This window comes from Elephas maximus, chromosome 6 (genome assembly GCF_024166365.1).
Source record: "Elephas maximus indicus isolate mEleMax1 chromosome 6, mEleMax1 primary haplotype, whole genome shotgun sequence".
Lineage (NCBI taxonomy): Eukaryota > Metazoa > Chordata > Mammalia > Proboscidea > Elephantidae > Elephas > Elephas maximus.
This window is the reverse complement of record NC_064824.1, coordinates 142,222,158-142,292,603: the sequence shown is the minus strand read 5'-3', so window position 1 is coordinate 142,292,603 and position 70,446 is coordinate 142,222,158. Positions and strand designations below refer to the sequence as shown.

The 70,446-nt window shown below is 49.7% G+C and overlaps 3 protein-coding genes across 3 annotated transcripts; 2 read left to right on the top strand and 1 right to left on the bottom strand.

Annotated features, from left to right (window-relative positions):
- The first annotated feature begins 35,345 nt into the window (after positions 1 to 35,345).
- Positions 35,346 to 37,067, top strand: OTOS (otospiralin). The gene is made up of 3 exons (XM_049888756.1): positions 35,346 to 35,403; positions 35,513 to 35,539; positions 36,883 to 37,067. The coding sequence occupies exons 1-3, from the start codon at positions 35,346 to 35,348 to the stop codon at positions 37,065 to 37,067; spliced, it is 270 nt and encodes an 89-aa protein (XP_049744713.1).
- Positions 37,068 to 41,005: 3,938 nt separating this feature from the next.
- Positions 41,006 to 56,916, top strand: COPS9 (COP9 signalosome subunit 9). Its single transcript, XM_049888603.1, has 4 exons — positions 41,006 to 41,114; positions 43,085 to 43,157; positions 46,213 to 46,466; positions 54,222 to 56,916. The coding sequence occupies exons 1-3, from the start codon at positions 41,052 to 41,054 to the stop codon at positions 46,248 to 46,250; spliced, it is 174 nt and encodes a 57-aa protein (XP_049744560.1). The 5' UTR covers positions 41,006 to 41,051; the 3' UTR covers positions 46,251 to 46,466; positions 54,222 to 56,916.
- Positions 56,917 to 58,118: 1,202 nt separating this feature from the next.
- On the bottom strand, positions 58,119 to 59,069 carry LOC126078494 (olfactory receptor 12-like). Its single transcript, XM_049889041.1, has one exon. It carries the CDS (start codon positions 59,067 to 59,069, stop codon positions 58,119 to 58,121), a length of 951 nt encoding a protein of 316 aa, XP_049744998.1.
- Between the last annotated feature and the right edge of the window lie 11,377 nt (positions 59,070 to 70,446).

The following is a 70,446-nucleotide window of genomic DNA, read 5'->3' as shown; positions in this document are numbered from 1 at the left end:
ATCTGGGAGCAATGCTACCTGAACATGGGTGAAGAGAAAAGGGCTCAAGGTGGGGGATTGGAGGTCCTGGGCGATACCAACGGTTAAGCGCACAGCTACTAACCAAGAGGTCGGTGGTTCAAACCTACGCAGAGCAGTCTTAGAAGAAAGGTCACAGCCTTGAAAATTCCATGAAGCAGTTCTACTCTGCGCACGTGTGGTTGCTGGGAGTGGGATTGGCTCGACGGCAATGGGTTTGGTTTGTTAGTTTTTTTTTTTGAGGGGGGCAGGCATCCAGGGTGCACAGGCAAGCTGGCCTCTGACCACCTGCTATCCTGCATCTCTGGACGGTCCAGGTGGGGAGGAGAACTCATGGTGGCCCTTGTCTCCCCTCATCAGTTGGGTCCCGTGGCTGCATGTGAGGGACACCCGCAGCCACCTCACTCCTCAGCAAGAATGGGTGCCCACGAGGGAGGCAGGGGCGTGTCAAACAGGCTTGGGTGGGCATGGGTGGCAGGTTGGGCAGGGAGGAGCCCCGAGAGCGTGGGGTCTATGGGCAAAGGTCCCTGCACTGGCCTCAGGGGCTCAGCCCTTGCTCTTCAGAGTGAGCGCAGGCACCGGCCACCACCACAGGCTCTTAGGGTCTGCACGGGGTGGGACAGGGGCATGGCGGTAGGCCCCAGCTTCAGGCCGCCTCCTCGGCCACTTTGCTGCCCTGGCCCACCTGGACTCTCCTTACCAGTTGGCTGAGAGTCTGGGTAGAGAGGTGAAAACCAGCACACCCTATCAGTTCCAGAAACACGTTCAGAGGCCTGAGCCCATGAGGCAGGAGGTCAGCAGAGCAAAGACGGGCACTGGCCAGTGATGGCTTTGAGATGGTGAGGCCACTGGCTTCTCCCCATGAAGGCTCTGTGGGTACTGGGGCCAGATCCCACCCTGGGGTGGGGGTGTCCTGTGCACTGTGGGGTGCTGAGCAGCATCCCCCACCCAACCCACTGAATGCCAGGAGCACCCCACCCCTAGCTGAGACAACCAAATATGTCTCCAGACATGTCCCCTGAGGGTCAAGAATCCCTGCTTTAAAACGAGGTCTGTCTGCCAGACTTTGAGTGGACAAGAAGCTCCACTGCTGTGGTCTGGGCCTCCTGGTGACATTCCCTGAATGTGCGTGTGCTCAGTGGGAGGAGGGAGGGGACAATGGATGCATCCGTCGCCTTTCTTGTCACTTGGGATACCTGAGGTGATGCTCCAAGGAGATGGGTGGGAAGGCAGGGTCCAGGGACATGCCAAGACTCCGGGGGGGGGGGGCGGCAGGAGGTCCCCATCTGCAGACACTCTTGGGGTACCGGAGGCAGAGTTAGTGGCCTCAGTGGTGGGCTGAGGTGGGCTGGGTGAGGAGGGTAAAATGCAGCAGAGTGACTCTCATTTAATACTTCTGGGAGCCCTACTGGGGGAAGCCTCATCATTCGTCACAGCTAGTCACACCAAGGGCCCAGGGTAAGCCCCACTTCCATCACTGCTGGCTACACCCAGCGCCCAAGGTAAGCCCCAACTCCATCATGGCTGGTCACACCCAGGGCCCAGGGTAAGCCCCACCCCCAACACAAATGATCACACCCAGGGCCAGAGGGGAGGAAGTCATGGGCCCCAGAGCCATCACATGGAAGAAGGGGTCCACACAGCAGTTCTGACCTGGTAGGGGGTGGTCTTCCATGGAGTAGAGAGTGTGTTTCCAGGAGCCTCTGACCATTCTAACAGAGCTCAGCCTGCACAGACACTCCCCAAAGGCCAGAGCAGAGCCAGAGCGGGCCCAGGTTCACTCCAGGGCGACAGGAGCTTCTGGCAGGCAGAGAAGCGCCGTGACACACGGCGGCATTCTTGAGCCAGGGATGGGAAGATGGTGATGAAGGTGGCTGCCATCACCACAGACAGAGCTCATGGCCCTTCTGGCCCTTGGCCTGTGTGGTCTGCAGGCTGACAGATACTGCAGGGCTGGGGAAGTCTTCAGAACTCAGGCTCGACCCAACTCACGCTGCTGCCTGCAGACCAGCCATGACCATCTGTCCTTGGCAAGGACATCCTGTCGGGGTGCAGAAAGGATGGCTGAAGGAAAAGTCCCTCCTGGTGACAGCACCTCAAAGACAGCCCAGGCAGGAGGATGTGGCCTGGCTGAGGGACTGGACCAGGACCCTCAGCTCCCTGGTTATGCTCACAGAACCAGCACTCAGTGGATCTGGAAGGTTCTAAAGGAAGTCACTGCTCACTCCTCCATCGGAGCCATTTTTTTAAAATAACTTTTATTGTGCTTTAAGTGAAAGTTTAAGTGAAAAGTTACAAATCGAGTCAGTCTCTCACACAAAAACCCATGTACACCTTCCTACACACTCCCAACTACTCTCCCCCTAATGAGACAGCCTGCTCTCTCCCTCTACTCTCTCTTTTCGTGTCCATTTCGTCAGCTTCCAACCCCCTCCACCCTCTCATCTCCCCTCCATTCAGGAGATACCAACAGTCTCAAGTGTTCACCTGATCTGAGAAGCTCACTCCTCACCAGCATCCCTCTCCAACCAATTGTCCAGTCCAATCCATGTCCGAAGAGTTGGCTTTGGGAATGGTTCTCGTCCTGGGCCAACAGAAGGTCTGGGGGCCATGACCACCGGGGTCCTTCCAGTCTCAGTTAGACCATTAAGTCTGGTCTTTTTATGAGAATTTGGAGTCTGCATCCCACTGCTCTCCTCCTCCCTCAGGGGTTCTCTGTTGTGTTCCCTGTCAGGGCAGTCATTGGTTGTAGCTGGGCACCATCTAGTTCTTCTGGTCTCAGGATGACGTAGTCTCTGGTTCATGTGGCCCTTTCTGTCTCTTGGGCTCATAATTGCCTTGTGTCCTTGGTGTTCTTCATTCTCCTTTGATCCAGGTGGGTTGAGACCAGTTGATGCACCTTAGATGGCTGCTTGCTAGTGTTTAAGACCCCAGAAGCCACTCTTCAAAGTGAGTTGCAGAATGTTTTCTTAAGAGATTTATTTATGCCAATTGACTTAGGTGTCCCCTGAAATCATGGTCCCCAGACCCCTGCCTCTGCTACGCTGGCCTTCGAAGCATACCAGAGCCATTTTTAAAGCAGAAAATCAGAGGGGATGATGTGAATAACTGCCAAAATTTATCAAATTAGTCGGCTCATGGGCGCCCAACCTGCAGAAACTTCATTTCCAACATCCTAAATCTTCACTGTCTCGGGCAGGGAGCTTACAGGAGGCTGAATGCCGAACACTAATGTCATTTCCAGTACACACGATCCAATCTTAATTAGGTCAGCACTGCACTGGGTTGCTCTAACTGCGATTCTCAGCAGAAGGCACTGTGAAGGTGTACCTGCCCCTCCTCCTTTAATCAGATTTCAGAATCATCAGAGTTGATCTGCCAGGGAAAGGCTCTGTGTTGTCCAGGAAGGTCACGTCCAGGGCGGCCGGCCACACCACAGTGCACACATCAGTGCTGAGGTCTCCTGGCCCCGAAAACTGCTTCCCTGTCAACTGCAGGGGCTGCGCTGGTGGCGTCTCTATGGCCTCTCTCAGCTTAGGTCTCCTGAAGGCAGACCCCAGACCCAGGCCTAGGTGGGGGCTCGGGAACCAGCTCCCAGCGAGGGAGGGGGAGACAAGCCTGGCCTTGAGATTCTGGGTGAAGACCTGCCCAGCCTGGCCTGCAGGCACTCCTGGGCCAAAAGCACCCTTCCTCCGTTTTCGACACAGAACTTCTGCTGCGACACCCTGACTGGGCCTCTCAGCTCCGTTAACCTCAGGACTCTGGCTCGAGCTGCCTCCCAGATGCCTTCACCAGCCTCAGGGATCTCCTGCGGGCTCACTTGGGAAGGGCCTGTGGCACCCAGCTTTGGTGAAATAGAAGTGAGAGATTTCCAGGGCTGATATCCCTCATTATGGGGAGACAGGAAGTGTGAAGATTTTCAATTTTCTTTTTCATCAGGGTGGCATCAGCTGGGAAAACCTGCCACGCCATTATAAGGAGGCTTGGCAGGTGTGAGGCCCTGGGGAGACACGATGAAATCTGTGAAAGTACAATGGTGGGCCCCCCCGGGACAGTGGACATGCGCCCGTTCTGCCACCTCAAAGCTCTCCCTACAGAGACAGTTCCACAAAAGGGGCACAGCCCAGCCATCACACCTGTGAGAACATGATGGGGGACCTCCCGGGACAGTGGGGATGTGCCAGTGCGGCCGCCTCAGAGCTGACAGAGACAGTTTACCTGTAAGCACGAAATAAGGACACCTGGGATAGGGGCCTTGTGCCCCCAAACCCAGCTGCCCAAGGCCCCCAACCACAGAGGCCCAGAGTGGGTAGTACTGGGACCCAGACACAGTACTTTTCACCCAACATTATGTAGACACCTCACTGATGAAACCACCTGAAATAACACCCAGTTGAAAGCACACACTGTTCTCAGGGAGACCCAGATGGGGTCACAGAGTGCAGGGTGGGTCCTAAACCTAATCCACTCTGAGTTATAAAGGACCAGAGCAGACAGAGATGGTCCTAAACCTAATCTTCTCTGAGTTATAAAGGACCAGAGTAGACAGAGATGGTCCTAAACCTAATCCCCTCTGAGTTATAAAGGACCAGAGTAGACAGAGACGCACACGGGGAAGACGCTGTATGAAGACAGACACGTGACAGATGAATCTACTACCCAGGATTGCCGGCAGCTCCTAGTCGATGAAAGAGACTAAGAAGGGCCTCCCCCTAGAGCCGTGTCCTGAATTCTGACCTTCCACCTGTCAGTCTGTCCGTGCGTCATACTGTGGGGGGATTGCATGTAGCCGTGACTCTGGAAGCTGTGCCACAGTATTACAAACACCAGCAGGGTCACCCATGGTGGACGGGTTTCAGCAGAGCTTACAGACTAAGACAGGCTAGAAAGAAAGGCCTGGCGACCTACTTCTGAAAATTAGCCAGTGAAAACCCAATGGAATTTTTATTTTCCAATATAGTCCTGGAAGATGAGCCCCTAGGTTGGAAGCCAACCTGTTGTCGTTAAGTTGATTCTGACTCATAGTGACCCTATAGGACAAAGTAGAACTGCCCCATAGATATTCCAAGGAGTGGCATGTGCATTTGAGCTGCCGACCTTTCGGTTAGCAGACGTAGTACTTAACCACTATGCCACCAGGGATTCCCCCTAGGTTGGAAGGCACTGCAAATACACAGTGGCCGCGACAAGGGACTCAAGCATACCAACGACAGTGAAGATGTGCAGGACCAGACAACATTTCATTCTGTTGTTCATGGGGTCGCTGTGAGTCAGAGCCGACTTGATGACAGCTAACAACGACAGCTTCCTGAACTGTGAAACAATAAATTTCTGTTCTTTAAATCCCGCACTGTGGTGTTTCTGTTACAGCAGCATTAATTAGGAGTCTAAGGCGGACAGGAAGCACAAGTCTGGGCTGGGTGCCTGTGGGAGGAGAAGACATTCGGCTTCTCAGAAGGAAGGAAAAACTGGAAGTGCATGTAGAAGAGCGGATCAATGCAAAAGTCTCTGCAACCTTATTTTTTTCACTGGTAGTTTAAGGATCCTGTTTTAATGTGTTCTCACTCGTGGGAAGAACTTTTCATAAATCTCTGTCTGAGTTTCCTACCACACTGTCAGCAATTTCGGTCCCAGGCTTGGCAAGGGTGGGGAAAAGAGCAACCTCCCCACCGGCTGAAGTATGCACAACGTGCCTGCAAACACATGCTCTGTGGAGTGTGTGACCTTCAAGCAGCAGGTGACCCCTGAAGGCTCTGTTCCTGTGGTAGGCGGCACTCTCCCCCGTACGGCAGGTGGCACCAGAGAAAACCAGCCAGAAACTGACATGCCTGCCTCCATGGTGGCGCCTGTAGCCCCCACCACACACCCGGCCTCAAGGCCCACCCCACGCTCCGGAGCCACAGCCTGTAGGGGCACAGAGACGGTGGGGAAGCCCATGGACCTCCAAGCCTGCCTGAACATGGGAGCCACTCGGTGACCTTTCATTCCAGAACTTCCCAGTTTCCTCCCATCATCCTGTCACTGCGGCAGCTACCTAACAGGGAGAGATGTTTCTGGTACTTCCCTGTCCCGGGGTCTTGCCCCTTGCCCTGCCTCTGGGAGTGGTCATGTACTGGTAGAAGATCAAGGCCCGCATCTTCCTGATGGTGGTTTGGCTCCCTGGGAACTTCTGGATAGGCTGGGCTAATCCAAAGGAATAGAGACAACAGAAGAGAAACCACAGTGCACATGCCTTGCGAGTCACTGCACCCACCATGAGCAGCTTTGCAGAGAATAAGGATGGTGAAAGCGAGCAGGTGCGGCCTGTCAGAAGTACTGGAGCTCTTGGAGTGACCATCAGCTCACATGGTGAGACTACTACTCTGGGACATCCATGGTGTTGACTCCACAGTGGGCCTCTGCTCTCTCACCCAGCTTCCCCACAGGACACCCAGCTTCCTCATAGGACACCCAATTTCCTGGCAGGACACCCAGCTTCCTCAGAGGATACCCAGCTTCCTCACAGGACACACAGATTACTCACAGGACACCCAGTTTCCTCACAGGACACACAGATTGCTCACAGGACACCCAGCTTCCTCACAGGACACCCAGCTTCCTCACAGAACACAGAGATTGCTCACACAGAACACCCAGCTTCCTCACAGGACACTCAGATTACTCACAGACACCCAGCTTCCTCACAGGACACCCAGTTTCCTCACAGGACACCCAGCTTCCTCACAAGACACCCGGCTTCCTCACAGGACACAATCCCCGTGCTCCCAGCTGCTCCCCTCTCTTTAAGCCTCCTCCAGGAAAACGGACACCCCCCTATCATGCGTTCAAGCCCCACCTCAGTGGCTAGAAATAATTTCAGGGAGAAGCCAACAGCCCCAGGGAGGAGTCACTTGCAACCATCCCAGGATTAGGAACAGAGTCCAAATATGCAGATGCGCTCACAGTGCCCAGGCCTTTGTGGATGAGTCTGGGCTGGTCTATGTATTCTGGAAGGTCCCAGTTTAACTTCCCTCTGTGGAGTAGTAAATCCACTGTAGGCAACAATCACCCAGGAGATCTTGTCTCTCTGCAGCCAGTGGGGCGCCCTTGACCTGCCCAGGAGTGAGCTTCCAAGAGGCCAGGCCCCTCATCCAACCCTAGGCTTTGGGTCCTCAGTAGCAGGGCCAGGTTCTCTCATTCTGATACCCAGCATCCCTGGGTCCTCTAAGGGCTCCTCCAGAGTGTCCCAAACAGACAAGTACACAAAACACAAACAGGGATGTAGGCTACTTGAACAACATTATCAAACAACTTGACATTAACTACCATTCATACACGACTCCATCCAACAACAGCGGAAAACACATTCTTCTTAAGTGCGCACCTGAAATAAGATAGACCATATTCTGGATCATAAAACAAGGCTCAACAAACTTTAAAAGACTTAAGACATGCAAAATATGTTCTCTAACAAAAACAAAATTAAAATATAAATCAGTAACGAAAGATATCTGTAAAATTCACAGATATTTGTAAACTAAATAACATACTTCTAAATAATTCATGATTCAAAGAAGAAATTAAATTTTCTAAGAAAAAAAATCTAAACTAAATGAAAATACGGCATGCCAAAATTTGCATGATGTCACTAAAGCAGGATTTGTACAGCCCTAAATGTCCACGCTAGAAAGAAGAAAGGCCTCCGATCAACGAGCTCAGCTTCCACCTTAAAAAACTAGGAAGAAAGAATGAACTAAACACAATGTAAAAGGAAGAATTGAGATCAAAATGGAAATCAATGAAATAGAAAACAGAAAACAAAAAAATTAGAGAAAATCCACGAAACCAAAGGCTAGCTCTGCGAGTAGATCGCTGGTCAGCCGGATCGGGGAAAAGAGAAGACACGGATAACCGATATCAGGAACGAGAGTCGTGGCTTCATGGCAGTCTACAGATTTTAAAATAATAACAAGAGACTATTACGAATGACTTTGTGCTGATATATCCAACAATTTAGCTGAATGAACCAATGCCTTGAAACTACCTAAGCTCACTCAAGAGGAAACACATACCTGAGTAACCATAGATCTATTGAAGAATTTGAGTTGTAGTTAAAAACCTCCAGGCCCAGAAGGCTTCACTGATGAAATATTCCAAACATGAAAGGAAGAAAATACCACGCCTATGCAAAGTCTTCCAAAAATTTGATGTAGGGATAGGGGGAAGTATTCCCTACTTTATTCCATGACACCATCATTATCTTGCTACCAAAAGCAGACAAAGACATTACAAGAAAAGAAAACTACAGACCAATATCTCACATGAACATAGATATAATAATTCTTAATCAAATTTTAATGAATTGCAGCTATAACGTATAAAAAGGATAATTCACCAAGAACAAGTATAATTTATCCTAGGCATGTTAAATTGGTTTAACATTTGGAAATGAATCAATATAATTCACCTTATTAAACTAAAAATGATTAAAAAGTGATCATCTCAGTAGATGCCGAAAATGCATTTGACAAAAATCCACTATTCACTTCTGATAAAAACTGTCAATGGGGTAGTAATAGTTCAGAACATCCCCAACCTGATAAAGGGTATCTAAAAAAACTACAACTAACATGATATTTAATAGTGAAAAACGGAATGCTTTCTCTCCCTACATCAGATTCAAGGCAAGGTGTCCGGTCTTACTACTTCTATTCAGCCTTATGCTGGAGCTTCTAACCAAAAAAAGAAAAAAAAAAAAAAAAAAAAGCCATTGCTGTCAAGTTGATTGCAACTCATAGTGACCCTATAGGGCAGAGTAGAACTGCCCCATAGGGTTTCCAAAGAGTGACTGATGGATTTGAACTGCTGACCTTTCAGTTGGCAGCCAAGCTCTTAACCACCGTACCACCAGGGCGCCCCGCAAAGATTACAGTCTTGGAAACCTTATGAGGCAGTTTTATTCTGTCCTGTAGGGTCACTCTGAGTTGGAATTGACTGACTGGCACACCACAAAAACAATCAGTGTAATAAGCCAAGAAAGAGAAATAAAAGGTTTTTTAGATCGAAAAAGAAGCTAAACTGTCTTTATTCCCAGATGGTCTGATCACCTAACGTGGATATTCGGAAAACCTTCAAAAGCTGTTTCTACACATAGAAAGATATCCAAGATATAGTAAATAAAGGGAGCAGGTAATAGGCAAAATGCAGACAACATGATGCTGATTACGTAAAATAAATTATACATACACCAAAGAATATGAAACAATTGTTAACTAGTGGGAAATGGGATTATGGAGAGAACTCCCATTTTTTATGTTGTATGCTTTTGTGTATGACATTTTACATCAAGCGTATATTATATTTATAATCACGGAAACACAACAATATTCCCACTTTGGACAAAAACACAAACTAAATGGAGAAAGGAAACATCTGTAATTATTCTGAGCCTTCTAAATATTCTAGCAGGCAATTTACATGAATAAGCTAAGAACAAAGTTTCCTGTTTGTTCCTGAAAACTCTTCGTCACCTTAAGAATACATTAAATATAAGTATGGAAACCATTTCAGTTTTCCCTAAATTTCTCATTCTTTCCTCTAGGCGAGTGTTCGTTTGCATAGCACTAGCCAGGACTGGACAAACACATGTGTGTCACAGATGAGCGCAGGCTCAGAAAGAAAGCCTGCTCCTTTTCCACGGGGAGCACAAGAAAAAAGTGGAAATGCCAAAGGCTTACCCGGGGGCATGTTCCTGAGTAGGGTGTTTTGGTTAAAGGGCTTACCCTGGGAAGGGGAGCCTGTCCAGGGGGAGCAGGAAGTGCAGGGCAGTGTGCTGTGGTGTGGTGTGGGGGTCCTGGAAGCCCCATGGACATGTCCATAGGCAGGCGTAAGGGGTTGCTTGTAATTCTACCGGAAGCCTTGCCTTTGAGTAACCAATAGAACTCTACCTGACAGACTGGAATGTTCAGCTGACAGTGGATGAGCTCTTTTCCCCTAAGGCTTGGATGACTGGGGGACGTTGTTTGAAGCCACGGGTACTGACTTTCCTGATGCGACTGCCCAAGAAGGAGGCCAGTCCAGGATAGCAGTGGGAACCACCCAGACCTCCCAACTGATTCCTGGAAAACCCACCTAAATCTCCGTAACCGAATGTATCAGGTCGCTTGGGGCCAGCTGGATCCGTATGTATGAATGGAGCTGGAGCATGGGCCTCACCAGATGAGGCTCAGTAAACTGAGGCAAGTCAGGTTTCTGGTCCCTCCCCTACCTGCAGAATAGAATTCCTCGAGAACAGTTTAAAACAACAAATGTCTCTACTGTTCCTAAGACAAAGTTGAAATTCCTCAACCTGGCCCAACCCAAGTTTCCAGCCTTACTTACCACTGCCCTCCGGACCCCCGGCCTGAGAGCCCCTGGCCCTTTCTGTCTGTGCCGTTCTGTCTGGTGTCAAGTCCTGCATGTCGCTCCTTTATTCAACCCACCTCCCTTACTGTGTGTCAACACAGTGTAAGGTGACCCCCAATGGGCCATGTTGTTGTTAGGTGTTGTTGAGTTGGTTCCAACTCATAGAGACCCTGTGGACAACAGAATGAAACACAGCTCTGTCCTGCACCTTCCTCACAGTTGCTGATACGCTTGAGCCCATTGTTGCAGCCACCATGTCAATCCATTTTGTTGAGGGTCTTCCTCTTTTTCACTGGCCCTCTTCTTTACGAAGCATGATGTCCTTCTCCAGGGACTGATCTCTTCTGATAACATGTCCAAGTATATAAGGTGTAGTCTCGCCATCCTTGCTTCCAAGAAGCATTCTGGTTGTATTTCTTCCAAGACGGATGTGTTCATTCTTTTGGCAATCCATGGTATATTCAATATTCTTTGCCAACACCACATCTCAAAAGCGTCAATTCTTCTTCAGTATCCTTATTCATTGTCCAACTTTCACATGCATACGAGGCGATTGAAAACACCATGGCTTGGGTCAGGCGCACCTTAGTCTTCAAGGTGACATCTTTGCTTTTCAACACTTTCAAGAGGTCTTTTGCAGCAGATTTGCCCAATGCAATGTGTCTTTTGATTTCTTGACTGCTGCTTCCATGGCTGTTGATTATGGATCCAAGTAAAATGAAATTCATGACGACTTCAATCTTTTCTCTGTTTATCATGAAGTTGCTTACTAGTTCAGTTGTGAGGATTTGTGTTTTCTTTCTGTTGAGGTGTAATGCATACTGAAGGCTGTGGTCTTTGATCTTCATTAGTAAGTGCTTCAAGTTTTCTTCACTTTAAGCAAGCAAGACTGTGTCATCTGCATAATGCAGATTGTTAGTGAGTCTTCCTCCAATCTTGATGGCTCGTTCTCCTTCATATCTAGTCCAGCTTCTCGGATTATTCACTCAGCATACAGATTGAATAGTTATGGTGAAGTGATACAACAACGACACACACCTTTCCTGACTTTAAATCAGGAATCGCCTTGTTTTGTTGGAACTACTGCCTCTTGATCTATGTACAGATTCCTCATGAGCACAATTTAGTGTTCTGGAATTCCCATTCTTCTAAATGTTATCCATGATTTGTTATGATCCACACAGTCAAATGCCTTAGCATAGTCAGTAAACCACAGGTAAACATTCTTCTGGTATTTTCTGCTTTCAGCCAGGATCCACCTGACATCAGCAATGATATCCCTGGTTCTGCATCCTCGTCTGAATCTGGCTTGAATTTCTGGCAGTTCCCTGTTGATGTACTGCTGCAGCCGCTTTTGAATGATCTTCAGCAAAATTTTACTTTTGTGTGATATTAATGATATTGTTTGATAATTTCTGCATAAGGTCAGACCTTTCTTTGGAACAGGCATAAATATGTATCTCTTCCAGCCAGCTGGCCAGGAAGTTGTCTTCCAAATCTCTTGGTATAGGCAAGTGAGAACTTCCAGTGCTGCATCCGTTTGTTGAAACATCTCAACTGACATTCCATCAATTCCTGGAGCCTTGTTTTTCGCCAGTGCCTTCAGAGCGGCTTGGACTTCTTCCTTCAGCACCATCGGTTCCAGATCATATGCCACCTCTTGAAATGGTTGAATGCCGACCAATTGTTTTTAGTAGAGTGGCTCTGTGTGTTCCTTCCATCTTCTTTTGTGTCGTTTAGTATTTTCCCCGTAGAATCCTTCAATATTGTAACTTGAGGCTTGAATTTTTTCTTCATTTCTTTCAGCTTGAGAAACGTTGAACTTGTTCTTCCCTTTTGGTTTTCTATCTCCAGGTCTCTGCACCACAAAACCCCCAAACTCGTTGCAGTCGAGTTGACTCAAAGTTGCAGCAACCCTGTAAGACAGAGTAGAACCGCCTCGCAGAGTTTCCAAGGATCACCGGCTTGATTTGAACTGCCGACCTTTGCCATTAGCAGCCGTAGCTCTTAACCACTATGCCACCAGGGTTTCCTGGTCTTTGCATGTCATTAAAATACTTTACTTTGTCTTCTCCAGCTGCCCTTTGAAATCTTCTGTTCAGTTCTTTTACTTCATTTCTTCCTTTTACTTTATCTACTCGACATTCAAGAGCAAGTTTCAAAGTCTCTTCTGACATCCGTTTTGGTCTTTTCTGTCTTTCCTCTCTTTTTAATGACCTCTTGCTTTCTTTACGTATGATATCCTAGATGTCATTCCACAATTCGTTTCGTCTTTGGTCATTAGTGTTCAACGCGTCAAATTTATCCTTGAGATGGTCTCTAAATTCAGGTGGGATATACTCATGGTCATACTTTAGCTCTCATGACTTGTTCTAATTTTCCTCAACTTCAACTTGAACTTGTGTATGAGCAATTGATGGGTCATGTTGTTGTTGCTGGGCGTCATTGGGTCAGTTCTGACTCATAGCTGTCCTGGGCACAGTAGGACAAAACACTGCCTGGTCCTGTGCCATCCTCACAATTGTTGCTATACTTGAGCCCATTGTCGCACCCACTGTGTCAATCCATCTTGTTGATGGTTTTCTTCTTTTTCACTGACCATCTGCTTTACCAAGCATGATGTCCTTTTCCAAGGACTGATTCCTCTGACAACATGTTCAAAGTATGTGAGATGCAGTCTCACCATCCTTGCTTCCAAGGAGCACTCTGGTTGAGTCATACTCTTGTATAATCCTTACCCCTTGAGGCCTCAGGACCGGGCAGTGTTTCGTTCTGTTGTGCATAGGGTCGCTATGAATCGGAACTGACTCGACGGCACCTAACAACAACAACAACACAACAACAACCCTTTGAGAGCAGTGGAACCTGAGGTTTTCTCCTAGCCAAAAGAGTAAGGCAAAGGCCAGGGACAGTCACCTCCATGATTACGTTATGTTATACAAGACTCAGGCCTTGCCATTAGGGTCTCATCAGAGCGAGAGCTTCTCCTGCTGGTGGTGAAGATGCAAAGCTGCTGTGAATTCTGCTAACAGCTACAAAGACCTTGGAAGCAAGTCCTTCCCCAGTTGAGTCTCTAGATGAGAACACATCCCGGCCTACATCTCAATTTCAGCCTTGTGATACCTTGAGCAGAGGACCAGCTAAGCCGTCCCAGGACTTGGAACTTTCAGAAACTGTGAGATAACAAATGGGTATTGTTTCAAGCTGCTACGTGTTGGGGTAATTTGTTATGCAGCATAGAAAACGAATGCTTACTGCTACCCGCTCACCTGGCAGTTAGTGCAAGATCCACCCCAAGTGAGTACAAGTTCTCTATTCTTCCCTCCCCATTCCTGTTGATGTCTCCAACCAATCCAGCAGTTGGCCTGGTGCAGACCTGGGCAAAGTCTTAATCCATCGATTTATTATTTAAAACTAGACTCACACAGGAGGGCATTTCCCAGGAAGGAACAAAATAAATGTATTTTAGACGCACAGCTATCTCTGCGTGGCTGATGCCTGCAGTGGGAGCACAAGCTTTGTCTTTGTTTCATGAAAATGTTCCACCTAAAAGAGACTCACGTCTGATTTTGTGGTTTTCAGACCACTGGGATCCCCGTGGCTCAACCTTGGCTCTAGCACTCTGGTGTGCGATCTGTGTGGGATGAAATTCCCGGCTGCCCTTTCCTACATAAAAATCAATCAACCAATCAACAAGTCAATCAGTCAATAAATAGACAAATAAATAAATGAACTTACTAGTTCATCCACAACCCCGTTTCTACCACAAATTTCCTTTAATAACCCAAATAAAGCACCTGGTATTTGACTTAATAAGGACCAACTACCAAAAAACCAACCCAGCAATCAAAAAGTAATTCGGCCATTCTCGTGTCTTTAATCTTTTAACCAGAACTAATTTAATGAAAACCTGTTAACAACCAACTCACTTTTTCACTCTTAATAAATAAACAAGCTCCTGCATCAGCCCTGAAAATCAAATTCTCAATTGACCCAATAATGCTGATTTAATACGGCGGGAAAGAAAAAAAAAATCTCAGCTTAATAAACGACCTTGTAACAACACTTTTAAACACTTACCACTGAGACCAAAGAAAACTACACATTCTGCTCTCTTGAAAAAATCTCTGTCATCTCTGTATTTCTCCTCAGAGCAGGAAAAAGGCACACACGTCCCCAGTCAGCATCTCTACTGGCAGAACTTGTCCAGGAGGACGCAAGTCCCCCAGGGGGCTCCTTAAGAGGTCTGAGCTCCTTCTGAAAGTGCGTGGAATTTCTAACCCTATGAATAAGGTTGGGTGTATGAAGGTGGGAGACAGCCAGGTTAACACCCCTGACTTCTTACAACAGGTTCTCACCTGGCCATCAGGTCTAAACCCCATGTCCTACATGTCCAGGACCCTGGGACACCGTATCCTGTGACACCCAGCCAGGGCGTTTTAGGAGGTGAGCCAAACCCATTGCCCTCGAGTCAATTCTGACTCATAGTGACTCTATAGGACAGAGTAGAACTGCCACATCGGATTTCCAAAGGGCGCCTGGTGGATTTGAAATGCCAGCCTTCTGGTTAGCAGCTGTAGCACTTAACCACTATGCCACAGGGGGTTATTAATAGTGATGCCAGGCCAACCATGGACCAAGGTCACCTTGGAGAGGTGCGGGTGTTCCGTGCCTCCCACGTGCCTATGAGGCCTGCTGAGACTCCTGCTGTGCGTTCCAGAAACCAATCAGAAACCTGGGTTCTGTCAGCAGATGTCTTCTTGCTCCTCTGACAGGGCCTCTCCTCCCTGTGACTGAGTCCCAACAGAGCCCCTGACCTCTGTCCCTGTCACCATGACGATTGGTGTATACAGCTCTCTCACTGTGAACTGAGCTGTGTGAAGGCTTCCCCAGCACAGCATTTAACCCCCTCCCCCAGTGCAAGGGCTTGGGGCAGACCCGGAGCAGGCTCAGAGAGTCTAGGACACTGGCCAGAGACCCCCTCCCACTGACCAAAGATGAGGAAGGACTCTAGCCGTGAGCCAACTGCCTGACCCTACTTCTGCCTTGGCCCTGCCCTCAGGGTTGGCTTCCACTGTGTCCCCACTGGACCAGGGGCCCCCAGACCCATCTCTGCCCCCATCAGCCCCTCCTGGTGTTGGGGGGGCGGTCTGCATGCCTCAGGCCCTGGCTGCTTCTGACCCACCGGCCTCCCTGGCTCCAGGCCCCCAGGATGAGGACAGTCTGGGGGGTGCTGGTCAGGTGCCACTCCGTCTGCCTACCTCCTGAAGATGGGTCCCTGTGGACAGCTTCTCTCTCTCACACCTGCCTCCTCACCACACTTGATCCCACTGTGTCTGGCAACAGTGTGTTCCCGGGGGTGCAGTGTCTGGTTCCACAGCAGAGCTGGCCCAGGTGGGGAGACAGAGGAGGTGGAGGGGTGCTGGTCACTCAGGGGCATTTCTGTTACAGTCAGAATTTCTCATCTCCAATGTCTGGGGAGGCGCCCGGTGATGCAGTGGTTAATCGCTTGGCCGCTAACCGAAAGGTAGAGAGTTAAAACCCACTAGCAGCTCTGCAGGAGAAAGATGTGGCAGTCTGCTTCCATAAGGATTTACAGCCTTGGAAACCCTATGGGGCAGGACTACTCTATCCTATAGAGTCACTATGAGTCGGAATTGATTAGACAGCAATGAGCTTGTTTTTTTTTTTTTTTTTGGTTTTTAGTCTGGGGAGAAGCAGACATGTCCCTAAGAGCCCAGGAAAGTGCATAGGTTCCCTGAGCCTCACACGGGGACAGCTGCACCATGGCCTAGGGTCCCAGGAGCCTCTAAGACGGTGCCCCGTGCTTACTCAGGGTGGGTGCTCAGTGAGGGGAGTGACTGTGAGCTCCAGGCTTCCTGTTGGGTGAGGCAGTAACCCCCTTTACTTAGACCACGCGCAGCCGGGTTGTCACCCTAGGGGCAGATGGAAGTCTAGAAAATAAACAATGTGGGCTGGCTAGTTTCTGCCCCCACACTCCGAGAGGCATCGGACATGGCTCGCCGGCAGTTCTGGGGCCAGCAGTGTCTGACCATGGCCCAGAAGCCAGGCATTGCCCCTCTGCAGGCCCTCCCTGAGCCTGCTCTCACCAGGATCTGCCGGCTTGCCTGGCCTCTTGGACCTGCTGGAGACCCACCTCGTCCCTGTCACTGACAGAGAGGCCATGACTGGCTGCCCCAGCTCCACACCCATGCTGCCACCTCTGCTCGCTGTCCCTGCCTGGCTGGTGCAGTTTTAAAGCTCCAAGCCAGGAATTGAGGAAAGCAGGAAATTACCCTCTGTGACTTGTTGCCATTTATTTCAGAAGAACCAACTAAAAGCGCTATCGATCTTGTAACGTCTCGGCCCCTGAATCATTGCCTCCTGAGGCAACACACTCAGGCCATTAGCAGGGAGCGATCCTCACCACCGCCCTCCCAGATGGGTTTATGGGCCTCGTCCATTTCTCTGGATGAGGGTGATGAGGGCTGTCCCACAGTGACAGCATTCGTCAGCCCTTGCAGCAGATTGGGCGATGGCTCTATTAACCCATTTCTGTTCACGAGCTGCTCAGAGCTGCAAGGGGGTGAGTGCCCAGCCTAGAGGTTCGAGCAGAGAGGGGTCAGCCCAGGGTCAGCTGAGGCCGGCAGAGGGAGGAGCAGACCTCTGACCACACGGCTGGGGCAGAGCAGGCCTGGAATGCAGCGGTCCCGACTTGTGGTGCAGGCTCCTCTGGGGATGCTTTCTGTAGTTTTGGAAAAGTCTGACTCTCCCTCCCACTGCTCAGGGCCTCCCACTCTGGCTCTGTGGCTCGGCGTGTTGGATGGTGTCACCACACCGGGGAGGGCCCACCACCCTCCCTCTTGCCTGTTGGACACGTGGATACCCTATTGGCCCTGCCCCCTATCCCAGGCCCTGCAGGAAACCAGGCATCCAGGAGGGGGATGTTGGGGTGCAGAAGGTCAGAACAACACCCTGGGCCGTGGAGAAGACACATCCACAGGGCGATCGCCCAGATCAGGACATGAGCGTGGACACATGGCCGCCATCTGACCCTCTGGTACATTCAAGCTTTGCTTTGTTGTTAGGTGCCATTGACTTGGCTCCAACTCGGTGACCTTACATACACCAGAACAGAACCTTGCCGATCCTGTGCCATCCTCGTGATGACTAGTCTGAGCCCATCGTTGCAGCTATTGTGGCAATCCATCTCAGGGGTGCTTCCATCGTTTTCACTAACCCTCTGCCTTACGGAACACGATGTCCTTTTCTAGTGATTGGTCTTTCCTGGTGAAGTGTCCAAAGTAAGGAAGCCGAAGTCTCGCCATTCTCCCTTCTGAAGAGCATTCTGGTTGTTTTTCTCCTAAGACTGACTTGTTCCTTCTTCTGACAGTCCACAGATAATTCAATATTCTTTGCCAACACTACAATTCTAATGCATCAGTTCTTCCGTCTTCCTTTTTCACTATTAATATGAGGCAATTGAAAAGATCATGGCTAGTGACATCTTAGCTTTTTAGAACTTTAAAGATGTCTTTTGCAGCAGATTTTCCCAATGCAATGTCGCTGGTGTTGTTATTAGGTGCCATCGAGTTGGTTCCAGCTCATAGTGACCTTATGTACTACAGAACAAAACACTGCCCAGTCCTGCACTGTCATGGATTGAATTGCGTCCCCCCCAAAATATGTGTCAACTTGGTTAGTCCATGATTCCCGGTATTGTGTGGTTGTCCTCCATTTTGTGATTGTAATTGTATGTTGAGGGGATTAGGTGGGATTGTAACACTACCCTTACTCGGTCACCTCCCTGATACACCACCTTTTATCTCTCAAGAGATAAAACGAAAGGGAAGCAAGCAGAGATTTGGCGACCTCACACCACCAAGAAAGCAGTGCCAGGAGCAGAGCGCATCCTTAGGGCCCGGGGTCCCTGAGCCTGAGAAGCTCCCCGACTGTGGGAAGACTGATGACGAAGGCTTTCCTCCAGAGCCGACAGAGAAAGAAAGCCATGCCCTGGAGCTGACACCCTGAATTTGAATTTGTAGCCCACTAGACTGTGAGAGAATAAATTCCTCTTTGTTAAGCCGTCCACTTCTGGTGTTTCTGTTTTGTCGGCACTAGATGACTAAGACATGCACCGTCCTCACAACCATTGCTTGTTTGAGCCCATTGTTGCAGCCACTGTGGCAATCCATCTCGTTGAGGGTCTTCCTCTTTTTCACTGACTCTCTACTAAGCATGAATGTCCTTCTCCAGGGACTGGATCCTCCTGATAATATGTCCAAAGTATGTGAGACACTCTCTTCTGAAGAGCACTCTGGCTGTTCTTCTTCCAAGACAGATTTGTTTGGTCTTCTGGCTCTCCATGGTATATTCAATATTCTTTGCCAACACCATCATTCAAAGGCATCAATTCTTCTTTGGTCTTCCTTATTCTCTGTCAGTTTTCTTATGCATATGAGGTGATTGAAAACACCATGGCTTGGGTCAGGAGCACCTTAGTCCTCAAGGTGACGTCTTTGCATTTTAGGCAACATGTCCTTTGATTTCTTGACTGCTGCTACCATGGATGTTGATTGTTGATCCAAGTAGAATGAAATCCTTGACAACTTCCATTTCTTCTCCATCTATTATGCTGTTGTTTATCAGTCCAGGTGTGAGGATTTTCATTTTCTTCATGTTCAGGTGTCCCCCATACTGAAGGCGAGTGGGGGTAATAGGCTTATTGGAGATAATAATTGCTGTTAAATTATCCGTTGTATGTGTGTGCAAAATTTAAAAAAGCACATGACCAAATGTACACATTGCTAGGCCCTCCCCAGAGCTTGGGAGGGATATGCACAAGCTCTGGGGCCGGAGCTGCATGAGTTCAAGGCCAGCCTACCTTTGACCCAGCAATCCCATTTTGGAGAATCAATCACATAAAAATAAAACAATGAACATGAGATACATTTCAAGATGTTTAGTGCATTGTTGCTCCTAGTGGCAAGGTGCTGGAGATAACTCAATGATCATCTGAAGCAGAAAGGTTGAATAAACAAACAGATCACGCAACAGAACAGTGGTCTCAACTGGCAGTGATTCTGGTTCCAGGGGACATAGGGCAAAGTCTGGACACAGTTTGGGTTGTCATGATTGGGGAGCTACTGGCATCTAGTGGATAGAAGTCAGGGATGCTGCTCAGCTTTCTATGATACACTGGACAGCCCCTCTTCCAATGGTGAATTACCCTCTCTGTTTGAATCCACCAGGCACTCCTTGGAAACCCTATGGGAAAGTTCTACAGGAGCTCTGGTGGTGCAGTGGTTAAGTGCTACGGCTGCTAACCAAAAGGTCAGCACTTCGAATCCATCAGCTGCTCCTTGGAAACCCTATGGGGCAGTTCTATTCTATCCTACAGGGTTGCTATGAGTCAGAATCAACTCGATGGCAAAGAATTTGGTTTGGTTTGAACATCCATAGTGCTGTGGCTGAAAAACCCTGGGCTAGAGAATTACCAGCTGTTAGAAAGAATGGGTGAGGCTAATGCACATGGACCTGGCAGGTGTCCAAAAGTCTCATTTGGTGAAAAGGCGCGGTTGCAGAGGAATGCAGGAATGCGTGTGGTTTGATCCTGTTTGTGTAGCAGAATGAGCAGCACTACCACTTGGGTGCACACAATGTCTGCCCAGCATGACAGAGGGAATCGGGAGAGGGTCAGTCCACTCGGGGGCAGCGACAGGGAGCGTTACTTCAGACAGAAGTCCCTGGGGAGGGCAAACGGTTAATAAACTTGGCTGCTGACTGAAAGGTTGGAGGTTGGAGTCCACCCAGAGGCACCTCAGAAAAAGAGCCTGGTGATCTACTTCTGAAAAAATTGGTGATTGAAACCCTGTGGAGCACTGCTCTACTCTGACACACATGGAGTTGCCACGAGTCGGAGCAGACTCCGTGGTGACCGGGTTCGTTTGGGGGCAGTGGCAGTTCAGTGGTAGAATGCTCACCTTCTTTCACGCACCTCTGCACAACAACCGTTTGTCTGTCAGCAGAGGTGTGTGTGTTGCTGTGACGCTGAACAGGTTTCAGGGGAGCTTGCAGATTAAGAAAGGCCTGCTGATCTACTTCCAAACATCAGTCAGTGAAGACCTTGTGGATGACAACAGTCTGCTCCACAACCCATCGTGGCGATGGCACAGGACCCGGCAACGTTTCGTTCCGTTGTCCGTGGGGTTGCCATGAGTCAGAGCTGGCTTGAGGGCAGCTGAGAACATTGGCTCAGAGAGGGAAAATGGAGGACAGGTGGGTTATCATCCTTCCTTTTTCTCCCTTTTATACTGTTTCTCAATTTGTGACGTGCACACCTGATTTGGCCTGCTGATTGCTGAGTGGCTGGCATCTCCCTGGAGCAAAGCAGGAGACAGGTGGTCCTTTCAAGGCCCATGGGTAGAGAGGGGGCCTGCCTCCAGCCACCCAGATGGACAGAGGCAGCTTGTGTTTCAAAAGGCAGTTCCAGCCCTTTATTTCTGAGAGGTGATCTCGGTTCAGCTGGGCCCCTGACGGTGTCCAGCTCCCCGTGTTGAGGGGTTCCAGACTTGCTTTCTGAATGAGCTGGGGGCTCCAGGATAACCAGCTACAAGTGACATGGGCAGCCTGCTCTTCCCTCTCTGCATCCACCAGCATATGGAGGGGACACCCAAAGTGCCAGAGAGAGGAGGGGGCAGCCTGGGGAGCCTGGGTTGGCTCCCAGCAGAGACCCTCAAAGGCAAGGAGCCAGGGATCCCAAGAGGGCGGCGAGCAGGGCTGCACAGCCGGATGTCGGGCCAGGCTGAGAAACACACTGAGCCCCGGTTCCCATCAATCCGGCTTTTATGTGGCCATGAATAGCCAGGGAACAATAGGTCTGTTTAGGCTGCAGAGAAGCGGCCCCAGTCAGGGTGTCCCTCCCGCAATTAGGGGCCTGGGCGTGCTGTGTGCTGGAAGCCCTGGGCCTTCTCGTGTGGGGGGAGATTCTGCCTCTGGGCACGGGGGTCTTCTGTTGGCAAGGCCACTCCCCAACCACAGGAGTAGGTGCTGCTGGCAACCATGCTGCCTGGGGAGCCAACCTTCTCCTTGGGGGTGTCTCCCAACTTCCCCGGGATGGGAGCTCCCTCCAGGCCCCCCTGGATACTGTCCTAGCCTCTGTTCGAACCCTTCCAGGGGCAGGGAGACAATCCCCGCTGAAGAGAGCCCGCCCCTTCTGCCTCTCCCAGCCACCACCACGGCCTGGCTCTGCCTTGGACACTCAGTTCCCTCAGGATGGAGACCACGCCTGTGCCAGGTTTGGCCAGGCGAATTCAGCTGGCCACTCCTCGTGACAGCTCGCCAATGATCCACAGTGGCCCCCCAACCCATGTCCTCCCTCCTCCAGGCAAGAGTCCCTGTGAAGTCGTGTTCTCCAGACTCTCCATCCTGCCTCTCCCAGCGCCCCCATGAAGACCTCAGAGAGGGAGAGATTCCTGGGGGCCTTAGCTCCACACCCGTGTTCCTGCAGCCTTGGGCCTCTGGCAAGCTTACAGCCTGGCCAGCTCTCAGCCCGTATGCTAGGATAGCTGATTTTGGAGACAAATGCTGCTTTTTTTTTTTTTAAGTGCTTTTAAGGAAAAACACAACTCTTGTCCTGCCTGCCCCCAACTGCCGGGTCTGGAATCAACAACTTCCTACTCCATGAGCTGCTCTTTGGGACTTCACCTATGGATTCCCAAACAACAGGTGGACACCCTTGTGCTGGGCAGCTTCTGGGGTGGCCCCAATTTCCCCTACCTCCTGTACTCAGGACCCTTCCTGTGAGTGTGGGCAGGATCCCTGACTTGCCTCCAGCTCATGTGGTTATTGTTGGGTGCTGTGGGGTCGATTGCAATTCATGGCAGCCCCATGTGACTGAGAAGAACTGCCCTATAGAATTTTCTAGGCTGTAATCTTTACGGAAAGGAGCCCTGGTGGTACAATGGTTAAGTGCTCAGCTGCTAACCAAAAGGCTGGTGGTTTGAACCCACCCAGCGGCTCCTTGGAAGAAAGACCTGTCAGTCTGCTCCTGTAAAGATTACAGCTTAGGAAACCCTATGGGGCAATTCTGTTCTGTCACGTGGGGTCACTATGGGTCAGAATAGGCTCGACGGCAACCACCATCAACAACAACAATCTTTATGGAAGCAGATCACCAGGTCTTTCTGTGGAATTGCTAGGTGGGTTCTAACTGTCAAACTTCTGGTTAGCAGCCAAGCACTTAACTATTTGCACCACCAAGACTCCTTTTTCCAATGCATAAGAGTACAGTAAAGGTGACAGGATGCCCCTCTAAGGCTAGGTGGCAAATAGACTTGCTTCTACCCTGCTGTCTGCCTCTCTCTGAAGTCAGAGCCCTTGCTCTGGGGAAGCCAGGGGCCATGTTGTGACCATATGGCAAGGAACCAAGAGTGGCCTCCAGCCCACAGCCAGGGGGACTCTGGATCCTGGCAACAGCCTCTGGAGTGAGGTGGATCCTTTCCCAGCTGAGCCTTCAGGTGACTGTAGCCCTGGCTGATACCTGAGAGAGACCCTGAGTCACAGAACCCAGCTATACCATCCCCAGATTCCTGACTGTCTTAGGCTGGGTTATCTACTAAATTAAAAACCAGGGAAGCATATAGATAGACAGATTATAGAGAGAGAGAGAGAGAGAGAGATTTATCTCAAGGGAGTGGCTCAAGCTGTTGCGGAGGCTGGTAAGTCCCAAATCCATGGATCAGACATCAGGCTGGAAGGTTCTCCTGACTCACGTGGTTGCAGGGGCTGATGAACCCACAATCAGCAAATCAGACAATAGGCTGTTGGCTCATGGAGCTGTGGAAGCTGGCAAATCCCAAAATTGACAGGTCAGGTGGCAGACTGCTGGTTCACAGGGGTGCAGAAGCTGGTGAATACCAGAATAGACAGGTCAGATGACAGGTTGCTAGCTCAAGTCCTGAGAATCAGAGGTCAGATGATGACGAGTTGGATGCAGGATCCAGAGCAAGGAAGAGCCTTGTCAGAGCACCCAGATCACACCCCCAAGGGAACTCGCCTCACATCAGAGTAAGGGTGTGACTTGAGTAAGGGTGTGACTTGAGTAAGGATGTGACTTGAATCACACCCTCTTGTAAGGCTTTGACTCAAGATACACTCCACACTAATCCTACCACATTAACATATGAACTTTAGGATTTACAACACATAAAATGGAAGATAATTATATAATATCACAAAATGGAGGGTAATTACATCAGATCACAAAATGGTGGACAACCATACAACACTAGGAATCATGGCCTAGCCAGGTTGACACATAACATTATCCATCACACTGACCCACTACAATGGTGAGATCATGACTGTTATTTTGAGCCAATACACCTCAAGGTGATTTGTTACACAGGAATAGGTAATGTATACACCCCTCTTTCTCTATCATCTTAGACTTACCACTGAATTATTGCTGTCTCAAGCCAATGCCAGCATTTTCCCTTCCCCTTCCTCCCAACACGGCCTTGTCACAGTTTAGGGTGAAATCAATTCAGGTCTCACAGGATTATGACCATGTAAAGAAAAGTTACTACTTAGATGAGCAGAGCATTCTGTTGATATTTTCTTCTGCATATATTTTTTCCCTGGAGTTAGTTATTTCCTTGCTTTTATCTTAAAAAATTGCTTAGTTTTCCATATACCTCTTTTTGCCCAAACGCTCTAATAGAATTATCAACTGTCATCAATAATTTTTCAAATGCCAAAACGCATCAGATTACCTATCATTTTCATTGTCCTTTTCTCATGAAACTCTCCCTCCTGGGGCCCTTGTACCCATCCTTTGGAGTCCTTGTTCTCCGGCCTGTGGCACATTCATGAACGATTCATGAATCAGGCAGCATCCCAACTGAGAGTGGAAAAGAGCTCTGCTGACAGAAAAGAAGTCCAGGGTTTATATAGCAAGAATGAGGAAGTTAAAGACTTAATGAAGGTTTAACTGTTGTCAAAATAGGGTAAAGGATTTTCAAATAATGTTTGTTTTAAACATAGGCAGCTGAAGATCACGTGCTTGCTCATCGACAATGGCAGGGACGACGTAAGGAGTTGCCACTTTAGGAATACAACCCTTTGTGTGTCCCAGGGGACTGACAGCAAGCCCAAGGCTGTTTGCTATTTATTGGCAGGCAAATTCCTTAAGAGTTGGGGTGGGGCTCAGGAGGGCTGAGTTTGGTGCAAAGGTTGGAAAGGAAACCTCATCTTCCAGAGGAATGGAAGGACACTGGGGATCCCTGGAAGGAGCTGAAGGGACCCTTGTATTTCCCATCCTGTGGGCCGTCTCACCCCTCTGAGTCTCTGTTTCTCATTTGAAAAGTAAGAACGGTGAGTGCCTAGGCCCTGGAAAGCAGACAAGGGGACAGAAATGACACTTGCCTGCCCAAGAGGTCGTGGAGCCAGGCAGCTGGGCACTGATGCTCACCACGGGTGTGCCTTGAGCCCTGCCCTCAGCCTCTGGACCCACATGGGCCCTGTGAAGTGCCCTCTCCTGGTGTGTGTGTGAGGGGGGTGCAGCGTGTCTATCCAACTCTGACTGTGTGTCCAAGGACTAGTGGAAGGAGATCCAAAGGTCAGAACCGCAAAGGACCTTAGCACCAGCCTGACCCAACCCATCCTTCCCCCTGTGGGAAGCCAAGGGAGAAGCAGAGTGGCCTCTTAACCCAGGTGTCAGACTGTAAGGACCCTGAGTGCTCTCCGAACGCAGAAAGGCAGACCCCCTGTCTGAGTGTCATATGGCTGCCAAACAGTAGCACAGAGTGAATGACTGTAAGGAAGGAAGTGTATTGTGTCACAGTTCTGCAGGCTGAGAGTCTGAATTCAGGCTGTCATCAGGGCCATACTCTCCCCAAAGGCTCTAGGGGAAGCTTCTTCCTGCCTCTCCAGCTTCTGCAGCCCCAGGCATCCCTCGGCTACATCTGCAGCATAATTCCATCTCTGTCTTCATCACACAGCCATCCTCCTCTCTCTGTGTCTCTTCTCCCCTTTTATAAGGACACCACTCGTATAGGATTAGGCCCTACCCTACTCCAGTATGATCCCATGTCAACCTAACTGATGACATCTTCAAAGACCCTATTTCCAAAGAAAGTCACCTTCACAGGTTCTGGGATTAGTACTTCAACATATCTTTTTGCGGGGGGACAACATTCAACCCATAAAACCAAACCCCTTGCCGTCGAGCCGATTCTGACTCATAGTGACCCTCTAAGACAGGGTAGAACCACTCCATAGTGTTTCTAAGAAGTGGCTGGTAGATTCGAACTGCTGACCTTTTGGTTAGTGACAGAACACTTAACCACTGCACCATCAGGGCTCATTCAACCCATACTCAACCCGTTGCCGTTGAGCCGATTCCAACTCGTAGCAACCTACAGGACAGAGTAGAACTGCCCCTAGGATTTCCAAGGAGTGGTTGGTGGATTTGAATTGCCAACCTTTTGGTTAGAAGACTGAGCTCTTAACTATGGCACCACCTGGGCCCCTATTCAACCCATAACACCCATCAAACCAAAGGGAAGGGAAGTGGGCTTCTGGGCTCTGGGAATGTTCCATAGTTTGACCTAGGTTGTGGTGTTCAGCCACATGTATGCACATGTAAAAACTCATTGAATTGTGCCTTTAAGATCAGTGCACTTTACTGTATGTTATACCTCAATTAAAAAAATTCTTAAAAACTAGCACAAATCCTGAAATCCTCGACTTCATAATCCCCCATTGATCAACCTGTCACTTTGGGGGCAGAAGAGTCTGTGCCACCTTCCTACCTGGGCATGTGGGGGCATTCAAGCCCCCTACCCTCCTCCTCCCCAGGCCTTCCTGCTCCTGGGACCACCCTCCAGCTCACCACATTCCCCAACCCCCTGCCAGTCCTGGAGGAGATCCAGGAACCCCTCCCTGGAGGATCTTGCATCCGCTAACCTGGCAAAGAGCCGAGGGATATTCCACACCCACCCACTGTATTCCCAGGAAACAGGGAAGGAGTTTGGGATCCACACGTGGGTAAAATGCTGAGTGAAAAGTGAGGTGATTCTTTAGTGATGCGAATGGTGTCTGGAGCTCCAGGAAAGAGGAATGTCGGTCACTTCCCACCCACTGGCTTTCTTCTCCCTGTGCTTATCTACCTCTCAGGGAACACTATTCCCAAAGGACGCAAGGCAGAAGGCTGATGGAAGGCACAGACAAGGAGAACGTCATGGGGCCGTCTTCTAGGGCTCCACCCATTGGAAACCCCCTGCCTGGGCCCACGCCTGGAGGGGAGCCCTGTGTGCCTACCTGACTCTCGCTGTCCTGGCTGGACGTAAAAATACAGGCCCGAGCATCGTCCCCCCATGCATCCCAGCCAGGGGCAGGGCTCCCAGAAAGGCAGGCTCCGCTGGGGCAATGACCCTGAATCTGCCAGGTTCACAGGAAGGGGGCCTGTCCATAGACTCTTCCCACGCCCAACTCCAGGGTCCACCAGGGTGAACCTAGGGGACCCCAATGCCATGCTGCTCAGGGGAGATGGCTCCCATCCCTGACTCCCCCAGTCTTGTGCATAGGCTTCCCAGCCCACCTCACGTCACCTCCTCTGTCCATTCCTTGACTGGCTCTGCCCTGAGCCTGGACCTGCAGGCTCTGAATCCTCAGGACAAATCTTTTCTCCTCCAGCTTTGCCACTGCAGGACCCCCGCCCCACCCACACAGCCTGCAGAAGAGAGAGATCAGACAGGGCTGCTTTGGGTGCCTACAGACAGCAGCAGACCACGCAAACCTCAGGCAAGGAGACATGAGGCGATAGGTCTCGGTGGGGTCTGTGGAGAACTAAGTGTGCAAACCTCTCCCCCAAAAGTTTAGAGATAAAATTAAACAACATCCACGCCCTCGAGAGCTGAACATCTGAGGGCAGGATCTGCCTGGAGAGAGCTGCCTCGGGCGTGAAACCTGAAAAGAGGCAAAGAGCCTGGGAGAGATACCTGAACTGGGGAGGGAACACTCAGGCCAGGCTGGAAGACAGCAAGTTTCCCTTTGACGATGGGCCTCCCCTCCTCCTTCTGCTCCCCCTCTTCCTTCCTCTCCCACTCCTCCTCCTCCTCCTAGGTGAGGCTGCCTGGGAGCAGGTATCCCAGGCCTGAGCCCTAGAACCCACAGTAGTGGGGCAAATTTCAGTTTGACCATCTCCATAGTGAGCTGCCAGAGTTCATTTCAACTAACCTTTTGTTGGCTTCCCAAAGCCTGGAGTCCAGAGCCCCTCTGGGTGTTTCTGTGACCCGAGTCCTGGCAAGCAGGCAGAGCAGTACCCTCAGGCCTGCAGGATTAGCTGGTAGCTCCGTCTAGGTGGCCACTGAATATATCAGCTCCTTGCAGCCCAGGCAGCCTCCCAGGGCCAGCAGCATCAGCAAGCTTGGGGCCCAGCCCTTCTGAATGAGAACCTGCCCAGGTGACAGGTGTGACAGGTGTGTCATTGCAAGTGGAGGCTGTCCCTCTGGCCAGGGTTTATGTCCTGCTCCACCAATGCCCCCCCCCCATAAGATGCAGAAGACAAGAGCAGCTCCAACCTCAAGGAGCTCCAGCCTGAGGCCCAGGGCCCAGTGCAGATGAACCAGGGCTCTAGCACTTGTCACAGCTTGCAGCCAGGGCGGATGCTTCTCCTGTCCTGGGTCAGGCCTTGAGGTGCTCCCCTGCCCTGTGGCCCCCGCCCTGGCTTGCAGGGCCCCTTCTCTCAGGCTTGGGTCCTGGGTCCCAGTCAAGTCCTCTGTGACAAGCCAGCCCAGGTCAGGAGCCTCTGCTGACCGTGTAGTTCAGAGCTGCAGTTGGGCCGTGTAATGACCTCTAGCTCCAGAAGGCAGTGTTCTCAGCCTGTGCCCCAGCCTCAGGAAAGACCCTCCCATGGGCATGGAAAGTGACAGCCCCACCTCCAGGCCTGGGGCCATGTGGGTGGTCAGGAAGCTGGCACCCCTCTTCACTGCCAGCCTGTGTCCCAGACCTTGGCTTTTGGCCAGAGAGACTGGGCATGGAGCCCTGTGCCAAGCAGGGCCACATAGGGTTGCCAGATTTAGCAAATAAAAACACAGACGCCCAGTTAGATTGGAATCTCAGTTAAACAAGGAATAGCTTTCAGTATGAGTATGTCCCTTATGATATTTGGGGTGCATGCATACTATGAGGGTATTCATTATTTATCTGAAATTTAAGCTCCACTGGGAAACCTGCATTGTATCTGGTCCTGCTGCCCTGGCCTCCCCCTACTCCAGGCCAGGTATCCCTTCCTTCAGGAGAAGAAGCCCCTTGTCCCATTCACTGAACTGACACCTGAAGTTATCACAAATCAGTTAGAGGAGGAATGATTAGAAGAATAATCACGTGGGACTTAAACATCTTTCAAATCTATAAATGTGCCTTCAGTGGCCATTCTTGACCCGGGCCTAGGCTTTTCTTTGGCTATCAGTTCATTCTGGCAGAAACCAGAAACCGTGTGCCCAGACTACAGTGAGAAGGGCGCCCCCTGGAGTCTCCCTCCAGCGATGCACCGTCTGGGATTTCCTGTCTGGCTTTCCTCAGAACTGCCTGAAGGGGGCAGTGTGGTTCAGTGGTAGAACTCTCCCCTCCATGAGGGAGACTGGGGTTTGATTTCCAACCAGTGCACCTCATGAGCAGCCAGCACCTACCTGTCAGCGGAGGCTTGTGTGCTGCTGTGATGCCGAACAGGTTTCAGTGGAGAAAAGCAGCCAATGAAAACCCTGGGGGTCACCGACGGTCTCATCTGCAACCAATCACGGGCTGGCGTGGGGCCAGGCAGTGTCTGCTGCCGTTGTGCGTGGGGTCGCCACGAGTCAGGGGCTGACTAGACAGCAGCTCACAACAACAGGAGGGCCTGAACACTGAACACACTGGTGACCTGCAACCTGAGTGCAGAATGCTGCTAGATTTTCACAACTTGGCTTCCAGCCTTTCAGAGCTATTGCTTTCCAAAACTAATCTGACGCAAGGATGGCGAGACTACATCTCACAGACTTTGGGCCTGTTACCAGGAGGGATCAGTCCCTGGAGGGGGACATCATGCTTGGTTAAGTAAAGGGTCAGCGGAAAGAGGAAGACCCTCAACAAGACAGATGAACACAGTGGCCGCAACAATGGGCTCAAGCAAAACAGCGACTGTGAGGATGGTGCAGGACTGGGCAGTGTTTCCTTCTGTTGTACGTAGGGTCACTATGAGTCAGAACCGACTCGATGGTACCTAACGACAACATCTACTTTGATGGTAGTTTTTTTATAAGCAAATTGCACCTTGAGCAGACCTTTCCAACAATCACCTTAATTTTTTTCTTCCATCCAAAAGATTCTTTCTTTTCACATTCATTAGATTTCACAGTATTTCCTTAAATTCCTTTATTAAAATAACGAGTGCAGTTGGGGCACATGGTTTGGAAGCAAACATAGGTGACCATTAGAAAGTATGCCTTCACCTGGTGGGAGCAAGGGACCTGGCAGCCGTGAGCAGCACGGGGGGGCAGACACCTCAGCTGGTTTGATGGAGGGAGGGGAGGGCATCGCTCAATCAGCAGGTCATCGAAGGTCAACTCAGAGAGGCCTCCTGTGAGTCCTGCCTGCCCACCCGCAGCACAGCCCTGCCTGTACAGGACGGTGGGATAAGGGGCCTGTGGGAGAACCTGGACTGAGCCCTTACCTGCCCTATTAGGTCACTCAGTTTACACTCTTTCACGAAGCCCTACACACCCAGTGCAGGACTGCCGGAGGTCCCGGGACCTCTACAGAAGACACTCTCCAGCTCTAGAGGAGCCCAGGCCAGGGAAGGAAGCAGCATGGCCACAGCGGGGCACCAGGACAGTGTCACCTGTTGGGACCACATGTGCACAGGACATGGGATGGTGACAGAGAGGGCTGGAGATGGGTGGGTCAGCCAAGGCCCCAGGGGAGGGAGGCGCCAGGTCCTCAGGCCAGTCCAGAGAGAGGTTTCTGGTAGACTGCAGGGGCATATCCCAGGGGCCCTTATGTGGGGGTGATGAGGGAGCCGTGCTGGAAGAATGGGCAGCGGGAGACGGGACTCCAAGGTTGGATGGGGCACCTCATATCCTATAATAAGCAGCTTGGACTCTTTCCAGAAGTAGATCAAAGCCAAGGGTGGGTGGCCGTGCTGATGGTGGCCATGAGAGGAGGGCGGGAAGTGGGAGCACTGAAGGGACATAAACATTTGTAGCTTTTAAATTTTAAGTGTGGGGTCCTTTCCAGGTACATCGCAGGTGAGCGAGGAGGGCGAAGGACTGTAATAATCGCCAAGTGTCTGTGCTGTTTTGGGACAGCATGTGCCCAGGGCCTGCCCTCCCCGGACAGTGAGAGGTCAGGCAGCCCCCATACCTGGGGGACCTTAGGCCAGGCCAGCTCTCAGCTGACCGCAGCAAGAGGCCGCGCTGCTGTTCCCAAACTGGACGACAGGGGGTGCCGGAGACCACCTAATCCAAGGTTCTTGCAGCGGGCCAGCTGGGGAGGATGTTTTCCAGCCTGGGGACTGGACCCAGCATCAGGGGCATGCGTGCCCTGCTCATGGAGGCCCTGGCGAGGCCGGTTGCCCGGCTCCTTCTCCCCGCACTCCCCCTGGAGGCCTGCAGCCCCCTGCTCCCTGCCCTGGCCAGCATGGGAGGCAGGAGGGCAGCCTTTGTCCACCAGGCTTCTCCTTGTGCAGACAAGCACCTTCTTACCCAGGCAAGAACCTCCTGCAGCCCTGAAGCATCCGCTGAGAGAGCCTGGGGTGGGCAGGACAGGGCAAGCAGATAACCTAACCTACCCCCCAGAGCTTCAGTGCAGTCACCTGGAGTGATTTCAGACACAGTCACCTAGGCCTCCTTCTGTGTTAGGAGGCAGGGAGGCTGGGGAATTTAAAAAGCCCCCAGCTGGTCCCAGTGAGCAGCTCGAGGACTTAGGTGCTCGAGGACTGTGGTTCTCAGAGTGTGGCCCTGGGTCTGCTAATGTCTCCCAGGAACTCATTAGAAATGCAGATTCCCGGGCCCACCCTGCACTACTAAGTCAGAGTCCCAGGCTTGGGACCCTGGGACCTGGTTTCAAGTCCTCCAGTTGACTGTGATACACTCAGGTTGAGCCCTGGCCTGGCTTTGCTACCCAAAATGCCCTCTGAGTCTGGTTGGTGTGGAGCAGTCCGGCTGAATTAGGACCCTAGCAACCCCTATGTAGTTTGCGAACCCTTGCTCCCAGGCTCCATCTGAAGCAAGAGTCACATAAACCACCAGTGAGGGTGCTCCTTAGGGCTGCAGTGCAAGGGAGAGGGATTGATGGCTGAAAGAGTGATGTGGGGGATGTCTTCCAGGGTGCAGAGGAGCAAGGCTACTGCAGGTGGGGCCCTCCAGGTGGGGCCCCCCTAGTGGTATCCTCCAGGTGGGTCATCCAGATGGGGCCGTCCAGGCGAGGCCTCTAGGACGTACCTGAAGGTTGGATCCTCCAGGTGGTGCCCTCCTAGTGGGGTCCTCTAGGTAAGGGACCAGGGAAGGTCCGTGTCCAGGGTAGTAAGGGGGCCCCTGCATAAAAGTAATAAGTTAAGGAAAATAAATTTATTGAGAAAGAAGAAAATGCATATACCCATTGCTCCACCACTCACCCCGTTTGCTTCTAGTTCTAGAACCAGACTCTAGGGTACAAAAGGGTGACCACAGGGAGGTACCATAGAAGCCAAAAGAACTGCAAGACCCTGCCCATCGATTCTGCCAGAAATCCAGGGGTAAGTGTGGGAATGGGTGGTGGGTCTTGGGTTAGGCGGAGGGGATGCATTTGAGTTAGCCCAAATTGTTGACATGGTCCGCTTGGCAGAGATTCTGGCCTGAGTCATAGGGACCTGTTCTGACTGTTTGCTTGGCTGCTGACTGAAACCTGGACCCAGAAGGGGCCAACGCTGAGTGAAGCTGAGGTGCCAGAAACTTCTTGGTTTCTTGAGAGGACAGGATCCAAAGGCTCAGGGAGATGGGGTGCTGGGGGATCTATCAATTTCCTGGGGTGCTGCTACAAGTCACCACAGACTGCTTAAAACGCCAGAAATGCCTTTTCTCACAGTTCTACAGAAGTCCAAAACGAGGGTGCTGACAGGGCTATGCTCACTTTGGAGGCTCAAGGCGAGAATCCAATTTTCTCCTCTTCCAGCTGCTGGTGGCTCCGGGCGATCCTTGGCTTATGGCTCCACCTCTCTAATTTCTGCCTCCATGGTCACATGACTACTCCTCTGCGTCTCAAATCACCCTGTCCTTTCTCTTATCAGGACTCGTCACCAAACCCAGGAAGATGTCATTTCCAGATCCTTAACTTGAGTACATCTACAACGACCCTATTTCCAAACAAAGTCACGTTCACAGGTCCCGAGGTGAGGACAGGGACACATCAGCCCGCTGCCCTGGACTCATTATTTAGGACCACGCACCGCCTGCACTCTGTCCCCTCAGGACCCCCTCGCCCAGCTTTGGGGGTGTCTGGATGAGGGGGTCCTGCATCCTGCATCCTCTGTGGCTGCTCTTCTCTGCAGACAGGAATGACAGGGGATCTGCTGCCCATCCCACAGGGTCCGGAGTCCAGTGGGAGTGATGGGACCCCTGGCCAGAGGACAAGAGGCTGCTAGTCACAGAGACAAGGTGGGTGTGGTACAGCAATGGGATCAGGATGGTAGACCCAAAAAAACCCTTGTTGTTGTTAGGTAGTGTCAAGTTGGTTCCAACTCATAATGAACCTACGTACAGTAGAACGAAACACCGCCCAGTCCTGCACCATCCTCACAATCATTGCTATGCTTGAGCCCATTCTTGCAGCCACTGTGTCAATCCATTTCTACTTTACCCTCCACTTTACCAAGCGTGATGTCCTTTTCCAGAAACTGGTCCCTCCTGATAACATGTCCAAAGTATGTGGGACAAAGTCTGGCCATCCTTGCTTCCAAAGAGCATTCTGGTTTTTCTTCTCCCAAGACAGATTTGTTTGTTCTTCTGGCAGTCCATGGTATATTCAATATTCTTCGCCAACACCATGATTCAAAGGCATAAGTTCTTCTTTGGTCTTCCTTATCCGTTGTCCAGCTTTCACACACATATGAGGCAACTGAAAACACCATGGCTTGGGTCAGGTATGCCTTAGTCCTCAAAGTGACATGTTCGGTTTTTAACTCTTTAAAGAGGTCCTTTGCAGCAGATTTGCCCAGTGCAGCCCATCTTTTGATTTCTTGACTGCTGCTTCCATGAGTGTTGATTGTGGATCCAAGTAAAATGAAATCCTTGACAACTTCCTTCTTTTCACAAATTATCATGATGTTGTTTATTGGTCCAGTTGTGAGGATTTTTGCTTTCTTTATGTTGAGGTGTAATCCATATTGAAGGCTGTGGTTTTTGATCTTCACCAGTAAGTATTTCAAGTCCCCTTCACTTTCAGCAAGCTAGGTTGTGTCATCTGCATAACGCAGGTTGTTAATGAGTCTTCCTCCAACCCTGATGCCTCATTCTCCTTCATATAGTCCAGTTTCTCAGATTATTTGCTCAGCATACAGACTGAATAAGGATGGTGAAAGGATACAACCTTGATGGACACCTCTCCTGACTTGTTCTGTTGTAACGAGTGCCTCTTAGTCTAAGTACAGGCTCCTCATGAGCACAATTGAAATGTTATCCATAATTTGTTATGATCCACACAGTCAAATGCCTTTGCATAGTCAATAAAACACAGGTAAGCATCTTTCTGGTATTCTTTGCTTTCAGCCAACGATATCAGCAATGATATCCCTCGTTCCACATCCTCTTGGTGGTGTCCAATGTGTTCCTAGGGCTGGAATACCTGCCCCTCACTCCTGCCCCGATATACTGGCTTTGTAAGCAGAAGAGTTCTGGTCTGGGGACTGGAAGTCTGCCTCGGCCATCTACTCTTCCTGCCTGTGATGCAAAGCGTCCTGTGGGCAGAGGCTGCGAGTCTCCGGGGCTAATGGCTCCCTGAGGGGCTCGCTCCAGTCCTGCTTCTCCCCTAGGACAGCACTGGTCCTATTTCAGACAGAAAGTCCCTGGGGGGTGCAAATGGTTAATTTGCTCAGCTGTTAACTGAAAGGTTAGAGGTTGGAGTCCACCCACAGGTGCCTCGGAACAAAGGCCTGGCAATTTACTTCTGTAAAGATTAAAAAACAGCCTAGAAAACCCTGTGGAACACAGTTCTCTGACACACGTGGGATCACTGTGAGTTGGAGTCGATTCCATGGCAATTTTTTCTTTTCTTTTTCTTTTAATTCACAAGGGGAAAAATCTCAGCCTGCCTCAATACCCAACTTAGAGTGTCTCCTTTAGTAGAGAGGAACCTGGGTTTCGTTCAAGCAGTGGCATTGAATTCACGTCTAAAAATTCTAGAAATTTCTTTCCTCCTCTCTCTGTTTGATCTGGGACCAGGCTCTGACAGTGACACTGTGATTCTGCTGCCAGCCAGCCACAGGAGCCCACAGTCCTCCTGCTGGGATGAAATATGCAGTTTGACGTTTCCGTAGGCGACGTCTCCTTCTTGGTCCCCGAACCTTTTAAAAAGAGGCATCTGTGACCTGGTGCAGAAGCCCCATCAGGCTGCACAGCTGAGGCTGAGCCGGGAAGCTGCCAGGTAACCCTGATTGGTCAGCTCTGCAGACCCTGGGCTGGTGGGGGGTACAAAAAAAAAAAATCTCTTAGAGAGCTAGAATTAATAGGGCCAATGGAATGTGGGCTTCTACCTCAGAATAAAGGTCTGAAAACCACAGACATTGCTAGGCAAACACTCCAAACTGGTCCTTTTACAAGCAGGTTCTGTTTTCCCAAAGCCTGCCCATTTGGAGGTGGCCAGAAGAAATGGGCCCTGGTGGGTGTGACCCTTCTCTGTCCCTCCTGCAGGTGAAAGCGAGACAAGGGAGGATGAAGGCCCGCCTGCTCCCAGGGCTGGCCATCTGCCTCCTGATCGGGCTCCTGGCAGGTGAGGAGGGGTCTGCCCCGGCAACCGTGTGCTGAACCCTAGGCTTCCCATAGTTGATGGGAGGCTGGGGTCTGGTCTGCCTGGGTGACGCAGTCATCTTCCTTTGCAGGGGCCAAGCCTGTGCAGGAGGAGGTGGGTAGGTGTCATCTCCTGTCTTTTCTTTCATTTACATAAAGTACTGTATGTGTCTGCCTGGGGAGAGGAAGAGGAGGGACCTGGGGAGGGAGAGACTACCTATCCTAAGCAGGTAGAATGGGAGCCCTGGGTCAGTGCTTCCACCGGGCAATGAAGGTGCCTGGGGGGAAATTTGACCCATGCCTGCTGTTTCTGAGGCCTGAGCACAGACCCGGCCCCCTCCTCGCAACCCGGCAATGCAAGAACACCTTTAAGCCCCTGATGACCCTCTGACATTCCCACCCTCAGGCCTGGACTCCTGGCCCTTCAACCCACCACCCCTTGAGTCCAGACTCAAGCCCAACATCACCTGTGTGTACCTGTGCTCCTGTGATCCTGTGCACCTGTGCAACTGTGCTCCTGTGTACCTGTGTACCTGTGCTCCCGTGCCCCTGTACACCTGTGCCCCTGTGCTATGCCCCTGTGCACCTGTGCCCCTATGCCCCTGTGTACCTGTGCACCTGCCCCGTGCTCCTGTGCTCTTGTGACCCTGTGCTCCTCTGCTCCTGTGTTCCTGTACACCTGTGCCCCTGTGCCCCTGTGCCCCTGTGCACCTGTGCCCCTATGCTCCTGTATACCTGTGCACCTGCCCCGTGCTCCTGTGCTCTTGTGCTCCTCTGCTCCTGTGTTCCTGTGCACCTGTACTCCTGTGCTCCTGTGCCCCTGTGCACCCGTGTACCTGTGCACCTGTGCCCCTGTGCTCCTGTGCACCTGTGTACCTATGCCCTCGTGCTCCTGTGCCGTTGTGCGCCTGTGCACCTGTGTACCTGTTCTCTTGTATACCTGTGTCCTGTGCACCTGTGCTCCTGTGTACCTGTGTACCTATGCCCCGTGTGCCTGTGTACCTGTGCACCTCTGTACCTGTGCTCCTGTGTTCCAGGGTTGTGCTCGCTTCTGGAATCCCACTGGGCTTCTGTCAATGACTCTGGCCCCATAACATCACAGGGCTCTCCCTCCTTCTTCTTCCTCCTTCCCCTCTTCCACCTCCCTTTTCCCTCTGCTCCTTTTCCCTCTTTCATCTCCTCTTCCCCCTCTTCCTCCTTCATTTTATCCCACCTTCCTCCCCCTTCTTTCCTCTCCACCCTCCCCTTTCTCTGTCTGCAGATCAGGAGTCCCCAAAGGCCAGGGCCTAGACCACCCCCCGCTGTTTCTTGGGGTGGCCCAGGCTTCTAAGCACCTGCTCCATGCATGCGGGAAGGTTGCACAGGTGAGGGTACTGCCCTATGCCACCCGTTTGTCCGTCCTGGGGCTGGCCTCGAGCAGGATGAGGGGGTGGCCTGAGGCAGGCTGTTGTGTGTTCTTCAGACCCCTACGCCGAGCTGCCGGCCCTGCCGTACTGGCCCTTCTCCACCTCCGACTTCTGGAACTATGTGCAATATTTCCAGTCCCTGGGAGCCTACCCCCAGATTGAGGACCTGGCCCGCACCTTCTTCGCACACTTCCCCCTGGGGATCACCCTGGGCTTCCATGTCCCCTACCAGGAGGACTGAGCAGGCCCTGCCTGGAGCCCGGCCCAGTCTCCTTGGGGGCAGGCAGGGGTCCCTAACCACACCCCTGGCTTCGGTGGGGACACAGACCTGCCTTACTCAATAAACTCCAGACCAAAGGCGCAGAATAAATGCTTCTGGGTTTTCTTTCAAGGAACAGCCTTGTCAGGCCCCACTTCCTTTGTCACTGGATGGATTCATCTGGCTTCGTTTTGATCACAAATGAGCACTTCCTTGGTCAGCATGTGCACAATTTCTGTCTACAGACCACCAACCATGGCTCGGGCTTTTTGAGCAGCTCAGGACTTGGTAACTCATGTATCGCTATCTCATCTAACCCTCACAGCAAGCCCTGGAGAGAGGCAGTACTGTTGCCCACTTATAGGTGAGGAAACCGAGGCAGAGAGACTGAAGAGCTGGCCAGACTTAAGGGGCACAGCAGGGTAGAGAAGAACCAGGTTCCAGACCCAGACCACTGCCTTTGATCACAAGCTGGGCAGCAGCCAAACTCCATGAATGTCACCCCTGGGGCAGCCTGGCCCTGCCTGGCAGCCACACCTCTCAGTAAAAGCAGTTTCCCACAAGGGCATCAGGAGGGGAGGCAAGAAGAGGTCACATCTGGGAGGAAGAGGTGAGGGGGTGTGCTCAGTTTGTGAGAGGAAGGCTCTGGAAATACGAGACCCCACTCCAGTCTCGGAGACTGCTGGGAGGAAGGGGGTTACTGGCCCTGGGCACTCCAGGGAGTAGAGGCATCGGGGAGTGTCTCTCAGTGGACAGTCTCTGTGGCAATGGGAAGGCTGGCTCCAGAGTTATGGAGCAACCCCACAGGCACATGTGCCAACAGATGCTGGAGAAGGTGAAGGCCATGACCCACTAGAGGATGAGGAAATCGATTTAGAGGGTTAAAGCCTGTGAGAGACAGGCTTTGTAGTAACAAGAGGGTGGGGTGACCACACATTCCCATGGTGGATGTGATTGGCTGTCTGACCAGTTTTGTGGGCTGGCAGGGAGGTGAACCCATTAGGTTGAGGACCAGGTAGGGTGCAGCTGGTCTGGGTGCTAGGGGAACTGGCCAGGTAGGGAGCCTTTTCTGCTAAGTGGGTAGGGGGCATAACTGGCGAGATCAGGGGGTCATGGGTAGGCCCTTGGGGCCCTGTGAGGTGCAACGATATCAAGACAGCACTTCAGACATAGGTCCTGCAATACCTGCTGCCCTGCTTGGTGCTGCCCCTCCAGCAAAGCCCCCTGCCCTCTCAGGTGGCTTCTCCTGCTCTGGTTGCCAGCTGGCTCCTTCTCTTCCCCTCTTTTCCCGTTTAAATTCTCAAGACCAGGAATCCACTTGACTTAGCTAGTCACTTTGGAGAAAGCCAACAAATTATTTGTTTCTCTTTCCTGCCTTGAGCTTCTGTCACCTGCAATTTATAAAAAACTCCTGATTTGTATAAAAACTGGGCATTTTCTCTGGTTTGTGGGAAGGATTGACCTTAGGTTCTAACTGAGGACAACTGGGCCTTGACCAAACATACCAGACAAAGGCACACGTTCCAGAAGGGTTTTCACGGTATTGATTTGCATGTCAATTTGTGTGTGCATGTGCACGCACAAGCATGCTTATATTCCAGGCAGATTTCCACACTCTCATTTACGTTGTTGTTGTTGGGTGCCATCGAGTCGATTATGACTCATGGCGACCCCCTGTGACAGAGTGGAACTGCCCCATAGGGTTTCCTAGGCTGTAGTCTTTATGGGAATAAATTGCCAGGTCTCTTCTCCCTTAGAATGGCTGGTGGGGTTGAACTACTGACCTTTTGGTTAGCAGCCCAGTGCTTAACCGTTGTGCCACCAGGGCTCCTTATTGACATCTACAGAGAACACGAAGGATGGCAGACCCCGGGCTGCCTATTTTCGGCTGCAAAGGAGGGTCGCAGCCCTGGTCTCGCTACAAGAAGCTGTCTGTGGTGCTGGGTCTCAACCGTGTTCTCCCTGTAGTGTCAGCCCCCCCTCCTCAGCTGCTCCGCCATAAATGTCAGTGCCCCTGGGATGGGCCCTGACCCCGCTTTCCTCTCCCAGTCCACCCCAGGAGTTGCTGACTCTAAAGCATCCCCTCAGCATCCCTTTACCCAGCGCCCCCCGACTGGTCTCACCCTCCACAAGAGGGGGGCCTGTTGGTTGCCTCTGAGCAGCTGCTCCCCTGTTGTGACTCTCACGGGCACTCCAGGTGATACTCAGCTGGATGACACTGACACAGACACAGGCTCGTCCCAGCCTCTCTCCCTTCTCCCTGCACTGGCCATATCCCACCTCCACACGTTGCCTCCGTTCCCCACTCCCTGGAGCCACCCTCCCCCTCCCCCCCCCACCTAGACTTCTCCAGCCATCCACCCCCCCAAGCCTGCCCACTCCTGCAGGTTCAGCTCTGGGATCTCATACTCTCCACCTCTCCCTCCCTACATTCTCATTTACCTTCTTTTACCCTGGGTGATGCAGATGGTTAGCTGAAAGGTCGGAGGTTCAAACTCACCCACAGAAGCTTCAGAAGAAAGGCCGGACAATCGACTTTGGAAAATCGGCCACTGAAAACCCTATGGAGCACAGTCCTGCTCTGACACATGCAGGGTGCCTGTTAAAATGGCGCGTCGGTGGTGTCTGACCTCTTCTAACTTCACAAGGGGGAAGAAGAATCAAGATCAACAGCCCCAGGCTGACTACTGTGAGGTGGAGGTCAGAGATGCCTCCTCTCTCTGCCGTCTTTACCAACTCTGACACCAGCCATCCCTCCCACAGCACTCTCTACTTCTCTGCTGGGTTTGATAATTCACTGCAGTGGCCACACAGAACTCACAGACCATACTCAAGATTATGGGGTTTATTAGGGAAGTAACGGTTACAATTCAGGTTGAGGAACGCTTAGGATACAATTCTCCCATCAGGACAGCCTCTTCCCAGCAGTGCTTGCAGGCAGGCCTCTCCCTGTCCCTCGGCCTCTGCCCTGCTCAGGCAAGTGTTACAAAGCTCTTTTAGCTCTGCTGATAAGCGCCCAGAGGCACTCCACTCCACCAGGAAGCCGTATCACCTAACCACTATGCCCCAATCTGTTTAGTGGGCCACAATTACCCTGTTTGCACAGTCCCACCCGACTTGGGGAAACCCTAGTGGTAGTGGTTAAGAGTTCGGCTGCTAACTGAAAGGCTAACAGTTCGAATCCACCAGGTGCTCCCTGGAAACCCTATTGGGCAGTTCCACTCTGTCCTATTGGGTTGCTATGAGTTGGAATCCACTGAATGGCAAAAACAAAAACAAAAACAAAACCAACCACTGCTGTAGTCAATTCTGACTCATAGCGACCCTATCGGACACTATAGTAGAGCTATAGTAGAACCCTATAGGACAGAGTGGAACTGCCCCATAAAGTTTTCAAGGAGCACCTGGCGGATTCAAACTGCTGAACTTTTGGTTTGGTTTTTCTTTTTTTACCCAATAATGGCAATAGGTTTGGTTTTTCTTTTTTCTTACCCAAACTTGGGTGGGAGTTACCAGACCATGGTGAGAAAGGCCACACAGAAACAACCCATCACACCACAGTCCCGGAGAGTCGACTGGACAGCCAACTAACGGCAGCAACAACAGGCATTTCTTGGCGCCTCCAGGGCCAGGTCCTCCTGCAGCCGGTCTGTGGCCGCGGTGCCCCGAACCCTCGGAGAAGTTCTTCTCCAAGCTTCCGTTGTGTTTAACGGCGGGTAGTGCAAAAACAACTGTCAGCCACCGTGGAGGTGCGAGCAGCCCAGGACAGCGCTGGCCGAGCGCGGCCGGCGTCGCCCTCCTGACCCGAGTGGGAGCACGCGCGCCCGGCAGGCGGGAACAGCCAAGAGCCAGCCGGGGCGCGCAACCATAGAGTCTGCGGTCTTCCCGCGCCTAGACCTGCCGCTCGGCCGCACCGGAAGAGGCCGCCGCGGCCGGAAGTGGCCGGCGCCTGGGCCGAGGGTCGCGATGAAGCCGGCGGTGGACGAGATGTTTCCCGAGGGCGCGGGGCCCTACGTGGACCTGGACGAGGTTGGGCGGCGGGGACGCGGGGCCGTCTGGGGAGCCCGGCTGTGGGCGCCTCCCGGGCGTGGCCGCGCGTGGAGCCGTGCGGGGGAGCCGAGGAGCGGCGTGTGGTGGCCGTGAAGGGAGAGGCGCGGCTGGGGGCCCCGTGCGGTCCGCGCTGGTCGGGCCCGCTGGTGTGCGTGCTGGAAATGGGTGGGCAAGCCAGTGTCCGCCGGCTGCCGGGGGCCCCGGGCGCGGACCCTGCCTGAGCCCGTGGGCCTGCGTGCCTGGAGCGCCGCCCCCAAGCAGGGCTCCTAGAAAGTGCTCCCGGAGTGCTTCCTTGTACTGGGTGTCGGGCGTTGCGGTAAACTGTCAGCACCCCCGAGCAGGGCTCCTAGAAAGTGCACCCGGAGTGCTTCCTTGTACTGGGTGTCGGGCGTTGCGGTAAACTGTCAGCACCCCCGAGCAGGGCTCCTAGAAAGTGCACCCGGAGTGCTTCCTTGTACTGGGTGTCGGGCGTTGCGGTAAACTGTCAGCACCCCCGAGCAGGGCTCCTAGAAAGTGCACCCGGAGTGCTTCCTTGTACTGGGTGTCGGGCGTTGCGGTAAACTGTCAGCACCCCCGAGCAGGGCTCCTAGAAAGTGCTCCCGGAGTGCTTCCTTGTACTGGGTGTCGGGCGTTGCGGTAAACTGTCAGCACCCCCGAGCAGGGCTCCTAGAAAGTGCACCCGGAGTGCTTCCTTGTACTGGGTGTCGGGCGTTGCGGTAAACTGTCAGCGCCCTCCAGCCTGAAGACCCCCAGGAACACACCACTGGCCAAAAAGGTTGGGTTTGTCACTCCTTGCAGTGATGGGGAAGGCACGCCGCGGGGACCTGGCAGCTCAATAGAGTGTTAGCAATGACTTCTTACAGGATTTGAGCTTGTGCTAGTGATTTGGGGGAAGGTTCGGGAAGCCAGCCGGCTTGGCCCTGGTTGGGTGCTGCCCGGAAGCTGGGGTGATTCTCGGATTTGGAATCTTAATAGATCTTCTCTAGGAGGGGGGAAGAGAAGGGCTGGCTAAAACTGATTGCAGAGAAGCGGGTGCCGTTCCTGGGAGAGGAAAGAAGGAATTAGGTGGTATTTCTGTGGCTTCCACAGTGGCCTTGTTCTGTTTGCTTTTTGTGTGGTTGTTTTGTCCTCCCTCCATCATGGTCACAGTGACCTTATCTGATGATGTTCTGTGGGATGGTTTGTGTTCTGGAAGAGAGCACCAAGGCCTAGCTCCCAGATGGTAGGGCCTGGCATTTTCTTTCTCAAAGCTTAGAGGGAACAAAGATGCTCAGACCTTGTCCTTACGGAGGCCACGGTATGGCAGACAGAGGCCAGTTGCAAATAGATGGAATAGAACGTCACAGGTACCTCAACAGAAGTGCCCCCAGGACTTGTGTGTGGCTCAGCAAAGGCCTGGCTTTGGAGGTCGGGTTGTGGTGAGAATGGAATAGTGTGAAGATGGAGCCCTGAGGATGAATGAGCCAGAGCTGCTGGGAAGGTGGGAGAATGGGGAAAGGGGGCTGTGGTTAGATAAGTGAGACTCTGGAGGTCACAGCAGGCTCCAGGATGCTGCCAAGCCAGTGGGTGTGTGAGGTGGAGGGAGTGGGAGGAGCCGTGAGCCCACAGAGTTAGAAGGGTCACTGATTGCGTGACGAGAGGTCCTCCCAGCATTGAGCCCAGGGGCAGGTGGCAGACCAGGCTGCGGCCTCTGCTTAAGGCTTGCAGAGAAGTGGTGCTGCAGAGGACGACAGCAAGCTTATTTCCAAAGGAGAGGAGGACTGAAAAGACCTTCAAAACAGTTCCTTCAGACACCCGCCCCCACTCCTGGAGTCTGGGGCTCAGTGCCTGACTCCAGCCTGATGCAGCCCCACCACCCACTTCCTCCTTAGCAGAGGTGGGGTGGCTGGCAGACTGACCACCCGTCACCTGCTCCTGCACTGATGTGACGCTCTTTCTCCCTCCCTCAGGCTGGAGGCAGCACTGGACTGTTGATGGACTTGGCAGCCAACGAGAAGGCAGTGCACGCCGACTTTTTTAACGGTAAGACACAGCAGTTGGGGGTGTCAGTTTTAATCTGGTTGTTTCTTCTGCAAGTTGTGCAGGGGCAGCATCGTGGTGTGAGTAACTTGGGTCGTAGAACAGAATAGGCCTTTCTCAGAACACAGCACAGTGTTTATAAGGCGACAGCACTGGCTGGCTGTGCTGGCAGGCAGCCCTGGTTTTAGCAGAAAAAAACAGCAGGAAATTGCTCCCATCCTTGCCATCCAGCAGTTGTGTTTGGGCACAGATGAGCTCTGGCACCTGACACGTGGCTGGCCTGGTCCTTGGTCCGAGACGCCCGTGTGGGCATTTCTCTGTCTCCGCTGGCTCCTGATGGCTGGTTTCCATTCTCCTTCCCCTTTTTCCTCAGCTCCGCCCACCTGCCTGTCCACCTGGATTCTCTTCCCTTCAGCTGCCTCGGCAGAGTCACAGCTGCCATTCCAGTGTCGCCCCTTCCCCGTTCTTATGAATCAGATGCAGGTCCCAGCTCCATTTCGTGTTTAAGAGGTTTAGTGCTAGGTACCAAGGATGTGGATGGTTTCACCAAATAAGCAGTGAAGACCAACTTTATACGCAGTCTTCAGGAATGTTACAGGATATTTCTTTTGTTTTCTTCTGACTTCTTAAGGCCTTGTTCCTACAGGTTATATTAACCCTTAGCAAGGGTTCAAATAATAACTAGGGACACAAGATAGTTTTCCTATTCTGAAGAGTTAAGAAGTATTTTTTCTCTGCCTTTGTCATCAACTTTAATTCCAGGTGTCTGTCCCTACAGGGGAAACCCTGGTGGCATAGTGGTTAAGTGCTACGGCTGCTAACCGAGAGGTTGGCCGTTTGAATCCGCCAGGCGCTCCTTGGAAACTCTGTGGGGCAGTTCCCTGTCCTATAGAGTCGCTAAGAGTCGGAGTTGACTTGACGGCAGTGGGTTTGGTTTTTTTGGTTTTGGTCCCTACAGGGGACCTTTGTTAGGAGTCGGGCAGCTAGAGGTTACCTCACTGCAGTGGTTTTTATCTGAAGCCCGAGTCTGTGTTTTTGTCAGTCAGTACTTGCCAACAGGGAGAAGCCAGGCTGCTGAGTCAGGTATAGTCTCCCCAGGGAGCTGGCTGCCACCAGCTGGTGTCGGAACGGAGGGGTGACATTTGATCTGGGGCTCTGGGACATGGGGAGAAGGGTCTTGAGTCAGGGAATAAAATGCCAGAGCCACCTCTCGGAAACACAGGTCTCATGGGCTGTGGGGCAGCTTTTGTGATTCCCTTCAGCGGTCAGGTCGCGTTCTCATGGCTTCCGTGAGGGCCTCTCCCACCCAGCCTCTGCCAGCCCCTTGGTGTGAGGCAGTCCATGTGTTTGCAGTGCATGAGTTCACGTGGTTCCATGTCCAGCCCTGTGAGCTGATGGGAGGCCCCTCTGAGTGGGCCCAGGCCTGACGTGCTGCCTGCTTACGGACGTGCTGTGAAGCGCACACCACCCTGTCAGGTCTGTGACTGTCTGTGAGTCCAGGACGCAGCCTTCTCCGAGGAGGGGTATCTGCTAACTAAGTTTCTGTTCGCTTGGCAGACAGGTGTGATGGCCTGGTGTCCAGGGCACCACCTGTGTGCAGTACTCGACCTCATCTCCCTGCTTTATACAGACGGGGTTCTAGACAAAGTGGACGTGGTACAGAGCCACCGGGTGTGCCCTGACACGGGGGGTCTAGACAAAATGGACATGGTACAGAGCAACTGGGTGTGCCGTGACACGGGGGGTGGTTAGGGCGGCTTTTAGGACTATATTACAGGGACATAGCCCAGACTAGGCAGTGCCTCAGGAAGGGATCCTGAGCTGAGGGAGCCAGCCGGGGATGGGGAAGAAAGTGTTTAGAGCTAGAGCAGACGAACTGGTGTGCATGGGGTGGGGCATAGGTGGGGCTGAGGCTGCAGCTGTGTGTGTCTGGAGATGACTCTGGACACAGCCCTGACCCAGAAGGCAGCTGTGCTGTGATGCAGGAGGGCTGTGCTTGTCCACTCTGCCGTAATCCCCAGGAGTTAGAAGTACTGGCTGTAACTCACAATTCACAGAGGCCTTATCAATGCACAGCACATGCAGGCGAGTTTCTTTTTTTTTCTTTCCCGTTATAAAAGTGATGACGAGGAGCCCTGGTGGCTCAGTGGTTAAGTGCTTGGCTACTGACCAAGTAGTCTGCAGTTCGAATCCACCAGCTGCTCAGTGGGAGAAAGATTGGGCAGTCTGCACCTGTAAAGATTGTTGTTAGGTGCCATCATGTCGGTTCCAACTCATAGCCATTCCACGCACAACAGAGCAAAACACTAACCGGTCCTGCACCATCCTCTCAGTCATTATGCTTGAGCCCGTTGTTGCAGCCACTGTGTTAGTCCATCTCACTGAAGGCCTTCCTCTTTTTTGCTGACCCTCTGCCAAGCATGATGTCCTTCTGCAGGGTCTGGTCCCTCCTGACATGTCCAAAGTACATGAGACCAAGTGTCTCTGTCCTCACGTGTAAGGGGCAGAGGTTACAGCCTTGGAAACCCTGTGGGGCAGTTCTGCTCTGTCACGTGAGGTCTCTGTGAGTTGAATGTAGACTGCATGACTCCACGGTACCTGACGACAACAACATGAAAGTGTTACGTGTGCCCAGTAGGGATTTAGACAGTGTGGGAGTGAGTGACCCCAGCTGCCAACAAAAGTGGGACTCATGAAGGCCAGGCAGGCGCTGGGCGTGTGGAAATGGGGCTCAGCCCAGGTTTCTAGAGCCTGCTGGCTGATGGTCAGACTCTGCTGGAGGGACCAGTTCTCCTGTGACAGGTGTCCCCTCCAGCCTGGCCTGGGGGAATTTTATTCTTGTCGTGTGTGTTATTCTAAAGAAAAACAGAATAAAAACAGATTTCTGAGCATGTGATGCCCTGAGACTCTGAGCCCCAGTGTCACAGAACCGAGAGTCCAAGTTCAGTTGCTTGCTGTTTTCGCCACCGTTTGACACCTCTGGTTCATTTTAAGGTGTTTTCTCAGTTGCTTACCCTGGCCTGCCCTATTAACTTGTTGGCCCTGTTCCTTTACCTAGATTTTGAAGATCTGTTTGACGATGATGACATCCAGTGAGACAGGCCCAGCGTGTCTGTTGTCCAGCCTTCGTCACACAGTGGTGTAGCAGAACTCAGAGGACCACTGTTGGTGGTTGAGGACTTAGGACATGGTTAACCAGGATGGAGAAGTATGGCCATCTCAGCGGTCAGGATGATGCCTGTTAATCTCTGAACGTGACCAGCCTTTGTCGTTATTTCAATTTAAAAAAAAAGCAGTGTCATCGTTTGCAGGGTAATTTTAATTCTTGCATTTTTGAATGACTGTTACGATCCCGAAAAGCCTGGGTGTGTGTGTGTGGGTGTGTGCTGGCGTGCTGAGAGAAATGTGTTTGCCAGCATAGGAAGTCCATGTTGCAGTTTTTCTCTGTAGAGTCGAGTGATGCTGATGGCTGCCTCTTGCTTTGAGGTAGAGTGTGTGTCAGAGCGATCAGCAGTGCAGGTGTGCGGGAGTCCTGGGAAGCCCTGCATGTCCCCCCCCCCCGGCCCCCACGGGGCCTCATGTCCTCCTTTAGCCTCAGGATTGGAGCAGCTGCTATCGCAAAACTTATAATGCCAGGCCTGAAGAATCAGAACAGCTGGGTAGACTTTGAAAGAGACACCTTCTACAGGAGAAGTTGCAGGGGTGGATTATCCAATAAGCAAGGTAAGCACAGGCTTCCTTGTGCTTACTGATGTGCAGTGAACAATTTCATTTGAGTTTCACCACATCTACCTTGCTGACTGGGTCATCCACCCCATCAGGGACTGTAAATTTGAAAAGAGGCTTTGATTCTGTAGGAAGGTGCTGTGGGGTTGAGAGGGAGACAAATGCCAGCCATACCTAAAAGCAAAATCTTTGATGTGGTGAAAAAATGTGAAATTGTTCACTATAGATGATCTGGTAAGTAAGGCAAGCACTATGATTACCATGCCTGTTGGCTAATCCGCCCCTGGAGAAGTGTATGTTGTGGTCTGTTTCAAAGGAGAGTGTAAGATCTGTGAACACAAAAGTTTACTTTTTAAAAATGTTTCTATTGGTCCAGCTCAGAAATTGAAAATGGCTGCAAAAAACTTTTATGACTGTTTCATACCAGTGTCAAAGGGAAAACTTTCTTAAACCGTGACGCACACGTGTGCCGTGGGACTTTAGCAGTCCTGATTATAAGTTACAGCCGGGCCACTTAGGAGACATGTTGGGATGCGCCATCCTCCGCTGGAGAGCTCACAAGCAGCTTCGCCTTGATTGCGTGCTTACCAAGACTGGTACGAGGTTTCACGCTCACAGAAACGTCCACTCTGCCTCATTTTCCTGTGAGCGCTGAGTGATTTCCAGTTGACACTTTGACAGTGCTCTTGTCATTTGATAAAGCCACAGGACAAGCAGTCGTCCAGCCCTGGTTTGACCGGCTGCAAGAGGGAGGCCCCGGAAGAAGCACTGCTCACCAAACACACAGAGACGGGGCTGTCCATAGGGCCAGAGCAGGGCTGGGCAGAAAGGCCTGGGCAGAGAAGCGCAGTCGGAGTCCAGGTGCCTTGGAAAATACAAACTTGCTCTGCACTGGTCCGGACACCAAGGCCACTGCTCTGTGTCAAGGGGCTCACGTGGCTTAGATCTGCAGGCCAGAGTGACACGATTTCAGCAGCCAGCTGCTCACAGTCAACTTGGGACAGCCAGATTTCTCAGTTATGTTCTTGGGGTTAATTCGCAGCCATTTTTATAGTTTAACAAATGGAGCCCTCAAAATAGGCATCAGCGGTCCTGTGGGGAGCGAGGTGTTTGATGAATTCCTTAGTGGTGAGTGGTTACCCTACAGTCACCCACTAACTGAGGTTTGCTTTGAATTTGGCCCACGGGGGTAAGCGATGTAGTTACAGCTCAGACTGGCAGGTGGCTCTGCCTTTGTCCCTGTGTGGTCCTGGTGAGTCATTGGTGAAGCCAGGACACTGGTCTCTGAGGTGCGGTCTGCTTCTTGGCCCTGGTCCTCAGCAGCAAGGAATGATGGGAGAGTTGTCAGTCAGCACACGGCACCAGGAGCATGGCGCTTATACACCGACTCCAGCACGGTGGGGTCTCCAGTCAGGTTTTCCCACCTACTGTGTGTCTGGGTCCAGTAAAGAGGACAAAACTCACTCATTATTTTGACAGAAGTTCATAAAACTACTCTTCACTAAGGAGCCCTGGTGGGACAACGGTTAAGCGCTCAGCTGCCAAGCCAAAGGTTGGCAGTTCAGACCCACCCAGTGACTCCAGAGGAGAAAGACCTGGCGATCTGCTCCTGTAAATGTTACAGCCTAGAAAACCCTGTGGGTCAGTTCTGCTTTGTCCCAGGGAGGCACCGTGAGTGGGAATCGACTCGATGGTACCCAGCAGCTGTTCACTAGGTGTGGACTTGTCAGCAGGATGTCTGGTGGCAGAAAGAACACTGAGGCACCACGGAGGTTGTCTTAGCCATCTGGTGCTGCAGTAACAAATACCACGAGTGGATGTCTTTAACGAAGAGAAATTTGTTCTCTCACAGTCTAGGAGGCTAGAAATCTGAATTCAGTGTGCCAGCTCCAGGGAAAGGCTTTCTCTCTCTGTCGGCTCTGGGGGAAGGCTCTTGTCATCAATCTTCCAGTAGTTGAGGAGCTTCTAAGCACAGCGACCCCAGGTCCGAGGACACACTCTGCCCCCAGCACTACTGTTTTGGTGATATGAGGTCCCCCGTCTCTCTGCTAGCATCTGTCTTTTATATCTCTAAAGAAATCGACTTAAGACACAACTTGATCCAGTAAATAGAGTCCTGCCTTGTTAACATAACTGCCACTAATCCCACGTCATCAACATCACCCTTCTGGGCAGAGGGGCCAGGGTGGTAATCCTCTAGGAGGCAGGGTTCTAGAAGTTTTGTAGCACCTGAGAGAAGGGCAGAGCAAATAAGCCTGAGACTGTAGGGGAAATTATAGCATGCATGTACAAAAAATTAACCCACCCATGCAACACCCCCAACTCTTGGCATCACCACGTGGGTTATAGGGGCTTGGCTCCTGAGTCTGGGTTTTTGGAGGTAATTATCAAATGAAAAGTGTCTTGATGGTTCCAAGTGTGTTTGACTGAGGACTCCACAGTCAAGGACTTTTGAGGGAAGCATCTCCTGTCCTTGCCATTGGATTTCTTCTTTGTCCTGGGCAGGGGTAAACCACTAATCTTCTCCCCCAGGTCTTTTACAATGGCTCTTTGAGTAGAAGGACGCTTGTCCCATCATCAGGGCCCTGAAGACCTTGGGAGAGGAGATGAGCCTCTGAACTCCCGGACAAACACAGAGAACTGAGCCAGGAGTACTTCCAAAACAAGCTGCGTTTTGTTTTAAGGCAAAGTCACTGATTTTAGAACTTCTACTGCTGTGATTTCTGCCTGGAGCCAAGATGGGGAAATTCGGAGAAAAGGGCTCAAAGACAAAGCCGCCTTGTTGCCCACAAGGCCTCTGTGGAGAGCTGGGGGGGCCTCAGGAAGGACGAAGGTGGCCGAGCTCCCTCTCAAGGACTAGGCTCCAGGGCCAGTGGCTGTTTTAGCCACAGGCACTCCCCCCTCCATACAGTTAGTTAGGTGGGGAAGCTGGGGCCCACAGTTGTCCTGAACTAGCAGACAGGCCTGGGTTCAGGAGTAGCCAGTGCTGAGCAGGAAGGCCTGTGGTATCAGAGGGCCCCTCAGGCCACGTGTGAGGTGAGATGGAAGGAGAGCAGGCTGGCACTGAGAAAGCCGTACCTGAGCAGCCATATAGACCATCTAGAGGACAGGGCTCTTTGATTGATCTCTGAAGGGTTCTCACTCCACAAGGCCCATGGTCCTCATTGTCTGTACTGGGGTTCCCAGAGGTCTGGGCCGTCATACCTGACCTCCTAGACCCTTCATTTGAAGTTATTTCCTCAGTAGTTTACTCTTGCCTGGCATGGCAATACGGAATCTGTGTGTGTCCATGATGGATGGAGTGTGCCTGTGTGGGGGTGTAAGTGAGTGTGTGAGTGTGTGAGCCTGTGAGTAACGGGGTCTCTGTGGCTCAATACCTGGGCCAAGGTCTGACTGCCACTGGGTAGCCTTGGGCAACTGAGTCGCTGTGTGCCTCTGTTGAATGTGGGGGTAGCGAGAACACCATCTTTGAGTTGTCAAGGGGATTCAGCAAGTGAGTACGAGGAAATACTCAGAACTGTGCCCTGCACATGGCAGTAAAAGTGCTGTATGACTATTAGCCGTTACTGTTTTATTACCCCAAGGATCTCAGGGATTCCGAGACATGTTCTCTAGCACACTTCCACCTATTTCTGTCTCTATATAAATGCATATTGTGTATGTGTAGATGCATATTTTCAGGTGAGTATACCTTTATGTAAAATGTCACACATGTACACCTACAGCTACCATCCACCTTCACCCATGCTAACCTACTTGTCTTAGTCATCTAGAGCTGCTGTAACAGAAATACCACAAGTGGATGGCTTTGACAAAGAGAAGTTTATTCTCTCACAAGGAACCTAGAAATCTGAATTCAGGACTCCAGCTTCAGGGGAAGGCTTTCTTTCTCTGTTACTCTGCGGGAAGGTCCTTGCTATCAGTCTTACCTTGGTCTAGGAGCATCTCAGTGCAGGGTCCCCGGGTCCAAAGGACATGCTCACTCCCGACTCTGCTTTCTTGGTGGTGGGAGGTCCTTCTCTCTACTTGCTTCTCTCTCATTTCATTTCTTGTAAAATAAAAGGTGATCCAGGCCATACCCCAGGGAAACTCCACTTAAATCCGATCAGGACTGTGACCTGAGTAAGGGTGTTGCATCCCACCCTAATCCTCTTTAACCTAATCTTGCCTCATTAACTACAGGCAGAGATTAGGATTTACAACACATAGGAAAATCAGGTTACAGAATGGAGGACAGCCACACAATACTGGGAATCATGGCCTAGCCAAGTTGGCATATGTTTTGGGGGAACAAAATTCAGCCCATGACACTGTCATAAAAATGGCACAGCACCATCATCAGACCTTTTCTAACTTCATAAGGGGGTAGGAGAGAGAATCACCATCAACGTCAGTCCGAAGCTGATTCCTAGAGGCAGAGGTCAGACATAACCTCTCTCTCCAACCTTTTTACCAAGTCTGACACCAGCCGTCCCTCTCATGGCACTTCTCTGCTGGGTTTGATAATTTGTTGCAGTGGCCACACAGAACTCACAGACAGTACCCACAGTTATATAGGCTTTATTAGGGAAGTAACAGATGACTATTCAGGATCAGGATCAACTTGGAAGTAACAGGAACAACTCAATATACAGTTCTTTGATCAGGATAGCTTTTTGGCCGTGCCTGCAGGGAAGCCTTTCAGCTCTAGGCCCCTCTGCCTTGCTCAGGCAAGTCTTACAAAGCTCTTTAGCTCTGTCAGTAAGCATGCAGAGGTACCCCATTCTGCCAGTAAGCCTCTGCCCGAAGGCGCTCAGCTCTGTCTCTGAGTCAGCATACCCACTGTAGCCACCTTGCCCCGTGGGCTGGGAAGCCCACCACGCTGTTTCACATTGGTCTCCTGGTTTTGCTGCCACCATCTTTCTACCACCACCTCTCACCGTGTCAATGCTGCAGCTCTCTCTGTCTCCTGGGTCTAAGAGGTTCTTAGCGCAAGGACCCAGGGTCCAAAGGATGTGCTGTGCTCCTGGCTCTTGATGGTAGTGAGGACCCCCCTCTCTGCTTCGAGGATTGGCTCCCTTTAAGCCTAGCGGGATGGAAAAACTGACCAATCTTCTTGTTAGGGATGCATACACCTTATTTGCATGGTCCCACCCGACAAGGGTTCCGTGCACTTTATCTGCATTATTAGCTGTGCGGTCCAACACCCTTGATGGGCCACAGGCACCTTATTTGCATAATCCCACCCAGTCATTTTGTGGGAGTCATAATCACTATGGCTAGAAAGCCCCTATTAAGTAATTCACTGCACCGCAGTGGTTATGCTCAAAATGCAAGTGTGTGTTTGGTCATAATGTGTATGTGGACGTTTTCATAAGAAAAGACGGAGCTAACAGTAGCTCTGCAGGGAAGACCAGCGTCTTAGTCATCTAGTGCTCCTAGAGCAGGAATAGCACAAGTGGACGACTTCAACAAGGAGAAGATTGTTCTTTCACAGTCCAGTAGGCTAAAAGTCTAAATTCAGGGGACCAGCTCCAGAGGAAGGCTCTCTGTTGGCTCTGGAGGAAGGTCCTTGTCGTCAGTCTCCCTTGGTCTGGCGGCATCTCAGCGGAGAAGCCTCAGGTCCAAAGGACATGCTCTGCTCCCAGTGCTCCTTTCCTGGTGGTATGAGGTTCCCACTCTCTGCCAGCTTCCTTTTCCTTTCATTTCTTGAGAGAGAAAAGGTGGTGCAGGCCACACCGCAGGGAAACTCCCTTTACATTGGATCAGGGATGTGACCTGGTAAGGGTGTTACGGTTCCACCCTAATCCTCTTTAACATAAAATTACAATTGCAAAATAAGAGGACAACCACACAATATGGGGAATCATGGCCCAGCCAAATTGATACATACATTTTTGGGGGGACATAATTGAGTCCATGACAACCAGTAAATAAACAGGCTGTGAAAACAGAGTCAAAGGTGTGAGGGTTGGGCAGCTTCCACCCCGCTCTGGAGCAAGGCGAGCCCCTGTAGGTAAGCCCCTGTTGGAGAGCAGGTGGCAGGAGAAGAGAGCAGCCCCAGCTTGTGCAGCCCCGGAGTTGGGAGTGTGTGGGACAGCAGAGGGGTGGGGTCTGGAGCAAGGCACCCCCACACTCATCTCCGTAGCTTGTCATGGTGCCAGTTGGAGGCCAGCATCTAAGTGGCCTTTATTCCCAGACCTGGGGTCTGCCCCAAACCAGAACCCCGCCGTGTTGGTTTTGGTTTCCATTTTGCCCTTGAAGCAGAGAAGGAAGTCTGGCCTTCAAGGTCAAACCAGTTGCTGTGAGTCGACTGACTCGTGGCATCTCCATGTGTGTCAGAGTAGGACTGTACTCCACAGACTTTTCTGTGGCTGATTTTTTGGAAGAGATCACCAGGCCCTTCCGAGGCACCTCTGGGTGGACTCCAACCTCCAACCTTTTGGTTAGCAGCCAAGCAGATGAACTGTTTGCATCCCCCCAGGACTCTGCTTTTAAAAGAGGGACTGATTTCATGGTTTACCATCCTCTGAGCTAGAGAATCTGCCTCAGTGTCTCCGTGTGGGTCTACGCCCTCAGGTCCAGGTTGGCCTGGCTGAGCCCTGCAGATACTTGGGACTACCTAGAAAGTACTGGGGTGCTGGGCTCTTTCCAAGATGACACCTATTCTTTCAACAGGGATCTGACCTGATGTCAGTGCTTCCTGAGCTGAGCTGGGAACTCACCTACATCATGGGAATACAGAGATGAAGTTGCACAACGTGAAAGTCTCTCATGAGTATTAGACCGAGGCTTCCTATAGGGTGATATCTTGGTTTCTTAGTGCTGCTTTGACAGAAATGCCACAAATGGGTGGCTTTAACAGAAACTTATTTTTCATAGTTTAGAGGCTAGAAGTCTGAATTCAGGGCAACGGCTCTAGGGGAAGGCTCTCTGTAGGCTCTGGGGGAAGGTGCTTGTCTCTTTTCAGCTCTGTTCTTGGTTTCTTGTTGATCTTAATGTGGCGTGGCATCTGTGTTCCCCATCTGTGCTTGCTTGTTTCTGTGCCTGCTCTGTGATTGGTTTAAAACATATCCTAACATAACAAAGGAGCCCTAGTCCCAAATGCGATTACCTCCACATGTGTTAAAAAAAAAAAAAACCCCACTGCCATTGAGTGGATTCCAACTCAGTGACCCTGTAGCACAGAGTAGAACTGCCCCATATGATTTCCAAGGAGTAGCTGGTGGATTTGAACTTTCGACCTTTTGTTTAGCAGCCGAGGGATCCGTTCTCACAGGCAGGGACCAAATTTGGGGGCCCAGCAGAGTCACTGACTTTGTGTTGACTTTGTTTTGTTTTGTTTTTTCTTTCCTGTTTCAGCTTGAACATTTATTTTGCTGAGACTTAATTTATCCTGTCCCTTGGAAGACTCACCTCTGTGTCGCTAACTGTGCTAATGGTGCAGTTGAATAAACTTTGAAAGAACCTGCTGGAACTCCTGCTGAGGCAGAATACCGCCAAACTGGCCATGAAAAATAACATTTGGAACACCGTGTTTTTTCTTAAATTCACATCTTGCTCATGATCATAATAATCCCCAAAGGTGCCATTTACCGAGTGCCAGCTCTGGGGCCAGCACTTAGATCCTGTCATTCAGTCCTCAGAATGTTCCAGAGAAGTAGCTAGTAGTGTCCTCGTTTTTCAGACGAATAAACAGAAGCTCATGTAGATGAAAATGTGTTGCCCAGAATGCCCCGGAGTAACTGGCAGAGAAGAGCTTTGCCCTCAAGCAGTGCAGCGTCCCTGCGCAGAACCTCAGGCTTGGCGCACAGTATACTCTCTTGGCTGTGGGACCCTGAGGAAGTTATTTAGCTTCTCTGCCTCCAGGATGTCAGGAAAATTAGATGTGATCTAAATTAAATTGGACTTGATGTCAATTAAAATTGGACTTGATCAGACTTAAATATTTCTGCTCAGGTAAAGATACGGTTGAGGAAGTCAGTAGTTAAGAAATAATATTCACGGTACATACACCTGACAAAGGGCTCATGTTCACAACACACAAAGAACTCCCACCAATCAACAATAAAGATAGACAAGCTAATTAAAACTTGGGCAGAGGATGTGAATAGAAAATGTATCGATCAAGAATACAAATGGCAGGTGCACACCTGAAAAGATGCTCAGCGTCACCAACCGTCAAGGAAATGAAAACTGTAGCCTCAATCAGATACTGATTCGTACTTACACTGTCAAAATGGGGAGCTGCTACTGGAACTCCCACTGCTGATGGGGATATAAGATGGTCCGGCCACTCTGGGGAAAGTTTTAGCAGTTTCCTAAAAAGTTAAACCTACTTCTGTCCTATAGACCAATTTCTCCTTCAATTCCATTTCTAGGTATTTGCCTAAGAAAAATAGGAACACAGATGCACGAGAAATAAGACTTGTATTAGAATATTAATAACCAGTAACCAGGTGGCGTTGAGAGGACCCCAGCTCATGGAGACTCCATGTGTGTCAGAGAAGAACGGTGCTTCATAGGGTTTTCAGTGATTGATTTTTTGGAAGTAGATTGCCAGGCCTTTCTTCAGTGTGCCTCTGGGTGGACTTGAACTTCCAACCCTTGGATTAACAGCAAGTGTGTTAACGTTTCGCAGTACCCAGGGAGTCCACCTTATTTGTAATAGCCTCAAACTGGGCATCAACCCCAATACCCTGAATAAGGGAATGCACAAACAAACCATATCCATACAATGAAGTTGTTGTTGCTCAGTGCCTCTGAGTCTGTTCCGACTCATAGCTACCCTAAGTACCACAGGATGAAATACTGAGTTCTGTGGAGAACTTTGGGAATTTAAGGAAACATAAGGATAACAGATTTACAGTTTCCCCCTGCTACAAATTTGTTTGTTCTTTTGGCAGTCCATGGTGTATTAAATATTCGTCACTAACACCACAATTCAGAGGCGCCAATTCTTCTGTTTTCCTTATTCATTGCCCAGGTTTCACATGCACATGAGGGAGTTCAAACAGAATCAGGTGCACCTTAGTCCTCAAGGTGGCGTCTTTGCTTTTGATAATTAATAACAAAGACTAAACAAAAAGCTTCTGCAAGATAACATAGAAGAATATCTTTTTGGATCTAGTATTCTTTTAACAAAGATTCTTTAAACATGACACAGAATTAAGTAACTGTAAAGGAAATGATTGATAAACTTACTAAGTTTAAGAACTTCTGTTAATCAAAAGACAAAAAAAAAAAAAAGTGTGAAATCCAGAGTGGGAAAAGATATTTTCAAATCATATAACCAACAAATGGATCTAGACAATATGTAAAGAATTTCTACAAATCAACATGAAAAAAATATAAAACACAGTATTAAAAATGGACAAAACATATATACTTCCCCCCATGAAGAACATCCAAACGACTGTGAGATAAATGAAAAGAGACTCAACTTCACTAGCCATTAAGGAAATGGAAATAAAAATCACAGGGATATATGATATACCAATCCAAAATGGCTAATTTTTTTAGAACAGTATGATTATTCAGATTATGTGCAGCAACAGGCATACACTGTTTAGGGGATCAAAAATGGCTAAAACATTTTTGGAAAACTATTTGACAATATTTAAAAGCTGCACCAGTTCATTCACAGGTGCAGCAGAAGACACGTCCAGGAAGAAACCTAAGTGCCCACCAACAATAGGCTGGGCAAATAAATGATAAATAAATGAATGTATCTTCATGCAATGGAATACTACACAGCAATGGAAGTCAAAGAACTATTTTTACGTGCAATCACATGGATTAATTTCTCAAAAACTGTTGAGCAAGAGAAGTCAGGTAAAAAATGAGGCAAACAGTATGGCTCTATTCATAAGGAGTTCACAAGCAGGCAAAACTAATCTGTGTTGGAGTCACAATAGTGCTTAAGCTTGGAGGGCAATGGCTGGAAGAGAGCATGAGGGGGTTGTGGGATTTAGATAAAAATCTTCTTGACCTGGATAGTGGTAAACTTCCTGATTGTGGATGTATGATTTGAGTATTTGTACATAAATACAATTTTACTGTATGTGTGTGAGAAAGTGTGAGTTATTCTTCATGTCTTCCTGTGGCTAGGAAGGTGGATGTAGTAGCTGGAGCTCTGGATCATCTTCTCTCATGACAATGAGAGCCATGTTCTGGGTGTGATGAAGCAGGAACCAGAGCCTGTTGCACCCCAAGCAGAACCACCACCTTCTCCCCAGTCCACTGCCCTGCATCCGTTGAGAGAGAGGCACTGCTCGTCAGATCTCAGCCACTCACAGCCAAACCCATTCTTATCTGACACCAAAATCACCATGAAGGCATGATTTGGCCAACCATTTAAATTATTATTTTAAATTGATCTCTTTGATGATGGTGTGGAAGATGGACTGAAAAGGCGCTAAAATGGAGGAAGGGGGCCACTTTCAGTAGATCTATAAGAGGTCCCATATGAATGACAAACCTTTACATCTTGGTGGTATTAGCAGGGGTAGGGAGTAAATTGAATGTAAGCATTTTTCCCTGCCAGGTTTGATTAAGATGCACAAATATCTAATCTCCCTTCTACTGAAAACCTATGCAATGGCCCAGAGCTACCTGATAGCTAAGAGTCAGCAGAACTGCCCTGCCTGAGACTCTTGGTTTATTGCTCTGCCCCTCAGTCTTCAAGTAGTCTGGCTTGTAGCTCCTTCTCTGGACCTTGAGTATTCTGGGTGTAGAACATGCATTGTTCATCTTTGTATCTCACACTTAGCAAATATCTGGTCCATGATATGCTTCAAGAAGCACTGAATAAATGAATGAATGGATGCATGGAAGGATGAAAAAATGGATGGATGGAGGGAGGGAGGGAGGGAGGGAGGGATGGATGGATGGGTAGATGAATGGATGGAAGGATTTGTGGATGGATGGATGGAAGAATGAATGGATGGGTGGTTGGATGGATGGATGGGTGGGAAGAAGGAAGGAAGGAAGGTTGAATGGATGAATGCATGGATGGATGGAGGAACGTGTGGATGAATGGATGGAAGAATGGATAGATGGATGGTTGGATGGATGGATGGGAGTGAAGAAGGAAGGGAGGAAGGAAGGAAGGGAGGATGGGTGGATGGGTGGGTGGATGTATGTACGTATGTATGTATGTATGTATGTATGTGAATTCCACAAAACCACATCCAGTGGTCCTCTCTGAGCTTTCCCTTCTAGTCTTATGGACATTTTGCTTCTCTCCCTGGGTTCTCTTCAAACCACTGTGTGTTTCTGGCCCAGCCTCTGCAGGGCCTCCTTCACATCTTTGTTTCGCAGACTGTAGATGAGGGGGTTGAGCATGGGAATGACTAAGGTGTAGAAGATGGAGACCACCTTGCCCTGCTCCATGGACCGAACAGCTCCTGGCTGAGCATACATGACAAAGAGGGTTCCATAAAATAGGGATACCACAGTCATGTGGGAGCCACAGGTGGAGAAGACCTTGTGTCTCCCGGTCCCTGAACGCATCCTCAGGATGGTCACTGTGATATAGCCATAGGAGACAAGGACAATGAGGGTGGTGCCCACAATGATCAGCCCACAGAGACCAAACAAAAGCAGCTCATTGAGGGCCGTGTTGGTGCAGGCAATCTGGAGCAGGGGTGGCACGTCGCAGAAGAAGTGATTGATGTGGTGGGAGCTGCAGAATGGGAGGCTGAAGGTGAGGCTGGTCTGCACGATGGAGTTGAGACAGCCTCCACAGTAGGTGCCCAGCACCAGGCGGGTGCAGGCTGAGGGGCACATTGTGACTGGGTAGTGCAGGGGGCTACAGATGGCCATGAAGCGGTCATAGGCCATAGTGACCAGGAGAAAAGTCTCGGTGGTAGCCAGCAGAGAGAAGAAGAAGAACTGGGTGGCACAGTTGGTAAAGGTAATGATCTTGGTTGAGGAAAAGAAGTTGACCAGGGCCTTGGGGGCGATGACGGAGGCGTAACAGAGGTCCAGGAAGGAGAGGTTCTTGAGGAAGAAGTACATGGGGGAGTGGAGGCGGACATCCAGCGTGATGACCATGATCATTGTGAGGTTTCCCAGCACGGTCACCACATACAGGACCAGGAACACAGCAAAGAGCAGGACCCGTGTCTCCAGCTCACCCTCAAATCCCACTAGAACAAACTCCTGCAAAGAGAGCCCTGAGAGATTCCCATCTCTGTGGGTTGGCATGGCCCCAGAGTACAGACGAGGTGGGGAAGAGGAGGGCCAGTGAGAGGGACTGAGCCACTGTTCACTGTCACATGTCCTCCTGGAGCACAGGGCCTGTCAGTGCCACTGCCCACTGCCCACTGCCCAAAAGACGACAGCTGCCTGGCTCTCACTCCAGATGAGCTTGGCCTGCAAAGGTGACATTTCCTGACTCAGTTAATTCACAAACATGTATGGAGTGCCACCTTGTCAAGCCAGAAAGCAAGGAAGCCACCTTACGGGAGGCCCCAGGAGCCAATTAAAAGGCACCTCTATTGGCCAAAGATGAAACAATTTCAGCATCAAAAATAAAGAAACAAACACTAAAACCAATTAAAGCATAACAAATGTATAAAAATCTGTGAGCCCACAATAGTATGCAAAAAAGCAAATAACAGAAACAATTTAAAAAATAGTCAAAAAAAAAAAAAAACACAAAACACATTACTCAGCCTTGGTGGTTGTTAGGGCGCCGTCTCATTATTCTGCCAATTCGTAAATAAAAAAAATTAAACATGTATGCTTCCTTTCCTCACATGGATTCTATGTCAGGACAGTTGAGTAAGGGAAGTTCTTTATCTTTGCTAATAAGTGGGGAAGGGACAGTAGACCTAGAAAGTCATTGCTTTGTTGTCTGAAGGAAGATAAGGTTTTGGGCAGCAATGACTAATGGCAGCTAACACCGGTAGGTAGAGAGTGACAGGGACCTCCTCACTGGATGTCAGCTGACCTCATTGATCCATCTCATGGAGCTCAAGTGGGGAAATAGGAGGTTAAGGGCTTCCTGCTTGGATGTCCTGGGAAGTTCACAGCCCTCCTGTGAAGTATTCCCACCATGATAAGGAGGAGGGGGCGGGGGGCAAATGAACTTGAATCTGATCAAAGTCTCCATCTAACTACCCATAGACTGGAAATGGTGTTAAACAACCAGTCTGCAGGACATTATGTGTAAAATGACCACAGGGCTACAACTGACCAAAACCAGCACCTGAGACATTCTACCGGGCAAATAACTTGGAATTTTCAACAATTAAAGGTCAGAAGAAAATGGAGTAGGAGGGTGGAGGAGGTAGTCCTGCCACTGAACTTCAGAGACAAAGCAATCAAATGTCAGGCGTGGGCACTAAGTCCAATCAGCCACATGTGAAAATTGTCTCTTAGACAATTTGGAAATGGAACATACACTGGGTAGTTGATGACATTTTAGGACAGTTGCTAATTTTGTGGGGTGTGACCCTGGCATTGCAGGGATATTTTCAAAGGCTCGGTATTTGTCAGAGATACAAACTACAATGTTGAAGGACACACGAAGTCCTGAATTTGCTTTAAGATTCTCTCCAGCTATGACAACGACAATGAAATGTGGGAGGATCAGTGAAAGAACGGTAGAGTGCTGATAGTTGTGTATTTGCAGGTGTGTGTAATTTTCCCTATAAAAAGTTAATATAAAAAAAAATGTATTGAGTGGTTCCACCTTATGAGAGTCTGAGATGCTGCTGAGGGTGTGCAGAGAAGCCTGACGGAGCTGATGGAGCTGAGTTAGTAGCCTCTGTGTGGGACAGAAGGTCAGCCCCCACCCCCTACCACCCTGAGAGTCCATGCTCTCCCCCCTGTTGGCCTGCACCCTCCTTGGTGCCTGCACCCTCCCTGCCCGCATATCCGACCCTGCTCTTCCTGCCTTATGCACTAATCCATCCAATCAGTGGTGTTTACTGAACACACTCGAAGCCCTGGTATTGTGCCTGGTAACTTACTATCTTAGCTCCAGGCTGGACGCTGGATAGGGGCCACCTCTCGCCAGGTTACAGTGGGTGCTGTCTGCCTGTCCCCCCTGTAGGGTGGGCACCCATTTCTGCATCCCTGACCCTGTGCCTGCGTTCAGTGGCCCTGTCTCAGCTGGGGTCTCTCTGTCCTTGAGGACTTTGGGAGGCTCCCACAAATGTCTAGCTGTCAGGCAGGTCATGGGTAGGGACAGCCCAGTCCCAGGGTCTGAAAGCCAGCAGAGAGGGGTGGGGACACATGCAGAGATGGCCATACTCTCCCTGTCATCCTCACTCTGGCCCACTTCCATGGCCGTCAGCATTTCCTGGGGGGCCAGAGTGCTTTAGGCAGGGTGGCCACTCTCCTACATGATGTCCAGGCAGAGTTGGGCTCTAACCTGTCCTGTCTTTGTCATAGCACAGAGCATGCAGGACAGCCCTGAGAAGGGTGGACTCTGCAGAAATATTGGTGCCCAGCAGTGCCATGAAGGCTGACCAGAGACGGCCCTAGTGGGGGAGACTGGGTGAGAAGAGGGGAAGCAGGTGTGGCCCCTGGGAACAAGGGTCAGAATGACGCTGAAGGCAGGTCTCACTGGCCTCAGTGTTCAGGCCCTGGGACAAGAGAGGGGCCTTTGGAGGAGTGAGCTCCCCAAGGAGGAGGTGTGCAAGCACAGGGTTGTGAAAGGAGGCCCCTCCAGCGTCCCTCCTCAGCCTACATTGTATCCAAGGTGCTGGCCTAGGGCTGGTCAGTGAGAACCTACTATTCCAAAAGAAATGGATGCAGATGAAAGGGTGTGTCATCTTATTTTCCTCTTCTGGGGAGACATCGCCTCCTACGCCTGATGACAGGACATGAGTGTCCAATCAAACCATTCTGGGCAATGGACCTGCCCCTTGGGGCTGCTGGGCTGGGAGGGGTCGGGGATGAAGAGGGAGTTGCTTGTGTAGCAGCCTTGGTGATGCTCTTCATTCTGATGGAGCCTCCATGCTCATGCGCTGTCATGGATTGAATTGTGTCCCCCCAAAATATCTGTCCACTTGGCCAGGTCATGGTTTCCTTGTATGATTATATGATTGTCCACCATTTCATCATCTGATGTGATTTCCCTGTGTTTTGTAAATCCTATCACTATGATGTAATAAATGGATTAGTGGCAGTTACATCAATGAGGTCTACAAGATCAGTGTCTTAAGCCAATCTCTTTTGGGATATAAAAGAGAGAAGTGAGCAGAGAGACAGGGGAAACTCATACCACCAAGAAAGCAGTGCCAGGAGCAGAGTGCGTCCTTTGGACCTGAGGTTCCTGCGCTGAGATGCTCCAGACCAAGGGAAGACTGATACGTCACAAGGACCTTCCTCCAGAGCCGACAGGGACAGAAAGCCTTCCCCTGTAGCTGATGCCCTGAATTGGAACTTGTAGCCTACTGGACTGTGAGAGAATAAACTTCTCTTTGTTAAAGCCATCCACTTGTGGCATTTCTGTTATAGCATCACTAGATGACTAAGACATGCACCCTCATTCATTCTTGATGGGGACACCATGGCTGGGGTTGCTCATCTCTCCCCCACCATCTTATTACCGGCAGATTTTGCCACTGTCAGCCCCGATGTCTTCAATTCAGTGGTCCCGCAAAAAATGTAGAAAATCACCATAGTGTCTACCATATGAGAGATGGCAGGGCCACCAGGGTTTTATCCCCAAAGCCTGGCTCTGTTTCTGAGCCTGCTGCTCCCAGAGAGCACAGTGGCAGCTGCAGAGCTCAGCTTGTCAACTAGACTTCACTTCCACCTGGTAAATGCAGTCATGTAATGAAGGACAGCCCACATGCTCTGTGACCCTGTGTCTGTAATGAAGACATAACCTGTCCCTTTGGCCCTAGTCCTGGTCACTGAGGGTGGCTCCAGAACCAGCAGCACTGCCATCACCTGGAGCTTCTTAAGAATGCAGAACTTTGATCCAAACTGCTAAGTCAGAACCTGCATTGAAATGATCCCGTGGAGGTCTTGCTTCCTGGGTTTGTGAGGCTCAGCCTCTAATGTCCTTGAAACCAGGGCCAGAGCATGGCCAGAACAGAAGGGTGTTCAGCATGTCACTTACTGAGAGCAGCCCCTGAGTACTTGCTGTGTACACACGCCCTTGCCCACCCCCTTTGCATGCTACCTTCTACCTATGGGCAGACTAGCAGCAGGTACCTCATACCAACTTTTCCGGATGAGGGTCATGAATCACCAGGATCTCCCAGGCCTCTGACCTTAGTCTGTGCCGAAGGTGGTGGCCTGGTACTGAGGACCCCTGCCCACCAACCAGTCCAGTAGTGGTCTCTCTGCAGTGAAGTGAGAGAAGGAAGAGGTTAGATGGGGTACCTCAGACCAAGCCAGGTTCAGGCCTTGCAGGTTCTGGTACAGGGAGCTGGGTCCTCAGTGGAGGCAGGGGAGGCTCAGCTCAACTCTTTCACTCTTGGCCCCCATTGCCGGGTGGTGCGATATCAGGGAGCCTCCACCATGGGGTCACTGCAGGAAATTTTCTCTATGCCTGGAACACTGGGACTTGGGCCTCACATGGCCAATTAGGCGAGATTTAAGTCCTGCATCACTGAGACTCCTGATCCCCTGGGTCCTGAGAGGCTACAGTCCTGTCACTAATCCTGTCTGATCACCTTGCCTTGAGATGGGGTGGATGCAGCTTGAAGTCCCTCAGAAGCCCCTGGAGGGTCAAATCTACAAAAACTGACCATATATTAGGTCACAAAAAAGACCTTTATAAAATTACAATGCAATACAATGAGGGTATTTCCAAAAATCCACAAAATTAGGGAAAAAATCCTATTGTCAAGTAATTAAAAATTTCCCTCTTTTAATCAACCTTGAGGCCAAAGAAGAAAATAAAATTGATACTGCAGACTTAAATCAAACAACTGAGAGGGAGCTGGAGGCATTCTGTGGAGATTTGATTCCCTTCTGGGTGCAGGGGAATGCCTGGCCCACAGCCCTACCATCGACCTCCCACTCCCCCTGCTCATCTAAAGGTGTATTTTTTTCCCGAAGTATGTCTGCATGCTGGTGGATTTTGGTTCATGTATTTTTGTTTGATCAACACCTCAACATTCGTCAGTTCACCTGACAATTTGTGGACGTCTCTGTAAGTCAGTGCATGTTTTGTGGTGTTCCCTTATTGGCCCTGTGCCCAGGCATAGTACAGGTCCTTAGGCTTCTGCCTAGGACATTCCTCTCACATTCCCTCCCTTTACGGACAAGGACAAAGTGAACGTCCTCCTGAACTCCTGTGCACATTCCCGCGGGCAGAGGTTCCACAAGTAGAGTCTTCGGCTGTCAGGTGGACAGTTTGCTATATTTTGCAGACACTGCCTTTTCTCTGCAAAAATGTATGATTTCTTTTCTCCCATGGCGCATGACAAATTGGGTGTTCCTTCCTTTCTTTCACCAGTACTTCATGTCACCAGTCTTCTTCATAGTTGCTCATCTAATGAGCAAACAAAACAAAACAAAAACCCAAACCTGTTGCCATCAAGCCAATTCCAACTCTTAGTAACCCTATAGGACAGAGTAGACAGACCCATAGGCTTTCCAAGGAGTGCCTGGTGGATTTGAACTGCCATCCTCTTGGCTAGCAGCCAAACTCTTAACCACTACGCCACCAGGGTTTCCAATGGGCAAAGTGGTGTCTAATTTTAGGATTGTGCTTCTCCTTCCTAAGGAGATCTCTTCCGACATTCATTGCCCATTTGCAGTCCTACTTCTTTAAAATGACACCATATATCCTGGCCCCCAGCTGGCTGAGAAAGATGCCTCTTGGCCTGGGCACCCTGATTCTCAAAGAGGCACCTTGGGTAGGCAGCCCATACAGCTGACCCCACCCCAAGTGGGAGTCCCTACCTATACCATGTACCTCTGGGTTTGCTGAGGGAAAGCCAGTCAGCAACTTTGCAGCTTTGTTTCCCAGTGTGGGACAGAGACATTTCCCGATTTTTGCTTTAAAGGGGCACTTTATCCTTTTTTTTTTTTTTTTTAATCCATAGAACTTTCTGGACGATGAACATGGCCTCTCTCTGCCTTGCCCAACATGGCAGCCACCAGCATCATATGAATAGGGAGTGCTTGCAATGTGCTAGTGTCACCTGGAAATGGAATTTTTATTTATTTTTAATTGTACTTTAGATGAAGGTTTACAGAACAAACTAGTTTCTCATCAGTTAGTACACACATTGTTCTATGACATTGGCTAACAACCCCATGACATGTCAACACCCTCCCTTCTCAAACTTGGGTACCCTATAACTAGCTTTCCTGTTCCCTCCTGCCTTCCAGTCCCTGCCCCAGGGCTGGTGCACCCCTTAATCTTGTTTTGTCCCATGGGCCTCTTCAATTTTTGGCTGAAGGGTGAATCTGAGGAGTGACCTCATTACTGCACGGAAAGGGTGTCCTGGGGCCATACCGTCAGGATTTCTTCAGTCTCTGTCAGGCCAGCAAGTCTGGTCTTTCTTTTTGAGTTAGAATTTTGTTCTATATTTTTCTCTAGCTCTGTCCAGGACCCTCTATTGTGGTCACTGTCAGAGCAATCAGTGCTGGTAGCCAGGCAACATCTTGTTGTACTGGACTCAGTCTGGTAGAGGCCATGGTAGATGAGGTCTATTAATCCTTGGGACTAATCTTTCCCTTGTATCTTTAGTTTTCTTCATTCTTCCTTGCTCCAGAAGGGGCGAGACCAGTGGAGTATCCTAGATGGCCACTCACAGGCTTTTAAGACCCCAGATGCTACTCACCAAAGTGGAATGTGGAACATATTCTTTATAAAATATGTTGTGCCAATTGAGCTAGATATTCCCCGAAATCATGTTCCCCACAGCTCTCAGTCCAGCAATTCGGTCCCTCAGGGAGTTTGGATCTGTCTATGGAGCTACCGTGACCTTGCCTTGTACAGGTATCCTGTACTGTCTTACCATTCACCAAAGTTTCCACTTATCTATTGTCTATTAAGTGTTTTTTCATTCCCACCCTTCCCCTCCCTCATAACCATCAAAGATTGTTTCTTTTTGTATATGAGCCTCATCATGAGTATTTACAGTAGTGGTCCCATACAATATTTGTCCTTTTGTGATTGACTTATTTCACTCAGCATAAGGCCCTTCAGATTCATCCATGTTATGAGATGCTTCAGATTCATCGTTGTTCTTTATCGTTGCGTAATACTCCATTATGTGTATGTACCGTGGTTTGTTTAGCCATTCCTCTGTTGATGGGCATCTGGGCTGTTTCCAACTTTTTGCTATTGTGAACAATGGTGCAATGAACATAGGTGTGCATATGTCAGTCTGTGTGATGACTCTTATTTCTCTGGGATATATTCCTAGGAGTGGGGTTGCTGGATCATATGATATTTCTATTTCTAGCTTTCCAAGGAAGTGCCATATCGTTTTCCAAAATGATTGTATCATGTTGCATTCCCACCAGCAGGGCATAAGAATTCCGATCTCCCCACAGCCTCTCCAACATTCGTTATTTCCTGTTTTATTGATTTGTACCAGTAATGCCGGGTGAGATGGTATCTCCTTGTGGTTTTGACTTGCATTTCTTTAATGGCTAGAGGTCATGAGCATTTCCTCATGTGTCTGTTGGCTGCTTGAATGTCTTCTTTGGTGAGGTGTCTGTTCATTTTCTTTGCCAACTTTAATTCTTTAATTTGCCTTTTTGTTGTAGAGGTGTTGGGTTTTCTTGTAGATTTTAGAGATTAGACCTTTGTTTGATTTGTAAGAGCCAAAAAATGTTTCCCAGTCTGTAGGTTCTCTTTGTACTTTTTTGGTTACTCTTCTGGTGAGCATAAGTGTTTAATTTTTAGAAGATCCCAGTTATCCAGCTTATCCTCTGGAGCTTGTGTGTTGTTGATTGTGGTCTATGTCCTGTTAATGCCGTGTATTAGGGGCTCTGGTGTTGATTCTATTTTTTCTTCTACGAACTTCATGGTTTTTTGGGTTTGTATTTAGGTCTTTGATCCATTTTGAGTTAGTTTTTGTATATGATGTGAAGTATGGGTCCTGTTTCATTTTTTTGCAGATGGACATCCAATTTTGCGAGCACAATTTGTTAAAAAGACTTCTTTTCACCATTTGATGGACTTTGGGCCTTTGTCGAAGATCAGGTGACCATAGGTGGATTGATTTACATCTTGGTTCTCAATTCTCTTTCATTGGTCAATGTATCTGTCATCATATCACTACCAGCCTGTTTTGAATACCGTAGCTATATAGTAGGTTCTGAGGTCAGGTAGTAAGAGTCCTTCTACTTTATTCTTCTTCTTGAATCTTGCTTCACTTATCTGGAGCTTCTTCCCTTTCCATATAAAGTTAATGATAAGATTTTCCATTGCTTTAAAGAATGTTGTTGGTATTTGGATCAGGATTGCATTATATTTGTAAATTGCTTTGGGTAGAATTGTCTTTTCACAATGTTGAGTCTATCTATCCATGAGCATGGTATGTTTTTCCATTTATGTAGATCTCTTTTCATTTCTTGCAGTAGTGTTTTGTAGTTTTCTTTGTATAGGTCCTTTACATCCCTGGGTACATTTATTCCCAAGTATTTTATTTTTATAGGGGCTATTATAAATGGTATTGTTTTCTTGATTTCCTTTTCATCCTTCTCTTTATTGGTGTATAGGAATCCAACTGATTTTTGTATGTTTATGTTGTATTCAGCTACTCTGGTGAGTGAGTCTTTCTATTAGTTCCAGTAGTTTTCTCGTGGAGTCTTTTGGGTTTCTTATATATAGTATCAAATCATCTGCAAATAGAGAGAGTTTAGCTTCTTTGTTAATTTGGATGCACTTTATTTCTGTTTCTTGCCTTATTGCTGTTGCTAGGACTTCCAACACAATGTTAAATAGGAGTGGAGATAAAGAGCTTCCTTGTTTTGCTCCTGTTCTCGGGGGGGGGGGAATGTTTTCAGCCTCTCTCCATTAAGAATGATGCTGGCCATTGGTTTTGCCTATATGCCCTTTATTATGTTGAGAAATTTTCCTTCTATACCTATTTTATTGACAGTTTTTATCAGGAATGGGTGTTGGACTTTGTCAAATGACTTTTCTGCCTTGATTGAGATGATCAGGTGATTCTTTTCTTTCCTTTTATTTATGTGGTGGATTACAATGTTGATTGATATTCTAATGTTGAACCACCCTTGCATACCTGGTATGAATCCTACTTGGTCATGTGTATTATTTTATTAATATGATGCTGAATTCTATTGGCTAGAATTTTGTTGAGAATTTTTGCATCTATATTCATGAGAGATATTGGTCTGTAATTTTCTTTTTTTGTGGTGTCTTTGCCTGGTTTTGGTATCAGGGTTATGCTGGCTTCTTAGAATGAATTTGGAAGTATTGCTTCTTTTTCTATGTTCTGAAATAATTTGAGTAGTACTGGTGTAAGCTTTTCTCTGAATGTTTGGTAGAACTCTCCAGTAAAGCCATCTGGACCAGAGCTTTTTTTTGTTGGGAGTTTTTTTGTTTGTATTTTTTTACTTTTTCAATCTTTTCTCTTGTTATGGGTCTGTTCAGATTTTCAACATCATTTTGTGTTAGTTTGGGTATGGAAATTGAATTTTTAGTTTAAATTGATGAAATTACTTTTAATTTAAACAGCCAAACCTGGCTTATCTCTAGCTCTGGACAAGGCACCCTGGGAGCCCAGACACCAAGCAGGATGGGGAGTGTCTCATGCAATGATAAATATCTGCTCCCTCAATCCTTATCTTTCTTCTACAGATGATTTTGTCCACTTTATTCTTTAGAGTTTTTTTTTTTTTGTATTGATTTTTATTAGCTCTTTGTATATTACAAAACCTTGATGGCTTAGATGTGTTATGGATTAACTATCTGTACTCTGATTAATATAAAATTGAAAGATTTATTGAAGAAAAAGAGACAGATTGAGCTGGGAATAGACTGAACTGCATGTGGTGGAATCCAGTAGTCCAAAATGGCAACTCAGCAGTGAAATTTTATGGGAGGTGAGCAATGGATATGAAACTTGTTATTTGGTTGGTATTTACAAACATAGATCATTGAAAGACGTTACTTGATTGATAGTGGATCATTTTAAGATAGGACTTCCTGTGGCAGAAACTCATAAGGCAGGACTTCATGTGGTGTAAACTTGTAAGGCAGGAATTTCTATGGCAACTCCTAAGGCAAGACTTCCTATAATGCAAGCTCTGTAAGGTGGTTGGCTTAAAAGGGTATAAGTCTCTTTCTTAGATTGACTACAGTGTGGCAATTACACGGGTATGACAGGGTGGGTCACAGTGTAGTTATGTCACCATTACTGGACATTACTCTTAGAATCAGTATGGAAGATGGCTGCCACTAGGGTGAAAATGGAACCAGCAAACAACCTTCAAACTGGCCATTTCAGATCAAATCAGGTACTTTTTTTTTTTTATTCCCTTACACATTCCCTCCTTTTGGTCAGGGATTTAGAGAGTCTTTGATCAGTTCACTAATTGCTATCCTGAAAGAAGACCTTCTTCTGCATGGACATTGAGCATATGTTTATTCTAGATGGCTGCTTATGAAACATGTCTTTAACACCCCAGATGTTATGCATGTGAAAAGGTTGTTATTATTGTTAGATGCCATCAAGTTGGCTCTGACTTATTACTGACTCCACACATAACACAACGAACCTCTACCCTGTACTTCTTTCAAGACAGATTTGTTCACTCTATTGGAAGTCCACGGCACATTCAATATTCTTTGCCAACACCGTAATACAAAAGTGTCAATTTTTCTTTGGGTTTGTTTTGTTTGTTTTTCTTTATTTACCATCCAACAGTCACATGCATATGAAAAAAAAATTTTTTTTATGAGCAACTGAAAATATCATAGTCCAAGTCAAGTGCACCCAGTCCTTAAATCCCTGATTTTTAACATTTCAAAGAGGTATTTTGCAGCAGATTTCTCCAAACACAACATGTCATTTGATTTCCTGACTGCTGCTTCCAGGGGTGCTGACTGTGGATTTTTTTTTTTTTTTTTTAAAGAAATCAAACTATAAGTAGCAGCAGAACATTGTGAAAAGGTAGCTGGGCACTATTTGATGTCTTCACTATGCCATAGTTTTAGCCTCTTGCTTCGGGTTTTATTACTTGAGGGTTAGTGCAGGGCAGGCCAAGTTAGAGGAATAACCTGACATCCGATGGCTTACTCAAAGAATGGACTCAAGCCTGTCTGATATATAAGTACTGTCAAAGTACATTATTCTTTTCATAGGTGTTCAATGGGTCTTTTAGGTAATGACATTTGTCAAAATTTTCATACAACTTTTGACAGTTCCTACAACTATTACAATGACAATGACCATTATTAATCCAGTTGACAAAATAGATTTAATTAATCCATGATCCAATGTCTGAGGGTAGCCAGCTGAAAATATCTAAAAAAAAGCGAGTCTTAGGGTGGAGGTAGATGGAACCAAGTAATCTTCTGGTGAATTAGCTTAATATCTTGATCCACCTCTCCTGAAGTGTTAATTCAGGTGCAGTAGCGATGTTAGCTATAGGACAAGCCCCTCCTTGCTGGGCTAAA

Coding starts and splice junctions, on each gene's coding strand:
- LOC126078494 (XM_049889041.1), bottom strand. CDS start 59,069: ATGCCAACCCACAGAGATGGGAATCTCTCAGGGCTCTCTTTGCAGGAG.
- COPS9 (XM_049888603.1), top strand. CDS start 41,052: ATGAAGCCGGCGGTGGACGAGATGTTTCCCGAGGGCGCGGGGCCCTAC. Junction 41,115..43,084: donor CCTACGTGGACCTGGACGAG/GTTGGGCGGCGG, acceptor TCCCTCCCTCAG/GCTGGAGGCAGCACTGGACT. Junction 43,158..46,212: donor GCACGCCGACTTTTTTAACG/GTAAGACACAGC, acceptor TCCTTTACCTAG/ATTTTGAAGATCTGTTTGAC.
- OTOS (XM_049888756.1), top strand. CDS start 35,346: ATGAAGGCCCGCCTGCTCCCAGGGCTGGCCATCTGCCTCCTGATCGGG. Junction 35,404..35,512: donor CCTGATCGGGCTCCTGGCAG/GTGAGGAGGGGT, acceptor CTTCCTTTGCAG/GGGCCAAGCCTGTGCAGGAG. Junction 35,540..36,882: donor GCCTGTGCAGGAGGAGGTGG/GTAGGTGTCATC, acceptor TGTGTTCTTCAG/ACCCCTACGCCGAGCTGCCG.